At 50.5% G+C, this 72,089-nt stretch overlaps 2 protein-coding genes and 1 pseudogene across 3 annotated transcripts; 2 read left to right on the top strand and 1 right to left on the bottom strand.

Annotated features, from left to right (window-relative positions):
* Positions 1 to 17,986: 17,986 nt before the first annotated feature.
* On the top strand, positions 17,987 to 19,612 carry LOC308511645 (protein FAM47E-like; the record flags this gene model as incomplete). Its single annotated transcript, XM_081081624.1, has 2 exons — positions 17,987 to 18,638; positions 18,822 to 19,612. The coding sequence occupies 2 exons, from the start codon at positions 17,987 to 17,989 to the stop codon at positions 19,610 to 19,612; spliced, it is 1,443 nt and encodes a 480-aa protein (XP_080937750.1).
* A 2,141-nt stretch (positions 19,613 to 21,753) lies between these two features.
* On the bottom strand, positions 21,754 to 48,910 carry LOC308511644 (annotated as a pseudogene). The gene is made up of 4 exons: positions 48,875 to 48,910; positions 46,786 to 48,016; positions 43,035 to 43,195; positions 21,754 to 23,000 (listed from the first exon to the last, which is right to left on the bottom strand). The product of its transcript is annotated as an uncharacterized misc_RNA (transcript).
* Positions 48,911 to 54,587: 5,677 nt separating this feature from the next.
* LOC308511642 (ferritin heavy chain-like) lies at positions 54,588 to 55,130 on the top strand (the record flags this gene model as incomplete). Its single annotated transcript, XM_081081623.1, has 1 exon — positions 54,588 to 55,130. One exon carries the CDS (start codon positions 54,588 to 54,590, stop codon positions 55,128 to 55,130), a length of 543 nt encoding a protein of 180 aa, XP_080937749.1.
* Between the last annotated feature and the right edge of the window lie 16,959 nt (positions 55,131 to 72,089).

The raw sequence follows: 72,089 nt of genomic DNA, 5'->3' as shown, positions 1-72,089 counted from the left end.
GGACTCTGATGGAGGGAGGAGGGATTCCATTGGACCCTGATGGATGGAGGAGGGATTCCACAGGACCCTGATGGATGAAGGAGGGGTTCCGTAGGACACTGATGGAGGAGGAAAGAGGGATTCCATAGGACCCTGATGGAGGGAGAAGGGATTCCATCGGGCCCAGATGGATGGCGGAGGGATTCCACAGGACCCTGATGGATGAAGGAGGGATTCCATAGGATACTGATGGAGGAGGACAGAGGGGATTCCATAGGAACCTGAATGGAGGGAGGAGGTATTGCACAGGACCCTGATGGAGGGAGGAGGGATTCCATAGGACCCTGATGGAGGGGGGAGGGGGATTCCATAGGACCCTGATGGAGGTGGGAGAAGGGATTCCATAGAACCGTGATGAAGGAGGAAGGAGGAATTCCATAGAACCCTGATGGATGGAGGAGGGATTCCACAGGACCCTGATGGATGAAGGAGGGATTCCATAGGACCCTGATGGAGGAGGGAAGAGGGATTCCATAGGACCCTGAATGGAGGGTGTAGGTATTCCACCGGACCCTGATGGAGGGAGGAGGGATTCCTTCGGACTCAGATGGAGGTGGGAGAAGGGATTCCATAGGACCATGATTGAGGAGGGAGGAGGAATTCCATAGAACCCTGATGGATGAAGGAGGGATTCTATAGGACCACAGATGGAGGCAGGAGGGATTCCACAGGACCCTAATGGAGCGAGGAGGGATTCCATAGGACCATGATGGAGGAGAGAGGAGGGATTATATAGGACCGTATTGGAGGAAGGAGGGATTCCATAGGACCCTATTTGAGGAAGGAGGGATTCCATAGCACCCTGATGGAGGAGGGAAGAGGGATTCCATAGGACCCTGATAGAGGGAGAAGGGATTCCACAGGACCCTGATGAAGGAAGGTGGGATTCCACCGGACCCTGATGGAGGAAGGTGGGATTCCACCGGGCCCTGATAGAGGGAGGAGGGATTCCATCGGACTCAGATGGAGGTGGGAGAAGGGATTCCATAGGACCATGATTGAGGAGGGAGGAGGAATTCCATAGAACCCTGATGGATGAAGGAGGGATTCAATAGGACCACAGATATAGGCAGGAGGGGTTCCACAGGACCCTAATGGAGCGAGGAGGGATTCCATAGGACCGTATTGGAGGAAGGTGGGATTCCATAGGACCCTATTGGAGGAAGGAGGGATTCCATAGGACCCTGATGGAGGAGGGAAGAGGGATTCCATAGGACCATAGATGGAGGCAGGAGGGGTTCCACAGGACCCTCATGGAGGGAGGAGGGATTCCAAAGGACGCTGATTGAGTGGAGACGAGGGATTCCATAGGACCATATTGGAGGACGGACGGATTCCATAGGTCCCTGATGGAGGGGGTAGGGGGGATTCCATACGACCCTGATGGAGGGAGGAGTAATTCCAAAGGACCCTATTGAATGAAGGAGGGATTACATAGGACCCTGATGGAGGTGGGAGAAGGGATTCCATAGGACCGTGATGAAGGAGGAAGGAGGAATTAAATAGAACCCTGATGGATGGAGGAGGGATTCCACAGGACCCTGATGGATTAAGGAGGGATTCCATAGAACCCTGATGGAGGAGGGAAGAGGGATTCCATAGGACCCTGATGGAGAGAGGAGGGATTCCATCGGGCCCTGATAGAGGGAGGAGGGATTCCATCGGACCCAGATGGAGGTGGGAGAAGGGATTCCATAGGACCATGTTGGAGGAGGGATGAGGAATTCCATAGAACCAAGATGGATGAAGGAGGGATTCCATAGGACCATAGATAGAGGCAGGAGGGGTTCCACAGGACCCTGATGGAGCGAGGAGGGATTCCATAGTATCCTGATGGAGGAGGGAGGAGTGATTCCATAGGACCCTGATGGAGGCAGGAGTGGTTCATCAGGACCCTGATGGAGCGAGGAGGGATTCCATAGGATCCTGATGGAGGAAGGATTAGTTATTCCATAGGACCCTGATGGAGGAAGGAGGGATTCCATAGGACCTGATGCAGGAAGGAGGGATTCCATAGGACCTTGGAAGGAGGGGGTAGGATGGAGTCCAAAGGACCCAGATGGAGAGACAGAAAAAGGATTCTATAGGATACAGTGGAGGGAGGGAGGAGGGATTTGTTAGGATCCTGGACGGAGTGAGGATGGATTCCATAGGACTCTTGATAGATGAGGAAAGAGCGATTCCATGGGACCATGGATGGAGGAAGGAGGAATATCAAGGGACCCTGATGGAGGGAGGAGGGATACCACAGGACCCTGGATGGAAGGAGGAGGAATTCCATAGGACCCTAGATGGAGAGAGGTGGAATTACTAAGGACCCTGGAGTGAAGGAGGAGTGGTTCTATAGGACCCAATGGATGGAGTGAGGAGGGATTCCATAAGATCCTGTTGGAGGAGAGATGAGGGATTCCATAGGTCCCTGATGGAGGGAGGAGGGATTCCATAGGACCCTGATGGAGGGAGTATGGATTCCATAGGACCCTGATGGAGGGAGGAGGGATTCCATTTGACCCTGATGGATGGAGGAGTGATTCCACAGGACCCTGATGGATGAAGGAGGGGTTCCATAGGACCCTGATGGAGGAGGAAAGAGGGGTTCCACAGGACCCTGAATAGAGGGAGGAGGGATTCCATAGGACCCTGATGGAGGGAGGGGGGATTCCATCGGGCCCTGATAGAGGGAGGAGGGATTCCATCGGACCCAGATGGAGGTGGGAGAAGGGATTCCATAGGACCATGATGGAGGAGGGAGGAGGAATTCCATAGAACCCTGATGGATGAATGAGGGATTCTGTAGGACCATAGATGGAGGCAGGAGGGGTACCACAGGACCCTGATGGAGGGAGGAGGGATTCAAAAGGACCCTGATGGAGGAGAGAGTAGGGATTCCATAGGACCCTATTGGAGGACGGAGGGATTCCATAGGACCCTATTGGAGGAAGGAGGGATTCCATAGGACCCTTACGGAGGCAGGAGGGATTCCATAGGTCCCTGATGGAGGGAGGAGGGATTCCATAGGACCTTGGATGGAGAGAGGAGAAATTCCTTAGGATCCTGCTGGAGGAGGAAGGAGGATTTCCATAGGACCCTGATGGAGGGGGAGGAATTCCAGAGAACTCTGGATGGAGGAGGGAGGAGGAATTTCATAGGAAGCCTGGATGGAGTTGGGAAGAGGGATTCCATACGACCCTGATGGAGGGAGGAGGGATTCCATAGGGCACCGATGACGGGAGGGAGATATTCCATAGGAGTTAGGGAGGTGGGATCCCATAGGACGCTCGATGTAAGGAGGAGGGATTCCATGGGACCATCATGGAGGAGGGATGAGGGATTCCAAAGGATCCTGATGGAGGAAGGAGGAGGGATTCCATAGGGCCCTGATGGAAGGAGGAGGAATTCCATAGGATCCTGATGGAGGGAGGAGGAGGGATTCCATAGGATCCGGATGGAAGGAGGTAGGAGGGATTCTATGTGGCCCTGATGGAGGAGGGACGGGGGATTCCATATGGCCCTGATGTAGGAGGGAAGAGGGATTGCATAAGACACTTATGGGGGGAGGAGGGAATCCATACGACCCTGATGGAGGGAGGAGGGATTCCATAGGATCCTGGCCAGAGAGAATAGGAATTCCTTAGGATCCTGATGAATGAGGGAGGAGGGATTCCATAGGACCTTGGATGGAGGATGGAGAGGGAGTCCATAGGACCCAGATGGAGCAAGGGAGAAAGTATTCCGTATGATCCAGTTGGGAGGAGGGAGGAGGGATTCGATAAGATCCTGGATGGAGGGAGGAAGGATTCCATAGGACCCTGGATAGAGGGAGGAGGGATTCCATAGTATCCTGATGGAGGAGGGAGGAGTGATTCCATAGGACTCTGATGGAAGGAGGATGGATTCCATATGACTTTGATGGAGGGAGGAGGGATTGCATACAACCGTGGATGGAGGGAGGAGGGATTACATAGGACCCTGTTGGAGGGAGGAGGGATTCCATCGGGCCCAAGTGGATGGCGAAGGGATTCCACAGGACCCTGATGGATGAAGGAGGGATTCCATAGGATCCTGATGGAGGAGGAAAGAGGGGATTCCATAGGACCCTGAATGGAGGGAGGAGGTATTCCACAGGACCCTGATGGAGGGAGGAGGGATTCTATCGGGCCCTGATAGAGGGAGGAGGGATTCCATCGGACTCAGATGGAGGTGTGAGAAGGGATTCCATAGGACCGTGATGAAGGAGGAAGGAGGAATTCCATAGAACCCTGATGGATGGAGGAGGGATTCCACAGGACTCTGATGGATTAAGGAGGGATTCCATAGAACCCTGATGGAGGAGGGAATAGGGATTCCATAGGACCCTGATGGAGAGAGGAGGGATTCCATCGGGCCCAGATGGAGGTGGGAGAAGGGATTCCATAGGACCATGTTGGAGGAGGGAGGAGGAATTCCATAGAACCCTGATGGATGAAGGAGGGATTCCATAGGACCATAGATAGAGGCAGGAGGGGTTCCACAGGACCCTGATGGAACGAGGAGGGATTCCATAGGATCCTGATGGAGGAGGGAGGAGTGATTCCATAGGACCCTGATGGAGGCAGGAGTGGTTCATCAGGACCCTGATGGAGCGAGGAGGGATTCCATAGGATCCTGATGGAGGAGGGAGGAGTTATTCCATAGGACCCTGATGGAGGAAGGAGGGATTCCATAGGACTTGATGCAGGAAGGAGGGATTCCAAGGGCCTTGGAAGGAGGGGGTAGGATGGAGTCCAAAGGACCCAGATGGAGAGACAGAAAAAGGATTCTATAGGATACAGTGGAGGGAGGGAGGAGGGATTTGTTAGGATCCTAGATGGAGTGAGGATGGATTCCATAGGACTCTTGATAGATGAGGAAAGAGCGATTCCATGGGACCATGGATGGAGGAAGGAGGAATATCAAGGGACCCTGATGGAGGGAGGAGGGATACCACAGGACCCTGGATGGAAGGAGGAGGAATTCCATAGGACCCTAGATGGAGAGAGGTGGAATTACTAAGGACCCTGGAGTGAAGGAGGAGTGGTTCTATAGGACCCAATGGATGGAGTGAGGAGGGATTCCATAAGATCCTGTTGGAGGAGAGATGAGGGATTCCATAGGACCCTGATGGAGGGAGGAGGGATTCCATAGGACCCTGATGGAGAGAGCATGGATTCCATAGGACCCTGATGGAGGGAGGAGGGATTCCATTGGACCCTGATGGATGGAGGAGGGATTCCACAGGACCCTGATGGATGAAGGAGGGTTTCCATAGGACCCTGATGGAGGAGGAAAGAGGCGTTCCACAGGACCCTGAATGGAGGGAGGAGGGATTCCATAGGACCCTGATGGAGGGAGGGGGGATTCCATCGGGCCCTGATGGATGAAGGAGGGATTCTATCGGACACAGATGGAGGTGGGAGAAGGGATTCCATAGGACCATGATGGAGGAGGGAGGAGGAATTCCATAGAACCCTGATGGATGAATGAGGGATTCCGTAGGACCATAGATGGAGGCAGGAGGGGTACCACAGGACCCTGATGGAGGGAGGAGGGATTCAAAAGGACCCTGATGGAGGAGAGAGGAGGGATTCCATAGGACCCTATTGGAGGACGGAGGGATTCCATAGGACCCTATTGGAGGAAGGAGGGATTCCATAGGACCCTTACGGAGGCAGGAGGGATTCCATAGGTCCCTGATGAAGGGAGGAGGGATTCCATAGGACCTTGGATGGAGAGAGGAGAAATTCCTTAGGATCCTGCTGGAGGAGGAAGGAGGATTTCCATAGGACCCTAATGGAGGGGGAGGAATTCCAGAGAACCCTGGATGGAGGAGGGAGGAGGAATTTCATAGGAAGCCTGGATGGAGTTTGGCGGAGGGATTCCATACGACCCTGATGGAGGGAGGAGGGATTCCATAGGGCACCGATGACGGGAGGGAGATATTCCATAGGAGGTAGGGAGGTGGGATCCCATAGGAAGCTCGATGTAAGGAGGAGGGATTCCATGGGACCATCATGGAGGAGCCAGGAGGGATTCCAAAGGATCCTGATGGAGGAAGGAGGAGGGATTCCATAGGGCCCTGATGGAAGGAGGAGGAATTCCATAGGATCCTGATGGAGGGAGGAGGAGGGATTCCATAGGATTCGGATGGATGGAGGTAGGAGGTATTCCATGGGGCCCTGATGGAGGAGGGACGGGGGATTCCATAGGGCCCTGATGTAGGAGGGAAGAGGGATTGCATAAGACACTTATGGGGGGAGGAGGGTATCCATACGACCCTGATGGAGGGAGGAGGGATTCCATAGGATCCTGGCCAGAGAGAATAGGAATTCCTTAGGATCCTGATGAATGAGGGAGGAGGGATTCCATAGGACCTTGGATGGAGGAGGGAGAGGGAGTCCATAGGACCCAGATGGAGCAAGGGAGAAAGTATTCCGTATGATCCAGTTGGAAGGAGGGAGGAGGGATTCGATAAGATCCTGGATGGAGGGAGGAAGGATTCCATAGGACCCTGGATAGAGGGAGGAGGGATTCCATAGTATCCTGATGGAGGAGGGAGGAGGGATTCCATAGGACTCTGATGGAAGGAGGATGGATTCCATAGGACTGTGATGGAGGGAGGAGGGATTGCATACAACCCTGATGGAGGGAGGAGGGATTACATAGGACCCTGTTGAAGGGAGGAGGGTTTCCATCGGGCCCAGGTGGATGGCGAAGGGATTCCACAGGACCCTGATGGATGAAGGAGGGATTCCATAGGATCCTGATGGAGGAGGAAAGAGGGGATTCCATAGGACCCTGAATGGAGGGAGGAGGTATTCCACAGGACCCTGATGGAGGGAGGAGGGATTCTATAGGGCCCTGATAGAGGGAGGAAGGATTCCATCGGACTCAGATGGAGGTGGAAGAAGGGATTCCATAGGACCGTGATGAAGGAGGAAGGAGGAATTCCATAGAACCCTGATGGATGGAGGAGGGATTCCACAGGACCCTGATGGATTAAGGAGGGATTCCATAGAACCCTGATGGAGAGAGGAGGGATTCCATCGGGCCTTAAAGAGGGAGGAGGGATTCCATCGGACCCAGATGGAGGTGGGAGAAGGGATTCCATAGGACCATGTTGGAGGAGGGAGGAGGAATTCCATAGAACCCTGATGGATGAAGGAGGGATTCCATAGGACCATAGATAGAGGCAGGAGGGGTTCCACAGGACCCTGATGGAGCGAGGAGGGATTCCATAGGATCCTGATGGAGGAGGGAGGAGTGATTCCATAGGACCCTGATGGAGGCAGGAGTGGTTCATCAGGACCCTGATGGAGCGAGGAGGGATTCCATAGGATCCTGATGGAGGAGGGAGGAGTTATTCCATAGGACCCTGATGGCGGAAGGAGGGATTCCATAGGACCTGATGCAGGAAGGAGGGATTCCATAGGACCTTGGAAGAGGGGGTAGGATGGAGTCCAAAGGACCCAGTTGGAGAGACAGAAAAGGGATTCTATAGGATACAGTGGAGGGAGGGAGGAGGGTTTTGTTAGGATCCTAGATGGAGTGAGGATGGATTCCATAGGACTCTTGATAGATGAGGAAAGAGCGATTCCATGGGACCATGGATGGAGGAAGGAGGAATATCAAGGGACCCTGATGGAGGGAGGAGGGATACCACAGGACCCTGGATGGAAGGAGGAGGAATTCCATAGGACCCTAGATGGAGAGAGGTGGAATTACTAAGGACCCTGGAGTGAAGGAGGAGTGGTTCTATAGGACCCAATGGATGGAGTGAGGAGGGATTCCATAAGATCCTGTTGGAGGAGAGATGAGGGATTCCATAGTACCCTGATGGAGGGAGGAGGGATTCCATAGGACCCTGATGGAGGGAGCATGGATTCCATAGGACCCTGATGGAGGGAGGAGGGATTCCATTGGACCCTGATGGATGGAGGAGGGATTCCACAGGACCCTGATGGATGAAGGAGGGTTTCCATAGGACCCTGATGGAGGAGGAAAGAGGCGTTCCACAGGACCCTGAATGGAGGGAGGAGGGATTCCATAGGACCCTGATGGAGGGAGGGGGGATTCCATCGGGCCCTGATGGATGAAGGAGGGATTCCATCGGACCCAGATGGAGGTGGGAGAAGGGATTCCATAGGACCATGATGGAGGAGGGAGGAGGAATTCCATAGAACCCTGATGGATGAAGGAGGGATTCCGTAGGACCATAGATGGAGGCAGGAGGGGTACCACAGGACCCTGATGGAGGGAGGAGGGATTCAAAAGGACCCTGATGGAGGAGAGAGGAGGGATTCCATAGGACCCTATTGGAGGACGGAGGGATTCCATAGGACCCTATTGGAGGAAGGAGGGATTCCATAGGACCCTTACGGAGGCAGGAGGGATTCCATAGGTCCCTGATGGAGGGAGGAGGGATTCCATAGGACCTTGGATGGAGAGAGGAGAAATTCCTTAGGATCCTGCTGGAGGAGGAAGGAGGATTTCCATAGGACCCTGATGGAGGGGGAGGAATTCCAGAGAACCCTGGATGGAGGAGGGAGGAGGAATTTCATAGGAAGCCTGGATGGAGTTGGGAGGAGGGATTCCATACGACCCTGATGGAGGGAGGAGGGATTCCATAGGGCACCGATGACGGGAGGGAGATATTACATAGGAGTTAGGGAGGTGGGATCCCATAGGACGCTCGATGTAAGGAGGAGGGATTCCATGGGACCATCATGGAGGAGGGATGAGGGATTCCAAAGGATCCTGATGGAGGAAGGAGGAGGGATTCCATAGGGCCCTGATGGAAGGAGGAGGAATTCCATAGGATCCTGATGGAGGGAGGAGGAGGGATTCCATAGGATTCGGATGGAAGGAGGTAGGAGGGATTCCATGGGGCCCTGATGGAGGAGGGACGGGGGATTCCATAGGGCCCTGATGTAGGAGGGAAGAGGGATTGCATAAGACACTTATGGGGGGAGGAGGGAATCCATACGACCCTGATGGAGGGAGGAGGGATTCCATAGGATCCTGGCCAGAGAGAATAGGAATTCCTTAGGATCCTGATGAATGAGGGAGGAGGGATTCCATAGGACCTTGGATGGAGGAGGGAGAGGGAGTCCATAGGACCCAGATGGAGCAAGGGAGAAAGTATTCCATATGACCCTGTTGGAAGGAGGGAGGAGGGATTCGATAAGATCCTGGATGGAGGGAGGAAGGATTCCATAGGACCCTGGATAGAGGGAGGAGGGATTCCATAGTATCCTGATGGAGGAGGGAGGAGGTATTCCATAGGAATCTGATGGAAGGAGAATGGATTCCATAGGACTGTGATGGAGGGAGGAGGGATTGCATACAACCCTGGATGGAGGGAGGAGGGATTACATAGGACCCTGTTGGAGGGAGGAGGGACTCCATCGGTCCCAGGTGGATGGCGAAGGGATTCCACAGGACCCTGATGGTTGAAGGAGGGATTCCATAGGATGCTGATTGAGGAGGAAAGAGGGGATTCCATAGGACCTTGAATGGAGGGAGGAGGTATTCCACAGGACCCTGATGGAGGGAGGAGGGATTCCATCGGGCCCTTATAGAGGGAGGAGGGATTCCTTCGGACTCAGATGGAGGTAGGAGAAGGGATTCCATAGGACCATGATGGAGGAGGGAGGAGGAATTCCATAGAACCCTGATGCATCAAGGAGGGATTTCATAGGACCATAGATGGAGGCAGGAGGGGTTCCAAAGGAACCTGATGGAGGGAGTAGGGATTCCATAGGACCCTGAGGGAGGAGAGAGGAGGGATTCCATAGGACCCTATTAGAGGAAGGAGGGATTCCATAGGACCCTATTGGAGGAAGGAGGGATTCCATAGGTCCCTGATGGAGGGAGAAGGGATTCCATAGGACCTTGGATGGAGAGAGGAGAAATTTCTTAGGATCCTGCTGGAGGAGGAAGGAGGATTTCCATAGGACCCTGATGGAGGGGGAGGAATTCCAGAGAACCCTGGATGGAGGAGGGAGGAGGAATTTCATAGGAAGCCTGGATGGAGTTGGGCGGAGGGATTCCATACGACCCTGATGGAGGGAGGAGGGATTCCATAGGGCACCGATGACGGGAGGGAGATATTCCATAGGAGGTAGGGAGGTGGGACCCCATAGGACGCTCGATGTAAGGAGGAGGGATTCCATGGGACCATCATGGAGGAGGGAGGAGGGATTCCAAAGGATCCTGATGGAGGAAGGAGGAGGGATTCCATAGGGCCCTGATGGAAGGAGAAGGAATTCCATAGGATCCTGATGGAGGGAGGAGGAGGGATTCCATAGGATCCTGATGGAGGAGGGACGGGGGATTCCATAGGGCCCTGATGTAGGAGGGAAGAGGGATTGCATAAGACACTTATGAGGGGAGGAGGGAATCCATACGACCCTGATGGAGGGAGGAGGGATTCCATAGGATCCTGGCCAGAGAGAATAGGAATTCCTTAGGATCCTGATGAATGAGGGAGGAGGGATTCCATAGGACCTTGGATGGAGGAGGGAGAGGGAGTCCATAGGACCCAGATGGAGCAAGGGAGAAAGTATTCCGTATGATCCAGTTGGAAGGAGGGAGGAGGGATTCGATAAGATCCTGGATGGAGGGAGGAAGGATTCCATAGGACCCTGGATAGAGGGAGGAGGGATTCCATAGTATCCTGATGGAGGAGGGAGGAGGGATTCCATAGGACTCTGATGGAAGGAGGATGGATTCCATAGGACTGTGATGGAGGGAGGAGGGATTGCATACAACCCTGGATGGAGGGAAGAGGGATTCCATAGGACCTTGATGACAGGAGGGAGGTGGTATTCCATAGGACCCTAATCGAGGGAAGAGCAATTCCATAGTACCCTGATGGAGGAGGGAGGAGGAATTCCATAGTAGCCTGGTGGAGGAGGGAGGAGGAATTCCATAGTACCCTGCTGGAAGGAGGGAGGATTCTATTGGAACCAGATGGAGGTGCGAGAGGAGATTCCATAGGACCGTGATTGAGGAAGGAAGAGGAATTCCATAGGACGCTGGATGGAGGAAGGAGGGATTCCATAGGACCCTGATGGAAGTAGGAGGAAGTCCTTAGGATCTTGATGGAGGAGGGAGGAGGGATTCAATAGGATCCTGATGGAGGGAGGAAGGAATCCATAGGATCCTTATGGATGGAGGGTGTAGAGATTCCATAGGATCTTGATGGAGTAGGAAGATGGGTTTCCATATGGCCCTGTTGGAGGAGGGAGGAGGGATTCCATAGAACCTTGATGTAGGGAAGGAGGAGGGATTCCATAGGACCATGGACGGAGGGAGGAGGAATACCATGGGACCCTGATGGAGGGAGGAGGGATTCCATAGGACCCAGATGGATGGAGTGAGGAGGGATTCCATAATATCCTTATGGAGGAGAGAGGAATGATTCCACAGGTCCCTAATGGAGGGAGGAAGGATTCCATAGGACCCTGGATGGAGAGAGGAGGAATTCCTTAGGATCCTGCTGGAGGAGTAAGGAGGGATTCCATAGGACCCTGATGGAGGGTCGAGGGATTCCAGAGGACCCTCGATGGAGGAGTTAGGAGGGATTTCCAAGCACCCAGATGGAGGGAGGGCGAAAGGATCCCTAGGATCCTTTTGGAGGGAGAGAGGAGCGATTCCATAGGATCCTGGATAGAGGGAGGAGGGATTCCATAGGACCCTGGTTTCCGAGAGGAGGGATATCCTAGGACCATGTTTCAGGGTTGGAGGACGGATTCCTTAGGATCCTGGATGGTGGGAGGACGGATACCATGAGACCCTGATGGAGGGAGGAGGGATTCCACAGGATCCTGGATGAAAAGAGAGATGGGTATTCCATAGGATTCTGATGTAGGGAGGGAGGGAGGAGGGATTCCATAGTTCCCTGGATTGAGGGAGGAGGGATTCCATAGGACCCTGGATAAAGGGAGGAGGGATTCCATAGGATCTTGATGGAGGGAGGAGGGATTCTATATGACCCTTATGGAGGTGGGAATAGGCATTCCATAGAATCCTGCATGGAGTAGGAGGTATTCCGTGGGACCCAGCATGGAGGAGAAGTTATTTCATGTGAACCTGGGTGGAGGAGGAGGTATTCCGTGGCACCTGGGAAAACACAAAATTAACCTACACCTTATTAACAATGCATATGAGGGTGCAGACAGGTGGATGGTCTTTGACCCTTTGAATGTGGATGAATGTTCATGCTAAATGTATAAAATATATCCTTAAAATCACAGCTGTGCTTACCTCTGGTAAAAGGGTGAATAGAATGGGATTGGGCATGGATTAAAAGAAAGTATTCTTGTATTTAACCTACAGTTTTTGGTTTACTAAAATATGCAGATATTAACATTTGTTAACATCTGGGTAGCAAGATGGAGACCCCTTACTCTAAGAACAGAGTAAATGAAATTGCAACACTGCAGATGATCCTTGGTCAATTGTGAGAGTAAATAGCTGCTCTGTGAAGAGCAGATCTGTTTTAACTTGCTCAGCTCTAACCCTACCCCATCCCTCCTTACATAGGACAGTAAAGATCTTTGGCATCTGAGCCTTTTAATCTCCCTAACTACACTCCAAGACAGTGAATGAATTTAAGACAATTACAGACCTGCAGAGAAGGGAAACAATAGGACACATTTTCCTGCAAGCAAAAAAAACAAACTACTGTTCTAATGTGAGAAATATTGTGTTTATTTTGGCATCAGAAAGTGTTCCTGTTCTACCTATAAGCTCTATGCCATGTATCCCCAAATGAGAAAGAAACTGAATAACTAACACACTCCACTCTCCCATTTTGAACAAAACCCTAGTAGTGAAATGGACATCACAATTCTAGATCAGATCCATGCTACTTACCGAGGTGAATCAAGTAAGTCCTTTATTCATACATATAAATGGAAAAGGTTTGCCAGATGCATGAGGAGGGTAAAATAGAGGATCACAATAAACACACAAAACTATGTCATTGTGGGGGAAACTCAGATAAAATATTGAAATAAAAGATAATTTTACTAAAAATTCAAATTCCAATTCTCAGAATTTTAAGGGAAGAAAATAGATTTATAAAATTAAAATGAAATATCTACTATAGAAGAAAACAATTAGAGGACAGATCAAGCACTTGCAAGATAGAAATATTTGCAACAGCATGGATTGACCTGGAGAGTATTATGCTAAATGAAATAAGCCAGTCAGAGAAAGGTAAGTATCACATGATCTCACTCATATGTGGAATCTAATGAACAAAATAAAACCATGAAAAAATAGATCCAGAAACAATGTCATTTTGATTTTTAAAAAAATGAAAACTAAAAGGGGAAGTCAGTGGAATATTCTGATGTTGAAAAATGTTGCCACATTACAAGGTATCAGAATTATCTTAAATGTGCTTATTATAAGTGATCAAAGTCATGGTAACAACTACCTGTAAGACACAATCTTCACACGCTGTCTATTTAAGAAGCAAAAAAAGGGGACAATTTAGAAAGGTAAGTACTCTACATCAATAATCACTCTTCAGAAATATTTGCCTTGGGAGATGGTAAACAACTACAGCAGGCTCTTTTGCAATAGCCATATTTCCTAATGTTAACTGCCATAGCCAGAGTAGGATGAATACTTGGAAGATGCTGATGTTCATACAGTAATGTAACCTCTTGTATTTAAGAGTGAAGAGAGCTCTAGAAACATTATTTGGAACTCCTGATGCTCATTCATTATGTTTCATTGGCTAATTTTATATATATATGTATATATATCTCCTATCTAATAGTAGACAAACATGGTAATTAACCGTACCTCCGACATGGCTAATCAAGGAGATATGCAAATTAACTGCCAACCAAGATGGCGGTTAACTGCCAACAAAGATGGTGGCTAATTTGCATATGGCAGGCAGGGAGGGGCAGCGCCATCCTGCCTGCCTTGCTGCCATCCAGGCCTGCTATTTGCGACCAGGGCAGCAGGTGGCCCTTATGAGAACAGACCCAGGGCTGGCAGCAGGACCACAGCAATCAGCCAGCAGCCACGCCCACAAATGGCCCTCCCACAGGGATCCCTGGCTGACAGTTGCTCATGCACTGCTCTGCCAATGGCCACGCCCACAAACGGCCCTCCCATGGGGTTCGGAGGCTGCCAGGTGTTAATGCATGTATCTGCCATAATGCACACCTGGGCTGCCTTTTTCGTACGCAAACTATGCAGCTGGCAGAGGGGAGTGGGGCCACTGGGAGCAGGGCGGGAACTTCCCGGGGTTTGCGTCAGGCAGCCCAAAGCAGAGTGCAACTATCCCAACAGGTAGCTGCTTTCTCATTCACTTACTTGCTCATTCATTCACCCATTCACTCACTCATTCACTCACTCACCAAACCCTCTCAGGTCCATGGCACCAGGCCAGGCACAGAAGTTGAAGTAGTATAAGACAGAGCTATGTCCTCAAGATGTTAGTAATTCAGTATGCAGCCAGGAGAGGGGTCCCAGGCCACTGGGAACAGGGGGGAACTTTCCAGGGTGGGCTTCAGGGAGCCCTGTGTGAGGCTGGAACTTCTGCCATGTTGCCATGGCAATGCGGCAGAAGTTCCCGCCCCTTAGCTGCTTGTTCATTCACTTACTTGCTCATTCATTCACTCATTCACTCATTCATTATTCACGCACTCAACAAACCCTCTCAGGTCCATAGCAGCAGGCCAGGCACTGAAGATGAAGCAGGATAAGACAGAGCTATGTCCTCAAGATGTTAGTAATCCAGTAGGACGAAGCAGACACATGAACGAGGCAGTTGTATGCACAGATGCAGTGTACTAGGTTCTGTGAGGGCTGTAACATACGCTGACTTTGTTCTCTTGACAAAATGGGGCCTCGGGAGCCAGGCCGCCCAAGCCTGTAGGCCTGTGCCTAGGCCAGGAGTGGCCGGGGTCCCGGAACATGACAGAGGGTGCAGGTCAGGTTGAGGGGTCTAGCCCCACCCCTCACCCTCACCCCCAAGTGCACAAGTTTTTAGAGAGATAGGGAGAGGGAAAGAGGGATAGAAACATTAGTGATGAGAGAGAATCATTGATCAGTTGCCTCTTGTAGGCCCCTACCGGGGATTGAGCCTTCTTGCCCCCACCACCTGGGCACGTGACCTTCAACAAAATGTTACCTGGGACACTTCAGTCCCCAGGGTGAGGCTCTTGGCGAATCTTCTGAGCTTGGCGTGTCAGCATTTTGAAAAACTCTAACTTAACTCTGGTGCGGTGTAACATATAGAATTTTTTTTACATTTGCAACCATACTAAAACAAAGATTTATATTTTTGATATTTATTTTATATAATTAACTGCCATTTAACAACAACAACAAAAATCAACCAAAAAAATGAGTTCGCGTGTCACCTCTGACATGCGTGTCATAGGTTCGCCATCACTTCTACCCAATGGTCCAAAACAGCTAGGATTCACTTGATAATTTCAATAAGGGATAAATGTAATTTCTGTTGCACATCTATCATTCCTCTTTGGAAAAAGTATATGTCATATGACAAATAGGGACAATAGTGAACTTTTAAAGGGCTTTGAATATACTGGGCATTACCTTCAGGCTACTTGTCATTTTTCCTATGAAAATGTCACTTCGTTCGTTTCCTTAAACGGAGATATTCTCCCTGTGCTTCATACTCCAGGAAACAATAATATTAATATTAATAATGATATTAATAATAATACTAATTTACAAGCAATGATTTCTAGAATAGATTGAGTTCCCACTGAATTGTGGTCACTGATTTTCTATTCCTTAGCTTCATATTTTAATTTATACCAACCATCTTAAGTCATCTTAGCTGTATTAATATATTTAATTCTATTTCATTGATTTGCAATTTCAGCCTGCTTCACTTAACACTTACTCAGAAAGAATGTACTTCAAAGGTGATGTCTGAAGAAAATCTTTAAAATAATCAGATGGCAAAAATTGATGGGAAATTGATTATAGGGAAAATATAGTGTTTGTATCTTTAATTGCAAGAGTTTGAATATTGGACACACTGCCTCATACAAAAGGAGAACTGAACCAATGTGTGCTGAATAACTAAATGAATCAAAAATGTATTTGAGGACAAGATTCAAGTTGCTGCCATGGTTGAAGAATTACATCTAATCTGTAATTTGTGTATTAGTGTATCATTGGCTATGACCAAGAAAAATCCATGCTGCATTGAAATTGTAAAACACCTAATGTTATGTGCTAAGGAGTTTATTATTTATTTTTTGGAAGTTGAAGTAGATGGTTATCCTGAGAATTAGGGAAAAAAGTAAAATAGGTTGGTATGGATTTTAAAAGAGGCATTTGTTTCAATAATGTGGGTGTGATCTACAATTTCTAATCATGGAGAATAGCAAGAATTTACGGTACCAGGAGATGGACAGCCCGACTTCACAAAGGGCTGTCCATCTCCTGAAGATGTGAACACTCATGGCCCTCGGGCGGGCTTTCTCCCCATGATAGCCCGGAAGCCGTGGTAGACCTTTGCAAAGGCAGACTCACAAATTGATGGAGACGAAACAAAAAAAGTTGATCATATTTTCTCTTCTGGCCAAAGTAGAGTAACAGGTATCAGATTTATGCCCTGGAGCACGTGAAAAAATAATGAAAGAAAATAAGATAAAATTATGAAAGACACTGGACATCAGGAAGCAGGGACAGATGCCTCACAGATAGGAAATAAATGAGGTGACTCCTATGATGGCTCCACATTCCTTCTGTTTCTAGGCCACAGCTCAGAGAGGTCACGCTATGTAAAGGAGATGGAGCTAAGACACCACAGAGAACAAGGTGGGTAGAGATCTCAAGGCAGACAACCAGAGAGCAAAATGAGAGAAAGAGACGGAACTCTAGAATCTTGCACCCCACAAGAATGATTCAGGGGATTACTGATCAGCTCGTGTGTGAATACATTATTAGAAGCCAGGAAAGAAACCACTGGAAAGGATTCTTGATAACTGATACTCACACAGGGCCTGCAATAGTGACCTTTACTGTCAGCCAGACTAGAAGATCTCTAGATGCACAGGCATTGAATAATTTACATGGAAGGGTCTTGCTTCAGTAGTGAGGAACAGTTAATTAACCATACCACATGGTCTAACAGTATTTAGCCATGTACTATCACAGGGAACTGCTCTGGTTATTTAAATCAAATCTTAAAAAGGATCCCAAAGAATCAAGCTGTTTCCAAGAAACACAACAGTATCTAAAAAGGGCAAATATTATTTGTAAAAAGAAAATGGATGGTGAACAACACATGGGTTTTAAATAAAGACAGGATCCGTAGTAGGGCACTGACCTATCCTTTGTCCTCAGGCTTTACTATGGCACTGTTTTTCTGATTATGTTGAAATGTTACCTTAAAAGATAATTGATCTTGATTTCTGAGGGGGATTTGGGGTGCCATCTTAAGTTGTATACCCAATGCCTCACTCACTTCACCCATATTTGGGCAGATATCAAAACCTGACGGCTGTGAGTACATAGAAAAAACATGGTTCTCAGAAGCTCCCGCCTTTCAATTGTTACCTATAATTTATCCAGGAGAAATGAAAGTACTTGTATGAAGATGTGAACACGTGAAATATTCGTGACCCCTTGATTTCCAAACAGCTTCAAACTGGAATCAGTCCAAAAGTCCATCAAAAGATGAATGGGGAGCTGACCTGTGGAGGAGTGCCCATACACGGGAACAGTTCTGTACCACAAGCAAGAATGCAACCTTGCCGGCCATCCCTGGACAATGCAGGCTGTGCAGGGGCACGTGCTGACCCACCTCGGGAAAGAATAAGAATGAGTCAGCACCAGGCAATGGTCTCCTAGCAACGGGGCCGCTGGGACAACAAACCCCTGAAGCCACTGGGCGCCCTGGGCCAAGGGCGCCATGGCGTGCCAGAAGTGGCCCTTACCTGAGCCCCACAAGGGGTGGCTGTTAAAGTCGGACCTGAGGAAGAAGGCGCTCATAGAGTCAGGGCTGATCAAGCCGTGGCAGTCAGGGCCGAAGCTGGACAAGAAGCCGGAGCCCAGCAAGAAGTGGCTGCTAGGGCCAGGACCGCTGGAGCCCGTGCCCCTGGGCATGAAATGTAAGCCCTGGTTCAAGGACAGGGACAGGTTGCCTTCCCGCTATCTCTCCAGGCAGAACAACAAGCTTGGGAAGTGCCCCACCTCCATGGACAGCCGGCGGTGGGTATTTGTGAAGGAGGGACTGGACGACTTCAGAACGGGCTGTCCATCTGCTGAAGATGTGATCACTCGTGGCCCTCGGGAAGGCTTTCTCCCCATGATTGCTCATAGAATTCCCCGCCCTCCGCCCAAAAAGATTCACAGGCAGCCGCCCACGGGAGCGGACCTGTGTTCCAAGCTCTCGCCAGCCCAGCGAGCACGGAAGGCCTTTGTAGAGAACATTGAAGCCAGCCTGACCCAGCATTCCTTGGTTAACTGCCCGAATCTGGAGGAAGCTCTCCCTCCAGACCTCCTGCTCAAGGTCCTGAAAGTGCTAGATCCTGACAGGGAGCTGGAGGACACGTGGGCGTATTGTGAGGGCACCAAGGAAAGAAAGAAGACCCCCACACACCTGTGTGAAGAACATCCTGAGGAGGTCAACCTGGAGCCTCCCCAGGCAGTGAACCTGGAGCCTCCTCAGGCAGTGAACTTAGATCCTCCCGAGGCAGTGAACCTGGAGCCTCCCCAGGCAGTGAACCTGGAGCCTCCCCAGGCAGTCCACCCCAAATCTGCCTGGAAGCTCAACCTGGAACCTCCCGAGGAGGACAACCTGGAACCTGAAGACCAAGCCTACGTGGAAACGGCCAAGGAGAGTCTCCAGTCATATTTATTCAGTTTGTTTCCTGAGGAAGAGACAAATGCAGCATGCACAACGGATATCCCCAAAGATCCTGGGCTCCAAAAATCAAGAAGAAGAATTCGTGAATTCTGCAGATGGATCGATGATAATTTTGGAGACATAGGCATTGATGAAGAGGACCTCATGAAACAGTTTCAAGTTGAGTTAGAGGTCCCACTCACCCATAATACAGTCAAAATAAAGAAAATAAGCCAGCTTCCTTTGAATATAAGGCCCTGCAAACAGCTAGATGACATACAGCAGAGAAAATTCTCCATGCAGGAAGGTAACTGGGAAAGGAAACTCCGCAAACAACAAGACCCTTATAAACCCAAACGGGAGAAGATAAGGTATGGAGCATGGTACCTGGACCCCAAATCCTGGAAAAAGCTGGTCAATGACCAGCCCTTTCCCGACCCTAAAGTCGTCCCTGACAAGGAACATTTGACCGATGGAAGGCATCTTGAACCAGACATTATTGATGAACTTTATGGACCAATTGCCTTCAAAGATTTCATTGTAAGCAAGGGCTACAGGATGCCAGGTGTGATTGAGAAGATGTTTATGAGGAAGGGATGGAACTATGAGTCTGTGAAGACTCCTATACACCGAGTAATGAAACTCCTCTCCAAACCCAAAGAGGAGGATTCAGGGGACGAAGAGGATTAGAAAATTTTCTATTTACTGCTCACTTGGCTAGTGTGTCTCTCTCATTTTAACATAAGTCAGAATTCACCATGAGTGCCTCACTGTGTATGGACAATTTGATTCCACAATATCTGTAAATTTTTAACACCTATTTCTAATAAAACTTTCTGAATTAGCTTCTGCTTCAATGTGTTATGTATTTTACCAACTATGAAGTTAATATTTATATATACTCCTCTTGGTTTTGATTGTGTTAGGAGTATTATATTTTCATTTCAATTATTCATTAAAAATGACCATAAATAAATGAATTACTTAAAAAGGATCTTGTTGCCCAGCCTATGTGGCTCAGTGGTTGAGTGTAGACCTATGTATCAGGAGGTCATAGTTTGATTCCTGCTCAGGGCACATGCCCGTGTTGCTGGCTCGATCCCCAGTGTGTGTGTTGGGGCGGGGGGTACATGCTGGAAGCAGCCGATTAATGTTTCTGTGTCATCATTGATGTTTCTCTCTCTTCCTCTCCCTCTCTGAAAATCAGTAAAAGTATATTAAAAATTATGCCAGCTACAACTTGGGATGAATTCCAAGATAATCGTGCATAATGAAAGAACTATCGCTCCGATAATACTCAATTTATAATGCATTACGACAATTATTTTGTTAAGCACAACTTGTAACCCGTAGCCGAAGTAATTTTATGCATTTTTTTTTTAATTGTCCATGGCTACCTTTGCACTACGACATGAGAATTTAGGAATTATCACAGAGATCATATGGCCTGCAAGCCTAAAATATTTGCTATCTGATTTTTTACAGTAAAATTTACTGTCCCCCTGATCTAGAAGGAAAATATATTCATACATATATTAAATCAATTATTCCACTCTTTAGCTGAACAGAAGATAATACATGCTCATCTATGGAATAGAATAAAGTAAAATATTTTTATAAAATTAACTATTTAGTTAGACCTTTCTGAACACTTTTCAAATCTGCCTATGACTTTTAATATTCTTAGGGTCAAAAATCCCTGAGGCATATCATCATATTTATGATAGTCCCTGTTTCTTGTAATATCTCTCCATGTGATCACTTGTCATACAGAGATTTCCCATGACTCCAAAAATGTGGGTGTTAAATGTGAGGTAAAGCAGCCTGAACATGATAAAGACAGACTAACTTTCTTTCCACTGAAATGGCTAATTAATTCAATGGGATGTCCACAAAGGTAGGTTGGCCAGGAAACATGGATTGTATGTCACATATATATTCTATCCCTACACCCACCACCCATGGGACCAAAATTAATTTATTTAGGGTATTGTGCTAAGGAGTCGACCCTTCACCTCCATGAAGGGATTTCCTGGGATATTCTTCTGCTTTCCCAGACTACACAGGGCACAAGACTGAATGTTTTCTTTGGTGCCTAGGGCTGCTGTTTGTTCTCTACAGCCCAGGACACCAGCAAGGCACTGCTCTTTGCAGTCCTCCGAGCCAATCAAGTGTCAGGACAAAGGTTTCCACAAAGAACACACATTCCCCTCAGCTGCCACAGGGTGGGGGCACAGTGTCTGCTTAGGGCCAGTCCCTGGAAGCAGCGTGGGGAGGCTCAGGGAAGGGCAGAGGTTCCAGGAGAACACATGAGGTATGGATTTCAGGAAGTGAGCTGGAAAGTTTCTCCCACAGACTCAACTTAATAAAAGGGGCCACCTGGGGCTAATACTCAGTGTGAAAAGCAGCTTTCAAGCTGGGAGATCTCTCAGTCAAAAGCACAGCTACATTTCTGTTTGATTTTGGGGGGATGGGCTGAAATAGGCCTGTGCCCATTAAACTTCCTGAAATGAACACCTAGACCAAAAGGTTGTATAACCATCAGGCTTCAAGGGTCTATGTAGAGTGGGATGTTGTCCAATGGAAGTCCTCCTAGGGGCAGAGCAGGCAGCTCACAGGGTGTCTTTGGAAAGGATGACATGGGGAGAAACAGTACTGACAGACACACAGAGTTACAGACACCAGGAACCGGAAGCCACGTGGCAGAGCCTCTGGATAAATTATGGTTCCTTCTGTGCAGATATAAAATGGGCATTATTGAAAGTCATAGGACAGCTCTGGGCAGGGGTGGGGGTGTGTGTCAAGAATTCTTTGAATATCTCTTCCATAGCCTACTTGCACCTGGACTGGTGCTCTGCCAGGAGGGGCTGCAGGACCTGCATGAGCTCCTTCTTGAGCTCCCTGGTGAGCATGGCTCCACTGCTGTAATCCTTCCTGATTTGCTCCAGCTTGTCCTCATCCTCGAGGAAGAAGGTCATGTACATGAAGGACACGTCCAGGTGGCCATTTCCCCCAAACTGCCTGTGCTCCTCCATGATGTGTCTCCCTCCATAAAACACATACTTGTTGACCTTGGTCTTGATCTGCTTGGCTGTGTCTGTGAGGAAGTGGGCCAGTTGGGGTCACTGGCACTCCTTTGGGTCAGAGTCCCCTGCAGGGAGGGGAAGAAGGTCGAGTGCAGCAGGGTGGTTTAGGATAGAAGATCCTGGGTGTGACATCTCTTGTCATCCTGAAGTAAGGATCCTGGTTGATGGCACAGGGGCTGAGGCCCTGGACGTCCATCTCGCTCCCGAAGTTCTGTGGGAATGAGTTACTGAAGAAGGGAGCAGCCTGGATGGCAGGAAAGCTGATCTTCCCCTTGCAATCACTGTCTGCAAAGCCAAAAAATGCCTTTCACTTGGTTGAAGGTCACGTGCTTCTGATCTTCACCATATTCTTGTAGAAGTCTGTGCTCACCCCCATGTAGTCGAGGTCAGAGAAGATGGGCTTGTTGATGTCAAAGCCACAGGTGATGATGTCCTTGGCATTTTCCATGGAGTAGCCATAGGCCTGGTCCAGTGTCAGAACTTCCACAAGTACTTCTACTCATCTGCCATCCGGATGAGCAAGAGCACATTCAACATGTCCTGCAGCCACTTTGTGAAAATGAACGGGATGTGGTGGCCTACATGCATGGCTTTGGAAGAGGGGCCCCTGCCCATTTACCAGCGAAACAGCTTCTTGTTTTCATAGGCATCGAGGGCTTGGTTCATGTCTCTGTTTGAGAAGAAGGTGCATCTGTGCAGGAAACAGTGCAGTCTCTAGCCCGTGACTCTCTCTATTCTGTTTATCAGCTCTTGGTCAATGTTACTGCTTCCAAACAGACAATGAGCTTGTCATAGTCACTGCCTTTTGCACTGTTCTTCTGTTCATTTCAGGGGTCCACAAAATCCATTTCAGCTTCCATGGCACCCGGACCACTAACCCAGGTGCAAGGCTCTCTGGAAGGCAGTGGCCTTGTAGCTCTCCCCCGTGGCCACGTTGTAGCTCATTTTTAGCAATAACAGCCTCTTCCCTGCAGAATCAATTTCATCCTGGGCTGCGGGGGACACTGAAGAGGTGGCCTGTGGAGTAGCTGAGATCTCTGTGCAGCTGGGCTCTTCTTTTATAGTCTTCCCCCTCTTACTGTTTCCTTTTTTAAGCCCCTTTCTTCTCTTTTCTTCTTGTTCACCCCACCCTGCAGCTATTTGCAGTAAGAATTTCTTAGAAATCAACCAGTTTCTCACAAACACTTGAGCCTCTTGACCAATTCCTCATGAGAAAGTCCAATCAGGTTTTGGTTGTGAGTGTGTGTATTTGGGGGAGGTTAGGTGTAGAGACCAAGGAAACCCACTCTAAATTCAAACTATTAGCCAGTCATTGCATCATTAGCTGGTGATTAGCCACCCCACACTGCAAGCTGGCCTCCATTTAACCTCCACACTCACTCCCCATCTAACATCCTTAGTCTCAGTATGAGAACTGAGTTTTCATTTGTCCTCATGGGAAGAAAGGCAGACTCCAAGTGCCCTGTGGGTATTGTGCACTAAGGCAATGTTGTGAAAGATCAGTTCTGGGGTCACAGGGACCTGAATTTCCAAAGACAGCTTTGACTTTTTTTAAAAAAAATATTTTTATTCATTTCAGAGAGGAAAGGAGATGGAGTGAGATGAAAACTTCAATGATGAGAATTATTGATCATGTGCCTCCTGCACACCCCCTACTAGGGATTGAGCCCATAACCTGGGCATGTGCCCTTGACCAGAATCAAACATGGGACCCTTCAATCTACAGGCCAATGCTCAGTCCACTGAGCCAAACCGGTTAGAGCTGGCATTTTCTTTTCTTTTTATTGCTGAAAGTATTATACATGTCCCTTTTTTTACCCTAGTGACCTCTCCCAGTACCTTACCCCCAAATCCTTCACCATCCCGTTGTCTGTGTCCATGGGTTATGCATATACGCACATGAGTTCAGTGGTTGAATTCTTCCTCCCTCCACCCTCTCCTTCTTTCCCTATGAGGGTTGCCAGTGTGCTCCATGTCTCTTTGACTCTAGGTCTATTTTTTCATCACTTTATGTTCTTAGTTATTTTTCACATATGACTGAGATCATATGATATTGATCTTTCTCCCACTGGCTTATGCAAATTAACCGCCATCTTTGTTGGGTTAATTTGCATACTCATCCTGATTGGCTGGTGGGCATAGCAGAGTGATGCCAATTTCCATGTTTCTCTTTTATTAGTATAGACTAGAGGCTTGGTGCACAAAAATTGGTGCACTGGCGGGGGGGCGTGTCCCTCAGCTCCACTTGTGCCCTCTCACAGTCTGGGACCCCTTCGGAGATAATGACCTGCTGGCTTAGGCCCGCTCCCGGTTGGCAGAGGGCAGGCCCAATCCCTAGGTGCAGCCCCTGGTCGGGCTCAGAGTAGGGCTGATTGGGGAGTTGGGGCGCCACCCTCAGTCACGATCAGGGTATGGCCGATTGGGTGGTGGAGGTGCCACACCCTGTCACAATCAAGGCAGGGTCAATGGGGAGGTTGCGGATTCACCCCCTCTCATGCACAGAGCAGGGCCGATAAGGGGGTTGCGGCACCACCCCCTGTCACACACAGAACAGAGCAGATCAGGGGGTTGGGGAGCTTCCCGCTATCAGGCACAGAGCAGGGCCGATCAGGGGGTTAGGGCGCCATCCCCTGTCATGAACAGAGCAGAGAGGATAGGGAGTTGTGGCCCCGCCCCCTGTCACACACAGAGCCGCAGGGCGATCTGGGGGTTTGGGCGTTGCCCCCTCTCACACTGCTTCAGGGGCCAGGAGGCCTCGTGGCTCCACTGATCAAAGTCCTGGGAGGCCTTGCGGCTCTGCTTGTCACCAGGGCAGTGAGGTCTCGCTGCTCAGCTGATCCAGGTGCTAGGAGGCCTCACAGCTCCGCTGATCCCAGGTTCGGGAGGCCTCACGGCTCAGCTGTTCTCGAGTTCGGGAGGCTTTATGGCTCTGCTGATCCCGGGTTTGGAAGGCCTCTCGGCTCCACTAATCCCGTTGCTGGGAGGCATATTACCCTTTCACTATATACTATAGAGGCCTGGTGCATGGGTGGGAGCCATTTCTTTTGCCCTGAAGGGTGTCCCGGATCAGGGTGGGGGGTCCTGCTTGAGTGCCTGGCCAGCTTGGATGAGGGGATGGTGGCTATTTTCAGTTAGTCACACCACCTACAGGGTGGGTGTCCCCCCTGGGGTGCCTGGCCAGTCTGGGTGAGTGGCTGAGGGCCGTTTTCAGGCTGTCTGGTGACTAAAGCTCCCAACCTCTCCTTTTTTTCTTTCTTTTTTTTTTTATTCTGGGATTTATTTTCCTTCTATGGCTGTCACTGCAGCTGAGAGCCAGCTTTAGCTCTGAGGCTCGGCTCCAGCTCTGAGACCTCGGCTGCTGAACTCAGGTATCTGGTTTGTTTGGCTTCTATAATTGGAACACTGTTGCAAATCCAGCTTGGCCGGCTGGTTGAAAGCATGGTGTTTATTTAGCTTCTATAATTGCAGCATTGCTTCTTAGAGTGCAGCTCAGAGGCCAGCAGTGGCAGGCCGGGAACCTTGGCTTCCTCCATCACTGAAGCAAGCAAGCCTCCTGTTCGCTTCAGCTGCCTGGCTCCCGACCGCCATCTTGGTTGGCAGCTAATTTGCATATCACCCTGATTAGCCAATCGGAAGTGTGTTGGAGGTATGGTTAATTACCATGTTTGTCTATTATTAGGTAGGATAAAAAAACCAAGTAACCAACATGACCAGTCACTATGACATGCACTGTGGCTGGCCAATCGGCCTGATCAGGGGTGGTGCTGACCAATCAACCTCTCACGTTCCCTCCCCTGGGCTGGCCCAGCCCCAATTAGCCTGATTGGGGGAGGCTTCTGGACCCCACCCATGCATGAATTCATGCACTGGGACTCTAGTCCTATCTAATAAAAGAGAAACATGGTAATTAGCGTACATCCGCTACACTTCCCATTGGCTAAACAGGGTGATATGCAAATTAACTGCCCACAAAGATGGCAGTTAATTTGCATACAGAGGAGCAATGATGGGAGGCCATAGGGAAAGGACGGTGATTGGAAATACAGGCAGCAGGCAAGAGCCGGGAGGCATGGCCCCTGGCCCTGAATGGGAGAACCGGCCATCTTTGCCCGCCCCCCTGCCGGTGATCAGAGAAGCCAGAGCAGGGCACCGAAGAGGCCGGTGCCTGCCTCTTCCCTGGCCGCCCCTGCCAGGGATGAGGAACCAGAGATCCCATAGCAGGAAAGGGGGGCCTGCAGCTAGTCCCCCTGTGCGCCTGCCCCTGGGTCACTGCAGTGATCAGGGAGCAGGGAAGAGTGGTCACTAGCCAGCCCCCATGTGCGCCTGCCCCTGGGTCGCCATGGCGATCACAGAGCAGGAAAGGGCGGCCTCTAGCCAGCCCCCCTGTGCACCTGCCCCTGAGTCACTGCAGGGATCATGGAGCAGGAAAGGGCTGTCTCTAGACAGCCCCCCTGTGCACCTGCCTGTGGGATCGCCGCAGCGATCATGGAGCAGGAAAGGGGGGCCTCTAGCCAGCCCCCCCTGTGCGCCTGCCCATGGGATTGCCCCAGAGATCATGGAGCAGGAAAGGGTGTGAAGTATGGTACCTATTTGCTTTGTTTAACAATGGACAGGTTACTTTGATTTTCTAAATTGTATAAGTCATCCCATTCGATTGAATGCCTTATCGATTGAATGACTCTTCCATTGATTGTTATCATACTGGTCTTAGAGAGCACATTCTTCTGTACCTGGGAAACAGGACAGCACAATTACCCTAAATTGTTTTAGTGGCCACAGGTGGTGCGTTCCAGCTGACTCAGTGGTCCAGAGACCAGGACAGCACAATTACTCTAAACTGTCCTGACAACTTAGTGGTCAGGAGACCCAAGGGTTCTAGACAATGTTTACCTGTCAATTCAGTGACCCCGAGACCCGACACTGTAATTAACATGCTTAATTCTGCTTCTGTAATCTGCTTTTTTGGGAGCCAGGTGCCACATTCCAAACCCTGGGATGTAATCAATACCTTTGTGATTTTGCCTATATAAGTCTGGTTTTGCCACCATCTTAGGGCTATGAGATTTGGGAATGGCCCCTCATAGTCCAGGATTGCAATAAATGTGACTCTTTAATTCGACTTCTTGAGGTGCCCTTCTGTGATTCGCGGGGTACGTTACAACAGGTGGCCTGCAGCCACCCATGTGTGCGCCAGCACCTGGGTCACCACTGCGATTCCTGAGCAGGAAAGAGCGGCCTCTAGCCAGCCCCCCTGTGCGCCTGCCCCTGGGATTGCAGCAGCGATCAAGGAGCAGGAAAGGGGGGCCTGCTGCCAGCCTCCCTGTGCGCCTGCGCTTGGGATCACTGTGGTGATCCCAGAGCAGGAAAGGGCGGCCTGCAGCCATGCCCTGTGTGCACCTGTCCCTAGGTTGCTCTGGCAATCCCACAGCAGGAAAGGGCGCCTCACCCTGGCCACAGCTCAAGGGAGAGTACAACATGCAGTGGAGGCCAGGAGCCTGAGAGATCAACAGAGAGGGGCACCTCCCAGGTGTGGCTGGGAACAGGCCCACAGCAGACAGACAGACACACACACACACACACACACACACACACACACACACACACACATACACACACACACACACACAAAGAGGACCCCTGCACCGAGCCTCTGCTGCCAGACTGTGGCCATCAGTAGGACATCTACTGAGGGCTCCTGGACTGAGGGGCAGGCTTGGCTGAGGGAACCCCATCCCCCAGTGCAGGAATTTCGTGCACCGGGCCTCTAGTATATATATAATTAAGAACAATGTCAAAAAGTTTACTGACTATCTTTCTTCTAGGAGTTTTCTGGTTTTGCATCTTATAGTTAACTCTTTAATCAGTTTTGAGTTTATTCTGATATATAGTGTAAGAAAATGGTCTAGTATCTTTTTTGCATATATTTGTCCAGTTTTCCCAGCACCATTTATTGACTAGAGTGATGGTGAACCTATGACACGTGAACTCATTTTTTAGTTGATTTTTCTTTGTTAAATGGCATTTAAATATATAAAATAAATATCAAAAATATAAATCTTTGTTTTACCATAGTTGCAAATATCAAAAAATTTCTATGTGTGACAGGGCACCAGAGTTAAGTTAGGGTTTTTCAAAATGCTGACATGCCGAGCTCAAAAGGTTCGCCATCACTGGACTAGACTGTGCTTATCCCATTGAATGTTCTTCCCCCCTTTGCCATAGATTAATGGCCCGTATAGGTGTGAGTTTGTTTCTGGGTTATTCCGTTTCATTGAGCTATACATCTTTTGCCATTACCATTTTGTTTTGATTACTAGGGGCTTGTAGAATAGTTCTATCAATGGTAGCATGATACCTCCAACTTTGTTCTTCTTTCTCAAGATTGCTGTGGCTATTTGGGGTCAAAATTTTTGGATTATTTGTTCCAGTTCGATGGTAAATGGCACTGGTATGTTGATATTGATGGTGTTGAATCTATATAATCCTTTTGGTACTATGGACATTTTTTACATTAATTGTTCCTATCCATAAGAAACAGTATATGCTTTTATTTATTTGCTTCCTCTTCAATTGCGTTCTTCAGTGTCTTATTATTTTCAGAGTTCAGACGTTTTTACCTCTTTGGTTAAATTTACTGGTAGGTATTTTTGATGCAATTGTAAATGGGATGTTTTCTTAATTTCTTTTCTGATGTTTCATTATTGGTACATAAACATGCTATGGATTTCTGAACACTAATTTTTTATCCTGTAACTTGACTAAATTCATTTACCAGTTCTAATAGCATTTTGATGGAATCTTTAGGATGTCTGCGTTGAGACCATGGGAACTGTCCCCCTTGGGGGCAGACAGTGCGGGCGGAATGTGTTTCAGGGCTGTGCTGAGAGATGGAGAGGAGACAGAGTAAAGGGCGGGAAGGCAAGTTCACAGGAGGGAAGATGGGAGGCGGAGAGTCAGTGAGGCTGTGGAGGCCGGGCTCTGCTGGCAGAGAGGGGGGCCTTGATGGTGAACAGGAGGAAGTGCAGGTCGCTTGTGTCACAAGGCCGAGGACCGGGGACAGGCTGTGGGTACTGTGGGTGCAGACGCTGACATCATTCTGATGAAGCTTTGGGATTCATGCTGAGGCAATAAGGATTCCCCAAAAGGGCTGGGCGGCGGTTAAGGAAACAACCACATCAGGACCACATTCACCCAAGCTGCTCCGAGAAACCAAGTGCAGTTGACGTCCTGACAGCGGTCGCACTTGTCCTCACGGGTCACACTTTAAAATGCCATGAAGGCCAGGGGCCCAGCATGAGATGGGCATGGATTCCGGAGAAGGTCGGCCCTGCCCGCCTCCTCGGGGCCCCCTCAGGACCCCCGGTGAGGGGCCCCCCGCCCCTCCCCAGACCCCTGAGTAACGGTCACTGCTTCGGGTCCCCTCAGAGCCAATCGCCACCACCAGCGGCCCGCAGCCTTCCACGTGTCTTGTCGCTGCAGACGCCTGTCTCCGGTGCCCTGCCCTCACCCAGGACCTACGGAGACCCCAGCCGCCTACACCTGTGACCCGCCGGCCTCCTCCACTCAGCCTCAGCCTCCGACCCGCTCCTGTGCCTGCAGACATGGCCACTCCTCCGCCCTCCTCTGAGCGCCAGCGCTACCATCCAGACTGCGAGGCCGCCATCAACCACCAGATCAGCCTGGAGCTCTACGCGGCCTCCGTGTACACCTCCATCCCCAGCTACTTCCAGAGGCACAACTGGGCCTGGCAGCAGGGCTCCCAGTACTTCCGGAAGTGGGCCCTCAAGACAAGGGAGCAGGCAGAGCGGTGGCTGTGGCTGCAGAGCCAGCACGGGGGCCGAGTCCTGCTGGAGGACTTGCCCTGGCCGCAGCAGCACGAGTGGGACAGCAGCCTGATGGCCCTGGGGCTGGCCCTGCTCCTGGCGAAGAGAGTGGACCAGGGCCTGCGGCACCTGCACCGCCTGGCCACCCACCGGGAGGACGCCCACCTGTGCGAGTTCCTGGAGAGCCACTGCCTGCACCCACAGGCGGCCTTACTCCAGGAGCTGGGCGACCACATCAGCCAGCTGCGCCAGATGCAGGCCCCCGAGTCCTGCCTGGAGGAGGACCTGCTCCACAAGCTCATCCTGAGCGACGGAGAGTAGCACTGACCAGGACTGCCTTCCAGAGAGCCGTGGGGGCCTCCCTGCCCCGTGCCCGGATGCCATTGGCCATATAGTCCATGAAAAACGGGCACTTCAGTTCTGGGTTCAAGGTTCACTGTCTCTTCAAATAAAGTCATTGGTTCTTAAATAAATAAAGGTCTTTCTCTGATTCCTGTGATGAAATCCCTCACATTTCAGTTTTAAAACAAGTATCCAGGAGTCTCCACCAAGGACTCAATTAGGTGCAGCTCGAGACCCTGGATGGAGGAGGGAGGAGTGATTCCATAGGACCCTTATGGAGGGAGGAGGGATTCCATAGGACCCTTATGGAGGGAGGAGGGATTCCATAGGACCCTGATGGAGGAGGAAAGAGGGATTCCATAGGACCCTGATGGAGGGAGAAGGAATTCCATCGGGCCCAGATGGATGGCGGAGGGATTCCACAGGACCCTGATGGATGAAGGAGGGATTCCATAGGATCCTGATGGAGGAGGAAAGAGGGGATTCCATAGGACCCTGAATGGAGGGAGGAGGTATTCCACAGGACCCTGATGGAGGGAGGAGGGATTCCATCGGGCCCTGATAGAGGGAGGAGGGATTCCATCGGACCCAGATGGAGGTGGGAGAAGGGATTCCATAGGACCATGATGGAGGAGGGAGGAAGAATTCCATAGAACCCTGATGGATGAAGGAGGGATTTCATAGGACCATAGATGGAGGCAGGAGGGGTTCCACAGGACCCTGATGGAGGGAGGAGGGATTCCATAGGACCCTGATGGAGGAGAGAGGAGGGATTCCATAGGACCCTATTGGAGGAAGGAGGGATTCCATAGGACCCTATTGGAGGAAGGAGGGATTCCATACGACCCTGACGGAGGGAGGAGGGATTCCATAAGTCCCTGATGGAGTGAGGAGGGATTCGATAGGACCTTGGATGGAGAGAGGAGAAATTCCTTAGGATCCTGCTGGAGGAGGAAGGAGGATTTCCATAGGACCCTGATGGAGGGGGAGGAATTCCAGAGAACCCTGGATGGAGGAGGGAGGAGGAATTTTATAGGAAGCCTGGATGGAGTTGGGAGGAGGGATTCCATACGACCCTGATGGAGGGAGGAGGGATTCCATAGGACCTTGGATGGAGGAGGGAGAGGGAGTCCATAGGACCCAGATGGAGCAAGGGAGAAAGTATTCCGTATGATCCAGTTGGAAGGAGGGAGGAGGGATTCGATAAGATCCTGGATGGAGGGAGGAAGGATTCCATAGGACCCTGGATAGAGGAGGAGGGATTCCATAGGACCCTGATGGAGGGAGGCGGGATTCCATAGGACCCTGATGGAGGAGGAAAGAGAGATTCCATAGGACCCTGATGGAGGGAGAAGGGATTCCATCGGGCCCAGATGGATGGCGGAGGGATTCCACAGGAACCTAATGGATGAAGGAGGGATTCCATAGGATCCTGATGGAGGAGGAAAGAGGGGATTCCATAGGACCCTGAATGGAGGGAGGAGGTATTCCACAGGACCCTGATGGAGGGAGGAGGGATTCCATCGGGCCCTGATAGAGGGAGGAGGGATTCCGTCGGACCCAGATGAAGGTGGGAGATGGGATTCCATAGGACCATGATGGAGGAGGGAGGAGGAATTCCATAGAACCCTGATGGATGAAGGAGGGATTTCATAGGACCATAGATGGAGGCAGGAGGGGTTCCACAGGACCCTGATGGGGGGAGGAGGGATTCCATAGGACCCTGATGGAGGAGAGAGGAGGGATTCCATAGGACCCTATTGGAGGTAGGAGGGATTCCATAGGACCCTATTGGAGGAAGGAGGGATTCCATAGGACCCTGACGGAGGGAGGAGGGATTCCATAAGTCCCTGATGGAGGGAGGAGGGATTCCATCGGACCTTGGATGGAGAGAGGAGAAATTCCTTAGGATCCTGCTGGAGGAGGAAGGAGGATTTCCGTAGGACCCTGATGGAGGGGGAGGAATTCCAGAGAACCCTGGATGGAGGAGGGAGGAGGAATTTCATAGGAAGCCTGGATGGAGTTGGGAGGAGGGATTCCATACGACCCTGATGGAGGGAGGAGGGATTCCATAGGGCACCGATGACGGGAGGGAGATATTCCATAGGAGTTAGGGAGGTGGGATCCCATAGGACGCTCGATGTAAGGAGGAGGGATTCCATGGGACCATCATGGAGGAGGGATGAGGGATTCCAAAGGATCCTGATGGAGAAAGGAGGAGGGATTCCATAGGGCCCCGATGGAAAGAGGAGGAATTCCATAGGATCCTGATGGAGGGAGGAGGAGGGATTCCATAGGATTCGGATGGAAGGAGGTAGGAGGGATTCCATGGGGCCCTGATGGAGGAGGGACGGGGGATTCCATAGGGCCCTGATGTAGGAGGGAAGAGGGATTGCATAAGACACTTATGGGGGGAGGAGGGAATCCATACGACGCTGATGGAGGGAGGAGGGATTCCATAGGATCCTGGCCAGAGAGAATAGGAATTCCTTAGGATCCTGATGAATGAGGGAGGAGGGATTCCATAGGACCTTGGATGGAGGAGGGAGAGGGAGTCCATAGGACCCAGATGGAGCAAGGGAGAAAGTATTCCGTATGATCCAGTTGGAAGGAGGGAGGAGGGATTCGATAAGATCCTGGATGGACGAGGAAGGATTCAATAGGACCCTGGATAGAGGGAGGAGGGATTCCATAGTATCCTGATGGAGGAGGGAGGAGGGATTCCATAGGACTCTGATGGAAGGAGGATGGATTCCATAGGACTGTGATGGAGGGAGGAGGGATTGCATACAACCCTGGATGGAGGGAGGAGGGATTACATAGGACCCTGTTGGAGGGAGGAGGGACTCCATCGGGCCCAGGTGGATGGCGAAGGGATTCCACAGGACCCTGATGGTTGAAGGAGGGATTCCATAGGATCCTGATGGAGGAGGAAAGAGGGGATTCCATAGGACCCTGAATGGAGGGAGGAGGTATTCCACAGGACCCTGATGGAGGGAGGAGGGATTCCATCGGGCCCTGATAGAGGGAGGAGGGATTCCATCGTACTCAGATGGAGGTGGGAGAAGGGATTCCATAGGACCATGATGGAGGAGGGAGGAGGAATTCCATAGAACCCTGATGCATCAAGGAGGGATTTCATAGGACCATAGATGGAGGCAGGAGGGGTTCCAAAGGAACCTGATGGAGGGGGGAGGGATTCCATAGGACCCTGAGGGAGGAGAGAGGAGGGATTCCATAGGACCCTATTAGAGGAAGGAGGGATTCCATAGGACCCTGACGGAGGGAGGAGGGATTCCATAGGTCCCTGATGGAGGGAGGAGGGATTCCATCGGACCTTGGATGGAGAGAGGAGAAATTCCTTAGGATCCTGCTGGAGGAGGAAGGAGGATTTCCGTAGGACCCTGATGGAGGGGGAGGAATTCCAGAGAACCCTGGATGGAGGAGGGAGGAGGAATTTCATAGGAAGCCTGGATGGAGTTGGGAGGAGGGATTCCATACGACACTGATGGAGGGAGGAGGGATTCCATAGGGCACCAATGACGGGAGGGAGATATTCCATAGGAGGTAGGGAGGTGGGATCCCATAGGACGCTAGATGTAAGGAGGAGGGATTCCATGGGACCATCATGGAGGAGGGATGAGGGATTCCAAAGGATCCTGATGGAGAAAGGAGGAGGGATTCCATAGGTCCCTGATGGAAGGAGGAGGAATTCCGTAGGATCCTGATGGAGGGAGGAGGAGGGATTCCATAGGATTCGGATGGAAGGAGGTAGGAGAGATTCCATGGGGCCCTGATGGAGGAGGGACATGGGATTCCATAGGGACCTGATGTAGGAGGGAAGAGGGATTGCATAAGACACTTATGGGGGGAGGAGGGAATCCATACGACCCTGATGGAGGGAGGAGGGATTCCATAGGATCCTGGCCAGAGAGAATAGGAATTCCTTAGGATCCTGATGAATGAGGGAGGAGGGATTCCATAGGACCTTGGATGGAGGAGGGAGAGGGAGTCCATAGGACCCAGATGGAGCAAGGGAGAAAGTATTCCGTATGATCCAGTTGGAAGGAGGGAGGAGGGATTCGATAAGATCCTGGATGGACGAGGAAGGATTTCATAGGACCCTGGATAGAGGGAGGAGGGATTCCATAGTATCCTGATGGAGGAGGGAGGAGGGATTCCATAGGACTGTGATGGAAGGAGGATGGATTCCATAGGACTGTGATGGAGGGAGGAGGGATTGCATACAACCCTGGATGGAGGGAGGAGGGATTACATAGGACCCTGTTGGAGGGAGGAGGGACTCCATCGGGCCCAGGTGGATGGCTAAGGGATTCCACAGGACCCTGATGGTTGAAGGAGGGATTCCATAGGATCCTGATGGAGGAGGAAAGAGGGGATTCCATAGGACCCTGAATGGAGGGAGGAGGTATTCCACAGGACCCTGATGGAGGGAGGAGGGATTCCATCGGGCCCTTATAGAGGGAGGAGGGATTCCATCGGACTCAGATGGAGGTGGGAGAAGGGATTCCATAGGACCATGATGGAGGAGGGAGGAGGAATTCCATAGAACCCTGATGCATCAAGGAGGGATTTCATAGGACCATAGATGGAGGCAGGAGGGGTTCCAAAGGAACCTGATGGAGGGAGGAGGGATTCCATAGGACCCTGAGGGAGGAGAGAGGAGGGATTCCATAGGACCCTATTAGAGGAAGGAGGGATTCCATAGGACCCTATTGGAGGAAGGAGGGATTCCATAGGTCCCTGATGGAGGGAGAAGGGATTCCATAGGACCTTGGATGGAGAGAGGAGAAATTTCTTAGGATCCTGCTGGAGGAGGAAGGAGGATTTCCATAGGACCCTGATGGAGGGGGAGGAATTCCAGAGAACCCTGGATGGAGGAGGGAGGAGGAATTTCATAGGAAGCCTGGATGGAGTTGGGCGGAGGGATTCCATACGACCCTGATGGAGGGAGGAGGGATTCCATAGGGCACCGATGACGGGAGGGAGATATTCCATAGGAGTTAGAGAGGTGGGATCCCATAGGACGCTCGATGTAAGGAGGAGGGATTCCATGGGACCATCATGGAGGAGGGATGAGGGATTCCAAAGGATCCTGATGGAGGAAGGAGGAGGGATTCCATAGGGCCCTGATGGAAGGAGGAGGAATTCCATAGGATCCTGATGGAGGGAGGAGGAGGGATTCCATAGGATCCTGATGGAGGAGGGACGGGGTATTCCATAGGGCCCTGATGTAGGAGGGAAGAGGGATTGCATAAGACACTTATGAGGGGAGGAGGGAATCCATACGACCCTGATGGAGGGAGGAGGGATTCCATAGGATCCTGGCCAGAGAGAATAGGAATTCCTTAGGATCCTGATGAATGATAAAGGAGGGATTCCATAGGACCTTGGATGGAGGAGGGAGAGGGAGTCCATAGGACCCAGATGGAGCAAGGGAGAAAGTATTCCGTATGATCCAGTTTGAAGGAGGGAGGAGGGATTCGATAAGATCCTGGATGGAGGGAAGAAGGATTCCATAGGACCCTGGATAGAGGGAGGAGGGATTCCATAGTATCCTGATGGAGGAGGGAGGAGGGATTCCATAGGACTCTGATGGAAGGAGGATGGATTCCATAGAACTGTAATGGAGGGAGGAGGGATTGCATACAACCCTGGATGGAGGGAGGAGGGATTCCATAAGACCTTGATGACAGGAGGGAGGTGGGATTCCATAGGACCCTAATCGAGGGAAGAGGAATTCCATAGTACCCTGATGGACGAGGGAGGAGGAATTCCATAGTAGCCTGATGGAGGAGGGAGGAGGAATTCCATAGTACCCTGATGGAAGGAGGGAGGATTCTATTGGAACCAGATGGAGGTGCGAGAGGAGATTCCATAGGACCGTGATTGAGGAAGGAAGAGGAATTCCATAGGACGCTGGATGGAGGAAGGAGGGATTCCATAGGACCCTGATGGAAGTAGGAGGAAGTCCTTAGGATCTTGATGGAGGAGGGAGGAGGGATTCAATAGGATCCTGATGGAGGGAGGAAGGAATCCATAGGATCCTTATGGAAGGAGGGTGTAGAGATTCCATAGGATCTTGATGGAGTAGGAAGATGGGTTTCCATATGGCCCTGTTGGAGGAGGGAGGAGGGATTCCATAGAACCTTGATGTAGGGAAGGAGGAGGGATTCCATAGGACCATGGACGGAGGGAGGAGGAATACCATGGGACCCTGATGGAGGGAGGAGGGATTCCATAGGACCCAGATGGATGGAGTGAGGAGGGATTCCATAATATCCTTATGGAGGAGAGAGGAATGATTCCACAGGTCCCTGATGGAGGGAGGAAAGATTCCATAGGACCCTGGATGGAGAGAGGAGGAATTCCTTAGGATCCTGCTGGAGGAGTAAGGAGGGATTCCATAGGACCCTGATGGAGGGTCGAGGGATTCCAGAGGACCCTCGATGGAGGAGTTAGGAGGGATTTCCAAGCACCCAGATGGAGGGAGGGCGAAAGGATCCCTAGGATCCTTTTGGAGGGAGAGAGGAGCGATTCCATAGGATCCTGGATAGAGGGAGGAGGGATTCCATAGGACCCTGGTTTCCGAGAGGAGGGATATCCTAGGACCATGTTTCAGGGTTGGAGGACGGATTCCTTAGGATCCTGGATGGTGGGAGGACGGATACCATGAGACCCTGATGGAGGGAGGAGGGATGCCACAGGATCCTGGATGAAAAGAGAGATGGGTATTCCATAGGATTCTGATGTAGGGAGGGAAGGAGGAGGGATTCCATAGTTCCCTGGATTGAGGGAGGAGGGATTCCATAGGACCCTGGATGGAGGGAGGAGGGATTCCATAGGATCTTGATGGAGGAAGGAGGGATTCTATATGACCCTTATGGAGGTGGGAATAGGCATTCCATAGAATCCTGCATGGAGTAGGAGGTATTCCGTGGGACCCAGCATGGAGGAGAAGTTATTTCATGTGAACCTGGGTGGAGGAGGAGGTATTCCGTGGCACCTGGGAAAACACAAAATTAACCTACACCTTATTAACAATGCATATGAGGGTGCAGATAGGTGGATGGTCTTCGACCCTTTGAATGTGGATGAATGTTCATGCTAAATGTATAAAATATATCCTTAAAATCACAGCTGTGCTTACCTCTGGTAAAAGGGTGAATAGAATGGGATTGGGCATGGATTAAAAGAAAGTATTCTTGTATTTAACCTACAGTTTTTGGTTTACTAAAATATGCAGATATTAACATTTGTTAACATCTGGGTAGCAAGATGGAGACCCCTTACTCTAAGAACAGAGTAAATGAAATTGCAACACTGCAGATGATCCTTGGTCAATTGTGAGAGTAAATAGCTGCTCTGTGAAGAGCAGATCTGTTTTAACTTGCTCAGCTCTAACCCTACCCCATCCCTCCTTACATAGGACAGTAAAGATCTTTGGCATCTGAGCCTTTTAATCTCCCTAACTACACTCCAAGACAGTGAATGAATTTAAGACAATTACAGACCTGCAGAGAAGGGAAACAATAGGACACATTTTCCTGCAAGCAAAAAAAAAACAAACTACTGTTCTAATGTGAGAAATATTGTGTTTATTTTGGCATCAGAAAGTGTTCCTGTTCTACCTATAAGCTCTATGCCATGTATCCCCAAATGAGAAAGAAACTGAATAACTAACACACTCCACTCTCCCATTTTGAACAAAACCCTAGTAGTGAAATGGACATCACAATTCTAGATCAGATCCATGCTACTTACCGAGGTGAATCAAGTAAGTCCTTTATTCATACATATAAATGGAAAAGGTTTGCCAGATGCATGAGGAGGATAAAATAGAGGATCACAATAAACACACAAAACTATGTCATTGTGGGGGAAACTCAGATAAAATATTGAAATAAAAGATAATTTTACTAAAAATTCAAATTCCAATTCTCAGAATTTTAAGGGAAGAAAATAGATTTATAAAATTAAAATGAAATATCTACTATAGAAGAAAACAATTAGAGGACAGATCAAGCACTTGCAAGATAGAAATATTTGCAACAGCATGGATTGACCTGGAGAGTATTATGCTAAATGAAATAAGCCAGTCAGAGAAAGGTAAGTATCACATGATCTCACTCATATGTGGAATCTAATGAACAAAATAAAACCATGAAAAAATAGATCCAGAAACAATGTCATTTTGATTTTTAAAAAAATGAAAACTAAAAGGGGAAGTCAGTGGAATATTCTGATGTTGAAAAATGTTGCCACATTACAAGGTATCAGAATTATCTTAAATGTGCTTATTATAAGTGATCAAAGTCATGGTAACAACTACCTGTAAGACACAATCTTCACACGCTGTCTATTTAAGAAGCAAAAAAAGGGGACAATTTAGAAAGATAAGTACTCTACATCAATAATCACTCTTCAGAAATATTTGCTTTGGGAGATGGTAAACAACTACAGCAGGCTCTTTTGCAATAGCCATATTTCCTAATGTTAACTGCCATAGCCAGAGTAGGATGAATACTTGGAAGATGCTGATGTTCATACAGTAATGTAACCTCTTGTATTTAAGAGTGAAGAGAGTTCTAGAAACATTATTTGGAACTCCTGATGCTCATTCATTATGTTTCATTGGCTAATTTTATATATATATGTATATATATATCTCCTATCTAATAGTAGACAAAAATGGTAATTAACCATACCTCCGACATGGCTAATCAAGGAGATATGCAAATTAACTGCCAACCAAGATGGCGGTTAACTGCCAACAAAGATGGTGGCTAATTTGCATATGGCAGGCAGGGAGGGGCAGAGCCATCCTGCCTGCCTTGCTGCCATCCAGGCCTGCTATTTGCGACCAGGGCAGCAGGTGGCCCTTATGAGAACAGACCCAGGGCTGGCAGCAGGACCACAGCAATCAGCCAGCAGCCACGCCCACAAATGGCCCTCCCACAGGGATCCTGGCTGACAGTTGCTCATGCACTGCTCTGCCTATGGCCACGCCCACAAACGGCCCTCCCATGGGGATCGGAGGCTGCCAGGTGTTAATGCATGTATCTGCCATAACGCACACCTGGGCTGCCTTTTTCGTACGCAAACTATGCAGCTGGCAGAGGGGAGTGGGGCCGCTGGGAGCAGGGTGGGAACTTCCCGGGGTTTGCGTCAGGCAGCCCAAAGCAGAGTGCAACTATCCCAACAGGTAGCTGCTTTCTCATTCACTTACTTGCTCATTCATTCACCCATTCACTCACTCATTCACTCACTCACCAAACCCTCTCAGGTCCATGGCACCAGGCCAGGCACAGAAGTTGAAGTAGTATAAGACAGAGCTATGTCCTCAAGATGTTAGTAATTCAGTATGCAGCCAGGAGAGGGGTCCCAGGCCACTGGGAACAGGGGGGAACTTTCCAGGGTGGGCTTCAGGGAGCCCTGTGTGAGGCTGGAACTTCTGCCATGTTGCCATGGCAATGCGGCAGAAGTTCCCGCCCCTTAGCTGCTTGTTCATTCACTTACTTGCTCATTCATTCACTCATTCACTCATTCATTATTCACGCACTCAACAAACCCTCTCAGGTCCATAGCAGCAGGCCAGGCACTGAAGATGAAGCAGGATAAGACAGAGCTATGTCCTCAAGATGTTAGTAATCCAGTAGGACGAAGCAGACACATGAACGAGGCAGTTGTATGCACAGATGCAGTGTACTAGGTTCTGTGAGGGCTGTAACATACGCTGACTTTGTTCTCTTGACAAAATGGGGCCTCGGGAGCCAGGCCGCCCAAGCCTGTAGGCCTGTGCCTAGGCCAGGAGTGGCCGGGGTCCCGGAACATGACAGAGGGTGCAGGTCAGGTTGAGGGGTCTAGCCCCACCCCTCACCCTCACCCCCAAGTGCACAAGTTTTTAGAGAGATAGGGAGAGGGAAAGAGGGATAGAAACATTAGTGATGAGAGAGAATCATTGATCAGTTGCCTCTTGTAGGCCCCTACCGGGGATTGAGCCTTCTTGCCCCCACCACCTGGGCACATGACCTTCAACAAAATGTTACCTGGGACACTTCAGTCCCCAGGGTGAGGCTCTTGGCGAATCTTCTGAGCTTGGCGTGTCAGCATTTTGAAAAACTCTAACTTAACTCTGGTGCGGTGTAACATATAGAATTTTTTTTACATTTGCAACCATACTAAAACAAAGATTTATATTTTTGATATTTATTTTATATAATTAACTGCCATTTAACAACAACAACAAAAATCAACCAAAAAAATGAGTTCGCGTGTCACCTCTGACATGCGTGTCATAGGTTCGCCATCACTTCTACCCAATGGTCCAAAACAGCTAGGATTCACTTGATAATTTCAATAAGGGATAAATGTAATTTCTGTTGCACATCTATCATTCCTCTTTGGAAAAAGTATATGTCATATGACAAATAGGGACAATAGTGAACTTTTAAAGGGCTTTGAATATACTGGGCATTACCTTCAGGCTACTTGTCATTTTTCCTATGAAAATGTCACTTCGTTCGTTTCCTTAAACGGAGATATTCTCCCTGTGCTTCATACTCCAGGAAACAATAATATTAATATTAATAATGATATTAATAATAATACTAATTTACAAGCAATGATTTCTAGAATAGATTGAGTTCCCACTGAATTGTGGTCACTGATTTTCTATTCCTTAGCTTCATATTTTAATTTATACCAACCATCTTAAGTCATCTTAGCTGTATTAATATATTTAATTCTATTTCATTGATTTGCAATTTCAGCCTGCTTCACTTAACACTTACTCAGAAAGAATGTACTTCAAAGGTGATGTCTGAAGAAAATCTTTAAAATAATCAGATGGCAAAAATTGATGGGAAATTGATTATAGGGAAAATATAGTGTTTGTATCTTTAATTGCAAGAGTTTGAATATTGGACACACTGCCTCATACAAAAGGAGAACTGAACCAATGTGTGCTGAATAACTAAATGAATCAAAAATGTATTTGAGGACAAGATTCAAGTTGCTGCCATGGTTGAAGAATTACATCTAATCTGTAATTTGTGTATTAGTGTATCATTGGCTATGACCAAGAAAAATCCATGCTGCATTGAAATTGTAAAACACCTAATGTTATGTGCTAAGGAGTTTATTATTTATTTTTTGGAAGTTGAAGTAGATGGTTATCCTGAGAATTAGGGAAAAAAGTAAAATAGGTTGGTATGGATTTTAAAAGAGGCATTTGTTTCAATAATGTGGGTGTGATCTACAATTTCTAATCATGGAGAATAGCAAGAATTTACGGTACCAGGAGATGGACAGCCCGACTTCACAAAGGGCTGTCCATCTCCTGAAGATGTGAACACTCATGGCCCTCGGGCGGGCTTTCTCCCCATGATAGCCCGGAAGCCGTGGTAGACCTTTGCAAAGGCAGACTCACAAATTGATGGAGACGAAACAAAAAAAGTTGATCATATTTTCTCTTCTGGCCAAAGTAGAGTAACAGGTATCAGATTTATGCCCTGGAGCACGTGAAAAAATAATGAAAGAAAATAAGATAAAATTATGAAAGACACTGGACATCAGGAAGCAGGGACAGATGCCTCACAGATAGGAAATAAATGAGGTGACTCCTATGATGGCTCCACATTCCTTCTGTTTCTAGGCCACAGCTCAGAGAGGTCACGCTATGTAAAGGAGATGGAGCTAAGACACCACAGAGAACAAGGTGGGTAGAGATCTCAAGGCAGACAACCAGAGAGCAAAATGAGAGAAAGAGACGGAACTCTAGAATCTTGCACCCCACAAGAATGATTCAGGGGATTACTGATCAGCTCGTGTGTGAATACATTATTAGAAGCCAGGAAAGAAACCACTGGAAAGGATTCTTGATAACTGATACTCACACAGGGCCTGCAATAGTGACCTTTACTGTCAGCCAGACTAGAAGATCTCTAGATGCACAGGCATTGAATAATTTACATGGAAGGGTCTTGCTTCAGTAGTGAGGAACAGTTAATTAACCATACCACATGGTCTAACAGTATTTAGCCATGTACTATCACAGGGAACTGCTCTGGTTATTTAAATCAAATCTTAAAAAGGATCCCAAAGAATCAAGCTGTTTCCAAGAAACACAACAGTATCTAAAAAGGGCAAATATTATTTGTAAAAAGAAAATGGATGGTGAACAACACATGGGTTTTAAATAAAGACAGGATCCGTAGTAGGGCACTGACCTATCCTTTGTCCTCAGGCTTTACTATGGCACTGTTTTTCTGATTATGTTGAAATGTTACCTTAAAAGATAATTGATCTTGATTTCTGAGGGGGATTTGGGGTGCCATCTTAAGTTGTATACCCAATGCCTCACTCACTTCACCCATATTTGGGCAGATATCAAAACCTGACGGCTGTGAGTACATAGAAAAAACATGGTTCTCAGAAGCTCCCGCCTTTCAATTGTTACCTATAATTTATCCAGGAGAAATGAAAGTACTTGTATGAAGATGTGAACACGTGAAATATTCGTGACCCCTTGATTTCCAAACAGCTTCAAACTGGAATCAGTCCAAAAGTCCATCAAAAGATGAATGGGGAGCTGACCTGTGGAGGAGTGCCCATACACGGGAACAGTTCTGTACCACAAGCAAGAATGCAACCTTGCCGGCCATCCCTGGACAATGCAGGCTGTGCAGGGGCACGTGCTGACCCACCTCGGGAAAGAATAAGCATGAGTCAGCACCAGGCAATGGTCTCCTAGCAACGGGGCCGCTGGGACAACAAACCCCTGAAGCCACTGGGCGCCCTGAGCCAAGGGCGCCATGGCGTGCCAGAAGTGGCCCTTACCTGAGCCCCACAAGGGGTGGCTGTTAAAGTCGGACCTGAGGAAGAAGGCGCTCATAGAGTCAGGGCTGATCAAGCCGTGGCAGTCAGGGCCGAAGCTGGACAAGAAGCCGGAGCCCAGCAAGAAGTGGCTGCTAGGGCCAGGACCGCTGGAGCCCGTGCCCCTGGGCATGGAATGTAAGCCCTGGTTCAAGGACAGGGACAGGTTGCCTTCCCGCTATCTCTCCAGGCAGAACAACAAGCTTGGGAAGTGCCCCACCTCCATGGACAGCCGGCGGTGGGTATTTGTGAAGGAGGGACTGGACGACTTCAGAACGGGCTGTCCATCTGCTGAAGATGTGATCACTCGTGGCCCTCGGGAAGGCTTTCTCCCCATGATTGCTCATAGAATTCCCCGCCCTCCGCCCAAAAAGATTCACAGGCAGCCGCCCACGGGAGCGGACCTGTGTTCCAAGCTCTCGCCAGCCCAGCGAGCACGGAAGGCCTTTGTAGAGAACATTGAAGCCAGCCTGACCCAGCATTCCTTGGTTAACTGCCCGAATCTGGAGGAAGCTCTCCCTCCAGACCTCCTGCTCAAGGTCCTGAAAGTGCTAGATCCTGACAGGGAGCTGGAGGACACGTGGGCGTATTGTGAGGGCACCAAGGAAAGAAAGAAGACCCCCACACACCTGTGTGAAGAACATCCTGAGGAGGTCAACCTGGAGCCTCCCCAGGCAGTGAACCTGGAGCCTCCTCAGGCAGTGAACTTAGATCCTCCCGAGGCAGTGAACCTGGAGCCTCCCCAGGCAGTGAACCTGGAGCCTCCCCAGGCAGTCCACCCCAAATCTGCCTGGAAGCTCAACCTGGAACCTCCCGAGGAGGACAACCTGGAACCTGAAGACCAAGCCTACGTGGAAACGGCCAAGGAGAGTCTCCAGTCATATTTATTCAGTTTGTTTCCTGAGGAAGAGACAAATGCAGCATGCACAACGGATATCCCCAAAGATCCTGGGCTCCAAAAATCAAGAAGAAGAATTCGTGAATTCTGCAGATGGATCGATGATAATTTTGGAGACATAGGCATTGATGAAGAGGACCTCATGAAACAGTTTCAAGTTGAGTTAGAGGTCCCACTCACCCATAATACAGTCAAAATAAAGAAAATAAGCCAGCTACCTTTGAATATAAGGCCCTGCAAACAGCTAGATGACATACAGCAGAGAAAATTCTCCATGCAGGAAGGTAACTGGGAAAGGAAACTCCGCAAACAACAAGACCCTTATAAACCCAAACGGGAGAAGATAAGGTATGGAGCATGGTACCTGGACCCCAAATCCTGGAAAAAGCTGGTCAATGACCAGCCCTTTCCCGACCCTAAAGTCGTCCCTGACAAGGAACATTTGACCGATGGAAGGCATCTTGAACCAGACATTATTGATGAACTTTATGGACCAATTGCCTTCAAAGATTTCATTGTAAGCAAGGGCTACAGGATGCCAGGTGTGATTGAGAAGATGTTTATGAGGAAGGGATGGAACTATGAGTCTGTGAAGACTCCTATACACCGAGTAATGAAACTCCTCTCCAAACCCAAAGAGGAGGATTCAGGGGACGAAGAGGATTAGAAAATTTTCTATTTACTGCTCACTTGGCTAGTGTGTCTCTCTCATTTTAACATAAGTCAGAATTCACCATGAGTGCCTCACTGTGTATGGACAATTTGATTCCACAATATCTGTAGATTTTTAACACCTATTTCTAATAAAACTTTCTGAATTAGCTTCTGCTTCAATGTGTTATGTATTTTACCAACTATGAAGTTAATATTTATATATACTCCTCTTGGTTTTGATTGTGTTAGGAGTATTATATTTTCATTTCAATTATTCATTAAAAATGACCATAAATAAATGAATTACTTAAAAAGGATCTTGTTGCCCAGCCTATGTGGCTCAGTGGTTGAGTGTAGACCTATGTATCAGGAGGTCATAGTTTGATTCCTGCTCAGGGCACATGCCCGTGTTGCTGGCTCGATCCCCAGTGTGTGTGTTGGGGCGGGGGGTACATGCTGGAAGCAGCCGATTAATGTTTCTGTGTCATCATTGATGTTTCTCTCTCTTCCTCTCCCTCTCTGAAAATCAGTAAAAGTATATTAAAAATTATGCCAGCTACAACTTGGGATGAATTCCAAGATAATCGTGCATAATGAAAGAACTATCGCTCCGATAATACTCAATTTATAATGCATTACGACAATTATTTTGTTAAGCACAACTTGTAACCCGTAGCCGAAGTAATTTTATGCATTTTTTTTTAATTGTCCATGGCTACCTTTGCACTACGACATGAGAATTTAGGAATTATCACAGAGATCATATGGCCTGCAAGCCTAAAATATTTGCTATCTGATTTTTTACAGTAAAATTTACTGTCCCCCTGATCTAGAAGGAAAATATATTCATACATATATTAAATCAATTATTCCACTCTTTAGCTGAACAGAAGATAATACATGCTCATCTATGGAATAGAATAAAGTAAAATATTTTTATAAAATTAACTATTTAGTTAGACCTTTCTGAACACTTTTCAAATCTGCCTATGACTTTTAATATTCTTAGGGTCAAAAATCCCTGAGGCATATCATCATATTTATGATAGTCCCTGTTTCTTGTAATATCTCTCCATGTGATCACTTGTCATACAGAGATTTCCCATGACTCCAAAAATGTGGGTGTTAAATGTGAGGTAAAGCAGCCTGAACATGATAAAGACAGACTAACTTTCTTTCCACTGAAATGGCTAATTAATTCAATGGGATGTCCACAAAGGCAGGTTGGCCAGGAAACATGGATTGTATGTCACATATATATTCTATCCCTACACCCACCACCCATGGGACCAAAATTAATTTATTTAGGGTATTGTGCTAAGGAGTCGACCCTTCACCTCCATGAAGGGATTTCCTGGGATATTCTTCTGCTTTCCCAGACTACACAGGGCACAAGACTGAATGTTTTCTTTGGTGCCTAGGGCTGCTGTTTGTTCTCTACAGCCCAGGACACCAGCAAGGCACTGCTCTTTGCAGTCCTCCGAGCCAATCAAGTGTCAGGACAAAGGTTTCCACAAAGAACACACATTCCCCTCAGCTGCCACAGGGTGGGGGCACAGTGTCTGCTTAGGGCCAGTCCCTGGAAGCAGCGTGGGGAGGCTCAGGGAAGGGCAGAGGTTCCAGGAGAACACATGAGGTATGGATTTCAGGAAGTGAGCTGGAAAGTTTCTCCCACAGACTCAACTTAATAAAAGGGGCCACCTGGGGCTAATACTCAGTGTGAAAAGCAGCTTTCAAGCTGGGAGATCTCTCGGTCAAAAGCACAGCTAGCATTTCTGTTTGATTTTGGGGGGATGGGATGAAATAGGCCTGTGCCCATTAAACTTCCTGAAATGAACACCTAGACCAAAGGCTGTATAACCATCAGGCTTTAAGGGTCTATGTAGAGTGGGATGTTGTCCAATGGAAGTCCTCCTAGGGGCAGAGCAGGCAGCTCACAGGGTGTCTTTGGAAAGGATGACACAGGGAGAAACAGTACTGACAGACACACAGAGTTACAGACACCAGGAACCGGAAGCCACGTGACAGAGCCTCTGGATAAATTATGGTTCCTTCTGTGCAGATATAAAATGGGCATTATTGAAAGTCATAGGACAGCTCTGGGCAGGGGTGGGGGTGTGTGTCAAGAATTCTTTGAATATCTCCTCCCTGGCCGCCTTGCACCTGGCCTGGTGGTCCGCAAGGAGGGGCTGCAGGACCTGCATGAGCTCCTTCTTGAGCTACCAGGTGAGCATGGCTCGACTGCTGTAGTCCTTCCTGATCTGCTCCAGCTTGTCCTCATCCTGGAGGAAGAAGGTCATGTACATGAAGGACACGTCCAGGTGGCCATTTCCCCCAAACTGCCTGTGCTCCTCCATGATGTGTCTCCCTCCATAAAACACATACTTGTTGACCTTGGTCTTGATCTGCTTGGCTGTGTCTGTGAGGAAGTGGGCCAGTTGGGGTCACTGGCACTCCTTTGGGTCAGAGTCCCCTGCAGGGAGGGGAAGAAGGTCAAGTGCAGCAGGGTGGTTTAGGATAGAAGATCCTGGGTGTGACATCTCTTGTCATCCTGAAGTAAGGATCCTGGTTGATGGCACGGGGGCTGAGGCCCTGGACGTCCATCTCTCTCCCGAAGTTCTGTGGGAATGAGTTACTGAAGGAGGGAGCAGCCTGGATGGCAGGAAAGCTGATCTTCGCCTTGCAATCACTGTCTGCAAAGCCAAAAATGCCTTTCACTTGGATGAAGGTCACGTGCTTCTGATCTTCACCATATTCTTGTAGAAGTCTGTGCTCACCCCCATGTAGTTGAGGTCAGAGAAGATGGGCTTGTTGATGTCAAAGCCACAGGTGATGATGTCCTTGGCATTTTCCATGGAGTAGCCATAGGCCTGGTCCAGGGTCAGGACTTCCACAGGTACTTCTACTCATCTGCCATCTGGATGAGCAAGAGCACATTCAACATGTCCTGCAGCCACTTTGTGAAAATGAACGGGATGTGGTGGCCTACATGCATGGCTTCGGAAGAGGGGCCCCTGCCCATTTACCAGCGAAACAGCTTCTTGTTTTCATAGGCATCGAGGACTTGGTTCATGTCTCTGTTTGAGAAGAAGGTGCATCTGTGCAGGAAACGGTGCAGTCTCTGGCCCGTGACTCTCTCTATTCTGTTTATCAGCTCTTGGTCAATGTTACTGCTTCCAAACAGACAATGAGCTTGTCATAGTCACTGCCTTTTGCACTGTTCTTCTGTTCATTTCAGGGGTCCACAAAATCCATTTCAGCTTCCATGGCACCCGGACCACTAACCCAGGTGCAAGGTTCTCTGGAAGGCAGTGGCCTTGTAGCTCTCCCCCGTGGCCACGTTGTAGCTCATTTTTAGCAATAACAGCCTCTTCCCTGCAGAATCAATTTCATCCTGGGCTGCGGGGGACACTGAAGAGGTGGCCTGTGGAGTAGCTGAGATCTCTGTGCAGCTGGGCTCTTCTTTTATAGTCTTCCCCCTCTTACTGTTTCCTTTTTTAAGCCCCTTTCTTCTCTTTTCTTCTTGTTCACCCCACCCTGCAGCTATTTGCAGTAAGAATTTCTTAGAAATCAACCAGTTTCTCACAAACACTTGAGCCTCTTGACCAATTCCTCATGAGAAAGTCCAATCAGGTTTTGGTTGTGAGTGTGTGTATTTGGGGGAGGGTAGGTGTAGAGACCAATGAAACCCACTCTAAATTCAAACTATTAGCCGGTCATTGCATCATTAGCTGGTCATTAGCCACCCCACACTGCAAGCTGGCCTCCGTTTAACCTCCACACTCACTCCCCATCTCACATCCTTAGTCTCAGTATGAGAACTGAGTTTTCATTTGTCCTCATGGGAAGAAAGGCAGACTCCAAGTGCCCTGTGGGTATTGTGCACTAAGGCAATGTTGTGAAAGATCAGTTCTGGGGTCACAGGGACCTGAATTTCCAAAGACAGCTTTGACTTTTTTTAAAAAAAATATTTTTATTCATTTCAGAGAGGAAAGGAGATGGAGTGAGATGAAAACTTCAATGATGAGAATTATTGATCATGTGCCTCCTGCACACCCCCTACTAGGGATTGAGCCCATAACCTGGGCATGTGCCCTTGACCAGAATCAAACATGGGACCCTTCAATCTACAGGCCAATGCTCAGTCCACTGAGCCAAACCGGTTAGAGCTGGCATTTTACTTTTCTTTTTATTGCTGAAAGTATTATACATGTCCCTTTTTTTACCCTAGTGACCTCTCCCAGCACCTTACCCCCAAATCCTTCACCATCCCATTGTCTGTGTCCATGGGTTATGCATATACACACATGAGTTCAGTGGTTGAATTCTTCCTCCCTCCACCCTCTCCTTCTTTCCCTATGAGGGTTGCAAGTGTGCTCCATGTCTCTTTGACTCTAGGTCTATTTTTTCATCACTTTATGTTCTTAGTTATTTTTCACATATGACTGAGATCATATGATATTGATCTTTCTCCCACTGGCTTATGCAAATTAACCGCCATCTTTGTTGGGTTAATTTGCATACTCATCCTGATTGGCTGGTGGGCATAGCAGAGTGATGCCAATTTCCATGTTTCTCTTTTATTAGTATAGACTAGAGGCTTGGTGCACAAAAATTGGTGCACTGGCGGGGGGGCGTGTCCCTCAGCTCCACTTGTGCCCTCTCACAGTCTGGGACCCCTTCGGAGATAATGACCTGCTGGCTTAGGCCCGCTCCCGGTTGGCAGAGGGCAGGCCCAATCCCTAGGTGCAGCCCCTGGTCGGGCTCAGAGTAGGGCTGATTGGGGAGTTGGGGCGCCACCCTCAGTCACGATCAGGGTATGGCCGATTGGGTGGTGGAGGTGCCACACCCTGTCACAATCAAGGCAGGGTCAATGGGGAGGTTGCGGATTCACCCCCTCTCATGCACAGAGCAGGGCCGATAAGGGGGTTGGGGCGCTGCCCCCTCTCACGCACAGAACAGGGCCAATAGGGGAGTTGGGGCACCACCCCCTGTCACACACAGAACAGAGCAGATCAGGGGGTTGGGGAGCTTCCCGCTATCAGGCACAGAGCAGGGCCGATCAGGGGGTTAGGGCGCCATCCCCTGTCATGAACAGAGCAGAGAGGATAGGGAGTTGTGGCCCCGCCCCCTGTCACACACAGAGCCACAGGGCGATGTGGGGGTTTGGGCGTTGCCCCCTCTCACACTGCTTCAGGGGCCAGGAGGCCTCGTGGCTCCACTGATCAAAGTCCTGGGAGGCCTTGCGGCTCTGCTTGTCACCAGGGCAGTGAGGTCTCGCTGCTCAGCTGATCCAGGTGCTAGGAGGCCTCACAGCTCCGCTGATCCCAGGTTCGGGAGGCCTCACGGCTCAGCTGTTCTCGAGTTCGGGAGGCTTTATGGCTCTGCTAATCCCGGGTTTGGAAGGCCTCTCGGCTCCACTAATCCCGTTGCTGGGAGGCATATTACCCTTTCACTATATACTATAGAGGCCTGGTGCATGGGTGGGAGCCATTTCTTTTGCCCTGAAGGGTGTCCCGGATCAGGGTGGGGGGTCCTGCTTGGGTGCCTGGCCAGCCTGGATGAGGGGATGGTGGCTGTTTTCAGTTAGTCACACCACCTACAGGGTGGGTGTCCCCCCTGGGGTGCCTGGCCAGTCTGGGTGAGTGGCTGAGGGCCGTTTTCAGGCTGTCTGGTGACTAAAGCTCCCAACCTCTCCTTTTTTTCTTTCTTTTTTTTTTTTTTTTATTCTGGGATTTATTTACCTTCTATGGCTGTCACTGCAGCTGAGAGCCAGCTTTAGCTCTGAGGCTCGGCTCCAGCTCTGAGACCTCGGCTGCTGAACTCAGGTATCTGGTTTGTTTGGCTTCTATAATTGGAACACTGTTGCAAATCCAGCTTGGCCGGCTGGTTGAAAGCATGGTGTTTATTTAGCTTCTATAATTGCAGCATTGCTTCTTAGAGTGCAGCACAGAGGCCAGCAGTGGCAGGCTGGGAACCTTGGCTTCCTCCATCACTGAAGCAAGCAAGCCTCCTGTTCGCTTCAGCTGCCTGGCTCCCGGCCGCCATCTTGGTTGGCAGTTAATTTGCATATCACCCTGATTAGCCAATGGGAAGTGTGTTGGAGGTATGGTTAATTACCATGTTTGTCTATTATTAGGTAGGATAAGAAAACCAAGTGAAGAACATGACCAGTCACTATGACATGCACTGTGGCTGGCCAATCGGCCTGATCAGGGGTGGTGCTGACCAATCAAACTCTCACGTTCCCTCCCCTGGGCTGGCCCAGCCCCAATTAGCCTGATTGGGGGAGGCTTCTGGACCCCACCCATGCATGAATTCATGCACTGGGACTCTAGTCCTATCTAATAAAAGAGAAACATGGTAATTAGCGTACATCCGCTACCCTTCCCATTGGCTAAACAGGGTGATATGCAAATTAACTGCCAACAAAGATGGCGGTTAATTTGCATACAGAGGCGCAATGATGGGAGGCCATAGGGAAAGGACGGTGATTGGAAATACAGGCAGCAGGCAAGAGCCGGGAGGCATGGCCCCTGGCCCTGAATGGGAGAACCGGCCATCTTTGCCCGCCCCCCTGCCGGTGATCAGAGTAGCCAGAGCGGGGCACCGAAGAGGCCGGTACCTGCCTCTTCCCTGGCCGCCCCTGCCAGGGATGAGGAACCAGAGATCCCATAGCAGGAAAGGTGGGCCTGCAGCTAGTCCCCCTGTGCGCCTGCCCCTGGGTCACTGCAGTGATCAGGGAGCAGGGAAGAGTGGTCACTAGCCAGCCCCCATGTGCACCTGCCCCTGGGTCGCCATGGCGATCACAGAGCAGGAAAGAGCGGCCTCTAGCCAGCCCCCCTGTGCACCTGCCCCTGAGTCACTGCAGGGATCATGGAGCAGGAAAGGGCTGTCTCTAGGCAGCCCCCCTGTGCGCCTGCCTGTGGGATCGCCGCAGCGAACATGGAGCAGGAAAGGGTGTGAAGTATGGTACCTATTTGCTTTGTTTAACAATGGACAGGTTACTTTGATTTTCTAAATTGTATAAGTCATCCCATTCGATTGAATGCCTTATCGATTGAATGACTATTCCATTGATTGTTATCATACTGGTCTTAGAGAGCACATTCTTCTGTACCTGGGAAACAGGACAGCACAATTACCCTAAATTGTTTTAGTGGCCACAGGTGGTGCGTTTCAGCTGACTCAGTGGTCCAGAGACCAGGACAGCACAATTACTCTAAACTGTCCTGACAACTTAGTGGTCAGGAGACCCAAGGGCTCTAGATAATGTATACCTGTCAATTCAGTGACCCCGAGACCCGACACTGTAATTAACATGCTTAATTCTGCTTCTGTAATCTGCTTTTTTGGGAGCCAGGTGCCACATTCCAAACCCTGGGATGTAATCAATACCTTTGTGATTTTGCCTATATAAGTCTGGTTTTGCCACCATCTTAGGGCTATGAGATTTGGGAATGGCCCCTCATAGTCCCGGATTGCAATAAATGTGACTCTTTAATTCGACTTCTTGAGGCGTCCTTCTGTGATTCGCGGGGTACGTTACAACAGGTGGCCTGCAGCCAGCCATGTGTGCGCCAGCACCTGGGTCACCACTGCGATTCCTGAGCAGGAAAGAGCGGCCTCTAGCCAGCCCCGCTGTGCGCCTGCCCGTGGGATTGCAGCGGCGATCAAGGAGCAGGAAAGGGGGGCCTGCAGCCAGCCTCCCTGTGCGCCTGCACTTGGGATCACTGTGGTGATCCCAGAGCAGGAAAGGGCGGCCTGCAGCCATGCCCTGTGTGCACCTGTCCCTAGGTTGCTCTGGCAATCCCACAGCAGGAAAGGGCGCCTCACCCTGGCCACAGCTCAAGGGAGAGTACAACATGCAGTGGAGGCCAGGAGCCTGAGAGATCAACAGAGAGGGGCACCTCCCAGGTGTGGCTGGGGGCAGGCCCCCAGCAGACAGACAGACACACACACATACACACACACACACACACACACACACACACACAAAGAGGACGCCTGCACCGAGCCTCTGCTGCCAGACTGTGGCCATCAGTAGGACATCTACTGAGGGCTCCTGGACTGAGGGGCAGGCTTGGCTGAGGGAACCCCATCCCCCAGTGCAGGAATTTCGTGCACCGGGCCTCTAGTATATATATATAATTAAGAACAATGTCAAAAAGTTTACTGACTATCTTTCTTCTAGGAGTTTTCTCGTTTTGGATCTTATAGTTAACTCTTTAATCAGTTTTGAGTTTATTCTGATATATAGTGTAAGAAAATGGTCTAGTATCATTTTTGCATGTATTTGTCCAGTTTTCCCAGCACCATTTATTGACTAGAGTGATGGTGAACCTATGACACGTGAACTCATTTTTTAGATGATTTTTCTTTGTTAAATGGCATTTAAATATATAAAATAAATATCAAAAATATAAATCTTTGTTTTACCATAGTTGCAAATATCAAAAAATTTCTATGTGTGACAGGGCACCAGAGTTAAGTTAGGGTTTTTCAAAATGCTGACATGCCGAGCTCAAAAGGTTCGCCACCACTGGACTAGACTGTGCTTATCCCATTGAATGTTCTTCCCCCCTTTGCCATAGATTAATGGCCCGTATAGGTGTGAGTTTGTTTCTAGGTTATTCCGTTTCATACATCTTTTGCCATTACCATTTTGTTTTGATTACTAGGGGCTTGTAGAATAGTTCTATCAATGGTAGCATGATACCTCCAACTTTGTTCTTCTTTCTCAAGATTGCTGTGGCTATTTGGGGTCAAAATTTTTGGATTATTTGTTCCAGTTCGATGGTAAATGGCACTGGTATGTTGATATTGATTGTGTTGAATCTATATAATCCTTTTGGTACTATGGACATTTTTTACATTAATTGTTCCTATCCATAAGAAACAGTATATGCTTTTATTTATTTGCTTCCTCTTCAATTGCGTTCTTCAGTGTCTTATTATTTTCAGAGTTCAGACGTTTTTACCTCTTTGGTTAAATTTACTGGTAGGTATTTTTGATGCAATTGTAAATGGGATGTTTTCTTAATTTCTTTTCTGATGTTTCATTATTGGTACATAACCATGCTATGGATTTCTGAACACTAATTTTTTATCCTGTAACTTGACTAAATTCATTTACCAGTTCTAATAGCATTTTGATGGAATCTTTAGGATGTCTGCGTTGAGACCAAGGGAACTGTCCCCCTTGGGGGCAGACAGGGCGGGCAGAATGTGTTTCAGGGCTGTGCTGAGAGATGGAGAGGAGACAGAGTAAAGGGCGGGAAGGCCAGTTCACAGGAGGGAAGATGGGAGGCGGAGAGTCAGTGAGGCTGTGGAGGCGGGGCTCTGCCCGCAGAGAGGGGGGCCTTGATGGTGAACAGGAGGAAGTGGAGGTCGCTTGTGTCACAAGGCCGAGGACCGGGGACAGGCTGTGGGTACTGTGGGTGCAGACGCTGACATCATTCTGATGAAGCTTTGGGATTCATGCTGAGGCAATAAGGATACCCCAAAAGGGCTGGGCGGCAGTTAAGGAAACAACCACATCAGGACCACATTCACACAAGTTGCTCCGAGAAATCAAGTGCAGTTGACGTCCTGACAGCGGTCGCACATGTCCACATGGGTCACACTTTAAAATGCCATGAAGGCCAGGGCCCAGCATGAGGCGGGCATGGAATCTGGAGAAGGTCAGCGCTGCCCGCCTCCTCGGGGCCCCCTCAGGCCCCCCTGTGAGGGGCCCCCCCGCCCCTCCCCAGACGCCTGAGTAACGGTCACTGCTTCGGGTCCCCTCAGAGCCAACAGCCACCACCAGCGGCCCGCAGCCTTCCACGTGTCTTGTCGCTGCAGACGCCTGACTCTGGTGCCCTGCCCTCACCCAGGACCTACGGAGACCCCAGCCGCCTACACCTGTGACCAGCCGGCCTCCTCCACTCAGCCTCAACCTCCAACCCGCTCCTTCGCCTGCAGACATGGCCACTCCTCCGCCCTCCTCTGAGCGCCAGCGCTACCATCCAGACTGCGAGGCCGCCATCAACCAGCAGATCAGCCTGGAGCTCTACGCGGCCTCCGTGTACACCTCCATCGCCGGCTACTTCCAGAGGCACAACTGGGCCTGGCAGCAGGGCTCCCAGTACTTCCGGAAGTGGGCCCTCAAGACAAGGGAGCAGGCAGAGCGGTGGCTGTGGCTGCAGAGCCAGCACGGGGGCCGAGTCCTGCTGGAGGCCGTCCCCTGGCCGCAGCAGTACGAGTGGGACAGCAGCCTGATGGCCCTGGGGCTGGCCCTGCTCCTGGCGAAGAGAGTGGACCAGGGCCTGCGGCACCTGCACCGCCTGGCCACCCACCGGGAGGACGCCCACCTGTGCGAGTTCCTGGAGAGCCACTGCCTGCACCCACAGGCGGCCTTACTCCAGGAGCTGGGCGGCCACATCAGCCAGCTGCGCCAGATGCAGGCCCCCGAGTCCTGCCTGGAGGAGGACCTGCTCCACAAGCTCATCCTGAGCGACGGAGAGTAGCACTGACCAGGACTGCCTTCCAGAGAGCCGTGGGGGCCTCCCTGCCCCGTGCCCGGATGCCATTGGCCATATAGTCCATGAAAAACGGGCACTTCAGTTCTGGGTTCAAGGTTCACTGTCTCTTCAAATAAAGTCATTGGTTCTTAAATAAATAAAGGTCTTTCTCTGATTCCTGTGATGAAATCCCTCACATTTCAGTTTTAAAACAAGTATCCAGGAGTCTCCACCAAGGACTCAATTAGGTGCAGCTCGGGACCCTGGATGGAGGAGGGAGGAGTGATCCAATAGGACCCTTATGGAGGGAGGAGGGATTCCATAGGACCCTGATGGAGGGAGGAGGGATTCCATAGGACCCTGATGGAGGAGGAAAGAGGGATTCCATAGGACCCTGATGGAGGGAGAAGGGATTCCATAGGTCCCAGATGGATTGCGGAGGGATTCCACAGGACCCTGATGGATGAAGGAGCGATTCCATAGGATCCTGATGGAGGAGGAAAGAGGGGATTCCATACGACCCTGAATGGAGGGAGGAGGTATAGCACAGGACCCTGATGGAGGGAGGAGGGATTCCATCGGGCCCTGATAGAGGGAGGAGGGATTCCATCGGGCCCAGATGGAGGTGGGAGAAGGGATTCCATAGGACCATGATGGAGGAGGGGAGGAGGAATTCCATAGAACCCTGATGGATGAAGGAGGGATGTCATAGGACCATAGATGGAGGCAGGAGTGGTTCCACAGGACCCTGATGGAGGGAGGAGGGATTCCATAGGACCCTGATGGAGGAGAGAGGAGGGATTCCATAGGACCCTATTGGAGGAAGGAGGGATTCCATAGGACCCTATTGGAGGAAGGAGGGATTCCATAGGACCCTGACGGAGGGAGGAGGGATTCCATAAGTCCCTAATGGAGGGAGGAGGGATTCCATAGGACCTTGGATGGAGAGAGGAGAAATTCCTTAGGATCCTGCTGGAGGAGGAAGGAGGATTTCCATTGGACCCTGATGGAGGGGGAGGAATTCCAGAGAACCCTGGATGGAGGAGGGAGGAGGAATTTTATAGGAAGCCTGGATGGAGTTGGGAGGAGGGATTCCATACGACCCTGATGGAGGGAGGAGGGATTCCATAGGACCTTGGATGGAAGAGGGAGAGGGAGTCCATAGGACCCAGATGGAGCAAGGGAGAAAGTATTCCGTATGATCCAGTTGGAAGGAGGGAGGAGGGATTCGATAAGATCCTGGAGGGAGGGAGGAAGGATTCCATAGGACCCTGGATAGAGGAGGAGGGATTCCATAGTATCCTGATGGAGGAGGGAGGATGGATTCCATAGGACTCTTAGGGAAGGAGGAGGGATTCCATAGGACTGTGATGGAGGGAGGAGGGATTCCATACAACCCTGGATGGAGGGAGGAGGGATTCCATAGGACCCTGATGACAAGAGGGAGGTGGGATTCCATAGGACCCTAATCGAGGGAGGAGGAATTCCATAGTACCCTGATGGAGGAAGGAGGAGGATTTCCATAGGAACCTGATGGACGGGGAGGAATTCCAGAGAACCCTGGAAGGAGGAGGGAGGAGGTATTTCATAGGAAGCCTGGATGGAGTTGGGCGGAGGGATTCCATACGACGCTGATGGAGTGAGGAAGGATTTCATAGGACCATAGATGGAGGAAGGAGGGGTTCCACAGGACCCTGATGGAGGGAGGAGGGATTCCAAAGGACCCTGATGGAGGAGAGAGGAGGGATTCCATAGGACCGTATTGGAGGACGGAGGGATTCCATAGGACCCTGATGGAGGCGGTAGGGGGGATTCCATAGGACCCTGATGGAGGAGAGACGAGGGATTCCATAGGATCCTATTGGATTAAGGAGGGATTCCATAGGAACCTGATGGAGGGGGGAGTGGGATTCCATAGGACCCTGATGGAGGTGGGAGAAGGGATTCCATAGGACCGTGATGAAGGAGGAAGGAGGAATTCCATAGAACCCTGATGGATGGAGGAGGGATTCCACAGGACCCTGATGGAGGGAGAAGGGATTCCATCGGGCCGTGAGAGAGGGAGGAGGGATTCCATCGGACTCTGATGGAGGTGGGAGAAGGGATTCCAGAGGACCATGATGGAGGAGGGAGGAGGAATTCCATATAACCCTGACGGATGAAGGAAGGATTCCATAGGACCATAGATGGAGGCAGGAGGGGTTCCACAGGACCCTGATGGAGCGAGGAAGGATTCCATAGGACCCTGATGGAGGAGAGAGGAGGGATTGCATAGGACCCAGATGGAGGGGGTAGGGTGGATTCCATAGGACCCTGATGGAGTGAGGAGTAATTCCATAGGACCCTATTGAATGAAGGAGGGATTCCTTAGGACCCTGATGGAGGAGAGACGAGGGATTCCATAGGACCCTATTGAATGAAGGAGGGATTCCATAGGGCCCTGATGGAGGGGGGAGGGGGGATTCCACAAGACCCTGATGGATGTGGGAGAAGGGATTCCAAAGGACCGTGATGAAGGAGGAAGGAGGAATTCCATAGAACCCTGATGGATGGAGGAGGGATTCCACAGGATCCCGATGGAGGAGGGAGGAGGGATTCCATAGGAACCTGATGCAGGGAGGAGGGATTCCATAGGACCCTGGATGGAGGAGGTAGGATGGAGTCCAAAGGACCCAGATGGAGAGACAGAAAAAGGATTCCATAGGATACAGTGGAGGGAGGGAGGAGGGATTTGTTAGGATCCTGGACGGAGTGAGGAAGGATTCCATATGACTCTTGATAGATGAGGAAGGAGCGATTCCATGGGACCATGGATGGAGGAAGGAGGAATATCATGGGACCCTGATGGAGGGAGGAGGGATACCACAGGACCCTGGATGGAAGAAGGAGGAATTCCATAGGACCCAGGAGTGAAGGAGTAGGGGTTCTATAGGAACCAATGGATGGAGTGAGGAGGGATTCCATAAGATCCTTTTGGAGGAGAGATGAGGGATTCCATAGGTCCCTGATGGAGGGTGGAGTGATTCCATAGGACCTTGGATGGAGAGAGGAGGAATTCCTTAGGATCCTGCTGGAGGAGGAAGGAGGAATTCCATAGGACCCTGATGGAGGGGGAGGAATTGCAGAGAACCCTGGATGGAGGAGGGAGGAGGAATTTCATAGGAAGCCTGGATGGAGTTGGGAGGAGGGATTCCATACGACCCTGATGGAGGGAGGAGGGAATCCATAGGGCACCGATGACGGGAGGGAGATATTCCATAGGAGGTAGGGAGGTGGGATCTCATAGGAAGCTGGATGTACGGAGGAGGGATTCCATGGGACCGTCATCGAGGAGGGAGGAGGGATTCCAAAGGATCCTGATGGAGGAAGGAGGAGGGATTCCTTCGGGCCCTGATGGAAGGAGGAGGATTTCCATAGGATCCTGATGGAGGGAGGAGGAGGGATTCCATACGATCCTGATGGAAGGAGGTAGGAGGGATTCCATAGGGCCCTGATGGAGGAGCTACGTGTGATTCCATAGGGCCCTGATGTAGGAGGGAAGAGGGATTGCATAAGACACTTATGGGGGGAGAAGGGAATCCATACGACCCTGATGGAAAGAGGAGGGATTCCATAGGACCCTATTGGCGGAAGGAGGGATTCCATAGGACCCTGATGGAGGTGGGAGGAGGGATTCCATAGGACCCTGATGGATCAAGGAGGAGGGATTCCATCGGACCCTGATGGAGGGGAGAGGAGGGATTCCGTAGGACCCTATTGAATGAAGGAGGGATTCCATAGGACCCTGATGGAGTGGGGAGGGGAGATTCCATAGGATCCTGATGAAGGAGGGAGGAGTGATTCCATAGGACCCTGATGGAGGGAGGAAGGATTCCATAGGACCCTGATGAAGGAGGAGGGATTCCATAGGACCCTGATGGAGGTGGGAGAAGGGATTCCATAGGACCTTGATGAAGGAGGAAGGAGGAATTCCATAGAACCCTGATGGATGGAGGAGGGATTCCACAGGACCCTGATGGATGAAGGAGCGATTCCATAGGACCCTGATGGAGGAGGGAAGAGGGATTCCATAGGACACTGAATGAAGGGAGGAGGTATTCCACAGGACCCTGATGGAGGGAGGAGGGATTCCATCGGGCCCTGATAGAGGGAGAAGGGATTCCATCTGACCCAGATGGAGGTGGGTGGAGGGATTCCATAGGACCCTGATGGAGGAGAGAGGAGGGATTCCATAGGACCCTATTGGAGGAAGGAGGGATTCCATAGGACCCTATTGGAGGAAGGAGGGATTCCATAGGACCCTGATGGAGGGAGGAGGGATTCCATAAGTCCCTGATGAGGGAGGAGGGATTCGATAGGACCTTGGATGGAGAGAGGAGAAATTCCTTAGGATCCTGCTGGAGGAGGAAGGAGGATTTCCATAGGACCCTGATGGAGGGGGAGGAATTCCAGAGAACCCTGGATGGAGGAGGGAGGAGGAATTTTATAGGTAGCCTGGATGGAGTTGGGCGGAGAGATTCCATACGACCCTGATGGAGGGAGGAGGGATTCCATAGGACCTTGGATGGAGGAGGGAGAGGGAGTACATAGGACCCAGATGAAGCAAGGGAGAAAGTATTCCGTATGATCCAGTTGGAAGGAGGGAGGAGGTATTCGATAAGATCCTGGATGGAGGGAGGAAGGATTCCATAGGACCCTGGATAGAGGAGAAGGGATTCCATAGTATCCTGATGGAGGAGGGAGGAGGGATTCCATAGGACCCTGAAGCAGGGAGGAGGGATTCCATAGGACCCTGGATGGAGGAGGTAGGATGGAGTCCAAAGGACCCAGATGGAGAGACAGAAACAGGATTCCATAGGATACAGTGGAGGGAGGAAGGAGGGATTTGTTAGGATCCTGGACGGAGTGAGGAAGGATTCCATATGACTCTTGATAGATGAGGAAGGAGCGATTTCATGGGACCATGAATGGAGGAAGGAGGAATATCATGGGACCCTGATGGAGGGAGGAGGGATACCACAGGACCCTGTATGGAAGAAGGAGGAATTCCATAGGACCCTGGAGTGAAGGAGTAGGGGTTCTATAGGAACCAATGGATGGAGTGAGGAGGGATTCCATAAGATCCTTTTGGAGGAGAGATGAGGGATTCCATAGGTCCCTGATGGAGGGAGGAGTGATTCCATAGGACCTTGGATGGAGAGAGGAGGAATTCCTTAGGATCCTGCTGGAGGAGGAAGGAGGAATTCCATAGGACCCTGATGGAGGGGGAGGAATTCCAGAGAACCCTGGATGGAGGAGGAAGGAGGAATTTCATAGGAAGCCTGGATGGAGTTGGGAGGAGGGATTCCATACGACCCTGATGGAGGGAGGAGGGAATCCATAGGGCACCGATGACGGGAGGGAGATATTCCATAGGAGGTAGGGAGGTGGGATCTCATAGGAAGCTGGATGTACGGAGGAGGAATTCCATGGGACCGTCATCGAGGAGGGAGGAGGGATTCCAAAGGATCCTGATGGAGGAAGGAGGAGGGATTCTTTAGGGCCCTGATGGAAGGAGGAGGAATTCCATAGGATCCTGATGGAGGGAGGAGGAGGGATTCCATACGATCCTGATGGAAGGAGGTAGGACGGATTCCATAGGGCCCTGATGGAGGAGGGACGTGTGATTCCATAGGGCCCTGATGTAGGAGGGAAGAGGGATTGCATAAGACACTTATGGGGGGAGAAGGGAATCCATACGACCCTGATGGAAAGAGGAGGGATTCCATAGGACCCTATTGGAGGAAGGAGGGATTCCATAGGACCCTGATGGAGGGGGGAGGAGGGATTCCATAGGACCCTGATGGATGAAGGAGGAGGGATTCCATCGGACCCTGATGGAGGGGAGAGGAGGGATTCCATAGGACCCTATTGAATGAAGGAGGGATTCCATAGGACCCTGATGGAGTGGGGAGGGGAGATTCCATAGGACCCTGGCTGGAGAGAGGAGGGACTCCATAGGACCCTGATGGAGGGAAGGAGGAGGGATTAAACAGGACCCTGATGGATGGAGGAGGGATTCCATAGGATCCTGATGAAGGAGGTAGGAGAGATTCCATAGGGCCCTGATGGAGGAGGGACGTGTGATTCCATAGGGCCCTGATGTAGGAGGGAAGAGGGATTGCATAAGACACTTATGGGGGGAGAAGGGAATCCATACGACCCTGATGGAAAGAGGAGGGATTCGATAGGACCCTATTGGAGGAAGGAGGGATTCCATAGGACCCTGATGGAGGGGGGAGGAGGGATTCCATAGGACCCTGATGGATGAAGGAGGAGGGATTCCATCGGACCCTGATGGAGGGGAGAGGAGGGATTCCATAGGACCCTATTGAATGAAGGAGGGATTCCATAGGACAGTGATGGAGTGGGGAGGGGAGATTCCATAGGACCCTGGCTGGAGAGAGGAGGGACTCCATAGGACCCTGATGGAGGGTAGGAGGAGGGATTAAACAGGACCCTGATGGATGGAGGAGGGATTCCATAGGATGCTGATGAAGGAGGGAGGAGTGATTCCATAGGACCCTGATGGAGGGAGGAAGGATTCCATAGGATCCTGATCCAGGGAGGAAGGATTCCATAGGACCCTGATGGAGGTGGGAGAAGGGATTCCATAGGACCGTGATGAAGGAGGAAGGAGAAATTTCATAGAACCCTGATGGATGGAGGAGGGATTCCACAGGACCCTGATGGATGAAGGAGCGATTCCATAGGACCCTGATGGAGGAGGGAAGAGGGATTCCATAGGACCCTGATGGAGGGAGAAGTGATTCCCCAGGACCCTGATGGAGGGAGAAGGGATTCGATTGGGCCCTGATAGAGGAAGGAGGGATTCCATCAGACCCAGATGGAGGTGGGAGAAGGGATTCCATAGGACCACGATGGAGGAGGGAGGAGGAATTCCATAGAACCCTGATGGATGAAGGAGGGATTCCATAGGACCATAGATGGAGGCAGGAGGGGTTCCACAGGACCCTGATGGATGGAGGAGGGATTCCATAGGACCCTTATGGAGGAGGGAGGACTGATTCCATAGGACCCTGATGGAGGAAGGAGGGATTCCATAGGACCCTGATGCAGGGAGGAGGGATTCCATAGGACCCTGGATGGAGGAGGTGGGATGGAGTCCAAAGGACCCAGATGGAGAGACAGAAAAAGGATTCCATAGGATACAGTGGAGGGAGGGAGGAGGGATTTGTTAGGATCCTGGACGGAGTGAGGAAAGATTCCATAGGACTCTTGATAGATGAGGAAGGAGCGATTCCATGGGACCATGGATGGAGGAAGGAGGAATATCATGGGTCCCTGATGGAGGGAGGAGGGATACCACAGGACCCTGGATGGAAGGAGAAGGAATTCCATTGGACCCTAGATGGAGAGAGGAGGAATTCCATAGGACCCTGGAGTGAAGGAGGAGTGGTTCTATAGGACCCAATGGATGGAGTGAGGAGATATTCCATAAGATCCTGTTGGAGGAGAGATGAGTGATTCCATAGGTCCCTGATGGAGGGAGGAGGTATTCCATAGGACCCTGATGGAGGGAGGAGGGATTCCATAGGACTCTGATGGACGGAGGAGGGATTCAATTGGACCCTGATGGATGGAGGAGGGATTCCACAGGACCCTGATGGATGAAGGAGGGGTTCTGTAGGACACTGATAGAGGAGGAAAGAGGGATTCCATAGGAACCTGATGGAGGGAGAAGGGATTCTATCGGGCCCAGATGGATGGCGGAGGGATTCCTCAGGACCCTGATCGATGAAGGAGGGATTCCATAGGATCCTGATGGAGGAGGACAGAGGGGATTCCATAGGACCCTGAATGGAGGGAGGAGGTATAGCACAGGACCCTGATGGAGGGAGGAGGGATTCCATCGGGCTCTGATAGAGGGAGGAGGGATTCATTCAGACCCAGATGGAGGTGGGAGAAGGGATTCCATAGGACCATGATGGAGGAGGGAGGAGGAATTCCATGGAACCCTGATGGATGAAGGAGGGATTTCATAGGACCATAGATGGAGGCAGGAGTGGTTCCACAGGACCTTGATGGAGGGAGGTGGGATTCCATAGGACCCATATGGAGGAGAGAGGAGGGATTCAATAGGACCCTATTGGATGAAGGAGGGATTCCATAGGACCCTATTGTAGGAAGGAGGGATTCCATAGGACCCTGATGGAGGGAGGAGGGATTCCATAAGTCCCTGATGGAGGGAGGAGGGATTCCATAGGACCTTGGATGGAGAGAGGAGAAATTCCTTAGGATCCTGCTGGAGGAGGAAGGAGGATTTCCATAGGACCCTGATGGAGGGGGAGGAATTCCAGAGAACCCTGGATGGAGGAGGGAGGAGGAATTTTATAGGAAGCCTGGATGGAGTTGGGAGGAGGGATTCCATATGACCCTGATGGAGGGAGGAGGGGTTCCATAGGACCTTGGATGGTGGAGGTAGAGGGAGTCCATAGGACCCAGATGGAGCAAGGGAGAAAGTATTCCGTATGATCCAGTTGGAAGGAGGGAGGAGGGATTCGATAAGATCCTGGATGGAGGGAGCAAGGATTCCATAGGACCCTGGATAGAGGAGGAGGGATTCCATAGTATCCTGATGGAGGACGGTGGAGGGATTCCATAGGACTCTTAAGGAGGGAGGAGGGATTCCATAGGACTGTGATGGAGGGAGGAGGGATTCCATACAACCCTGGATGGAGGGAGGAGGGATTCCATAGGACCCTGATGACAAGAGGGAGGTGGGATTCCATAGGACCCTAATCGAGGGAGGAGGAATTCCATAGTACCCTGAAGGAGGAGGGAGGAGGATTTCCATAGGACCCTGATGGAGGGGGAGGAATTCCAGAGAACCCTGGAAGGAGGAGGGAGGAAGAATTTCATAGGAAGCCTGGATGGAGTTGGGCGGAGGGATTCCATACGACGCTGATGGAGGGAGGAGGGATGTCATAGGACCATAGATGGAGGAAGGAGGGGTTCCACAGGACCCTGATGGAGGGAGGAGGGATTCCAAAGGACCCTGATGGAGGAGGGAGGAGGGATTCCATAGGACCCTATTGGAGGACGGAGGGATTCCATAGGACCCTGATGGAGGCGGTAGGGGGGATTCCATAGGACCCTGATGGAGGAGAGACGAGGGATTCCATAGGATCCTATTGAATGAAGGAGGGATTCCATAGGACCCTGATGGAGGGGGGAGGGGGATTCCAGAGGACCCTGATGGAGGTGGGAGAAGGGATTCCATAGGACCGTGATGAGGAGGAAGGAGGAATTCCATAGAACCCTGATGGATGGAGGAGGGATTCCACAGGACCCTGATGTAGGGAGGAGGGATTCCATCGGGCCCTGAGAGAGGGAGAAGGGATTCCATCGGACTCAGATGGAGGTGGGAGAAGGGATTCCATAGGACCATGATGGAGGAGGGATGAGGACTTCCTTCGAACCATGATGGATGAATTAGGGATTCCATAGGACCATAGATGGAGGCAGGAGGGGTTCCACAGGACCCTGATGGAGGGAGGAGGGATTCCATAGAACCCTTGGAGGAGAGAGGAGGGATTCCATAGGACTCTATTGGAGGACGGAGGGATTCCATAGGACCCTGATGGAGGGGGTAGGGGGGATTCCATAGGACCCTGATGGAGGAGAGATGAGGGATTCCATAGGACCCAATTGGATAAAGGAGGGATTCCATAGGACCCTGATGGAGGAGGGAGGACTGATTCCATAGGACCCTGATGGAGGAAGGAGGGATTCCATAGGACCCTGATGCAGGGAGGAGGGATTCCATAGGACCCTGGATGGAGGAGGTGGGATGGAGTCCAAAGGACCCAGATGGAGAGACAGAAAAATGATTCCATAGGATACAGTGGAGGGAGGGAGGAGGGATTTGTTAGGATCCTGGACGGAGTGAGGAAAGATTCCATAATACTCTTGACAGATGAGGAAGGAGCGATTCCATGGGTCCATGTATGGATGAAGGAGGAATATCATGGGACCCTGATGGAGGGAGGAAGGATACCACAGGACCCTGGATGGAAGGAGAAGGAATACCATTGGACTCTAAATGGAGAGAGGAGGAATTCCAGATGAACCTGGAGTGAAGGAGGAGTGGTTCTATAGGACCCAATGGATGGAGTGAGGAGATATTCCATAAGATCCTGTTGGAGGAGAGATGAGGGATTCCATAGGTCCCTGATGGAGGGAGGAGGGATTCCATAGGACCCTGATGGAGGGAGGAGGGATTCCATAGGACTCTGATGGATGGAGGAGGGATTCAACAGGACCCTGATGGATGAAGGAGGGGTTCCGTAGGACACTGATAGAGGAGGAAAGAGGGATTCCATAGGAACCTGATGGAGGGAGAAGGGATTCCATGAGGCCCAGATGGATGGCGGAGGGATTCCACAGGAACCTGATGGATGAAGGAGGGATTCCATAGGATCCTGATGGAGGAGGACAGAGGGGATTCCATAGGACCCTGAATGGAGGGAGGAGGTATAGCACAGGACCCTGATGGAGGGAGGAGGGATTCCATCGGACCCAGATAGAGGTTGGAGAAGGGATTCCATAGGACCATGATGGAGGAGGGAGGTGGAATTCCATAGAACCCTGATGGATGAAGGAGGGATTTCATAGGACCATAGATGAAGGCAGGAGGGGTTCCACAGGACCTTGATGGAGGGAGGTGGGATTCCATAGGACCCTGATGGAGGAGAGAGGAGGGATTCCATAGGACCCTATTGGAGGAAGGAGGGATTCCATAGGACCCTATTGGAGGAAGGAGGGATTCCATAGGACCCTGACGGAGGGAGGAGGGATTCCATAAGTCCCTGATGGAGGGAGGAGGGATTCCATAGGACCATAGATGGAGGCAGGAGGGGTTCCACAGGACCCTGATGGATGGAGGAGGGATTCCATAGGACCCTTATGGAGGAGGGAGGACTGATTCCATAGGACCCTGATGGAGGAAGGAGGGATTCCATAGGACCCTGATGCAGGGAGGAGGGATTCCATAGGACCCTGGATGGAGGAGGTGGGATGGAGTCCAAAGGACCCAGATGGAGAGACAGAAAAAGGATTCCATAGGATACAGTGGAGGGAGGGAGGAGGGATTTGTTAGGATCCTGGACGGAGTGAGGAAAGATTCCATAGGACTCTTGATAGATGAGGAAGGAGCGATTCCATGGGACCATGGATGGAGGAAGGAGGAATATCATGGGTCCCTGATGGAGGGAGGAGGGATACCACAGGACCCTGGATGGAAGGAGAAGGAATTCCATTGGACCCTAGATGGAGAGAGGAGGAATTCCATAGGACCCTGGAGTGAAGGAGGAGTGGTTCTATAGGACCCAATGGATGGAGTGAGGAGATATTCCATAAGATCCTGTTGGAGGAGAGATGAGTGATTCCATAGGTCCCTGATGGAGGGAGGAGGTATTCCATAGGACCCTGATGGAGGGAGGAGGGATTCCATAGGACTCTGATGGACGGAGGAGGGATTCAATTGGACCCTGATGGATGGAGGAGGGATTCCACAGGACCCTGATGGATGAAGGAGGGGTTCTGTAGGACACTGATAGAGGAGGAAAGAGGGATTCCATAGGAACCTGATGGAGGGAGAAGGGATTCTATCGGGCCCAGATGGATGGCGGAGGGATTCCTCAGGACCCTGATCGATGAAGGAGGGATTCCATAGGATCCTGATGGAGGAGGACAGAGGGGATTCCATAGGACCCTGAATGGAGGGAGGAGGTATAGCACAGGACCCTGATGGAGGGAGGAGGGATTCCATCGGGCTCTGATAGAGGGAGGAGGGATTCATTCAGACCCAGATGGAGGTGGGAGAAGGGATTCCATAGGACCATGATGGAGGAGGGAGGAGGAATTCCATGGAACCCTGATGGATGAAGGAGGGATTTCATAGGACCATAGATGGAGGCAGGAGTGGTTCCACAGGACCTTGATGGAGGGAGGTGGGATTCCATAGGACCCATATGGAGGAGAGAGGAGGGATTCAATAGGACCCTATTGGATGAAGGAGGGATTCCATAGGACCCTATTGTAGGAAGGAGGGATTCCATAGGACCCTGATGGAGGGAGGAGGGATTCCATAAGTCCCTGATGGAGGGAGGAGGGATTCCATAGGACCTTGGATGGAGAGAGGAGAAATTCCTTAGGATCCTGCTGGAGGAGGAAGGAGGATTTCCATAGGACCCTGATGGAGGGGGAGGAATTCCAGAGAACCCTGGATGGAGGAGGGAGGAGGAATTTTATAGGAAGCCTGGATGGAGTTGGGAGGAGGGATTCCATATGACCCTGATGGAGGGAGGAGGGGTTCCATAGGACCTTGGATGGTGGAGGTAGAGGGAGTCCATAGGACCCAGATGGAGCAAGGGAGAAAGTATTCCGTATGATCCAGTTGGAAGGAGGGAGGAGGGATTCGATAAGATCCTGGATGGAGGGAGCAAGGATTCCATAGGACCCTGGATAGAGGAGGAGGGATTCCATAGTATCCTGATGGAGGACGGTGGAGGGATTCCATAGGACTCTTAAGGAGGGAGGAGGGATTCCATAGGACTGTGATGGAGGGAGGAGGGATTCCATACAACCCTGGATGGAGGGAGGAGGGATTCCATAGGACCCTGATGACAAGAGGGAGGTGGGATTCCATAGGACCCTAATCGAGGGAGGAGGAATTCCATAGTACCCTGAAGGAGGAGGGAGGAGGATTTCCATAGGACCCTGATGGAGGGGGAGGAATTCCAGAGAACCCTGGAAGGAGGAGGGAGGAAGAATTTCATAGGAAGCCTGGATGGAGTTGGGCGGAGGGATTCCATACGACGCTGATGGAGGGAGGAGGGATGTCATAGGACCATAGATGGAGGAAGGAGGGGTTCCACAGGACCCTGATGGAGGGAGGAGGGATTCCAAAGGACCCTGATGGAGGAGGGAGGAGGGATTCCATAGGACCCTATTGGAGGACGGAGGGATTCCATAGGACCCTGATGGAGGCGGTAGGGGGGATTCCATAGGACCCTGATGGAGGAGAGACGAGGGATTCCATAGGATCCTATTGGATGAAGGAGGGATTCCATAGGACCCTGATGGAGGGGGGAGGGGGATTCCAGAGGACCCTGATGGAGGTGGGAGAAGGGATTCCATAGGACCGTGATGAGGAGGAAGGAGGAATTCCATAGAACCCTGATGGATGGAGGAGGGATTCCACAGGACCCTGATGTAGGGAGGAGGGATTCCATCGGGCCCTGAGAGAGGGAGAAGGGATTCCATCGGACTCAGATGGAGGTGGGAGAAGGGATTCCATAGGACCATGATGGAGGAGGGATGAGGACTTCCTTCGAACCATGATGGATGAATTAGGGATTCCATAGGACCATAGATGGAGGCAGGAGGGGTTCCACAGGACCCTGATGGAGGGAGGAGGGATTCCATAGAACCCTTGGAGGAGAGAGGAGGGATTCCATAGGACTCTATTGGAGGACGGAGGGATTCCATAGGACCCTGATGGAGGGGGTAGGGGGGATTCCATAGGACCCTGATGGAGGAGAGATGAGGGATTCCATAGGACCCAATTGGATAAAGGAGGGATTCCATAGGACCCTGATGGAGGAGGGAGGACTGATTCCATAGGACCCTGATGGAGGAAGGAGGGATTCCATAGGACCCTGATGCAGGGAGGAGGGATTCCATAGGACCCTGGATGGAGGAGGTGGGATGGAGTCCAAAGGACCCAGATGGAGAGACAGAAAAATGATTCCATAGGATACAGTGGAGGGAGGGAGGAGGGATTTGTTAGGATCCTGGACGGAGTGAGGAAAGATTCCATAATACTCTTGACAGATGAGGAAGGAGCGATTCCATGGGTCCATGTATGGATGAAGGAGGAATATCATGGGACCCTGATGGAGGGAGGAAGGATACCACAGGACCCTGGATGGAAGGAGAAGGAATACCATTGGACTCTAAATGGAGAGAGGAGGAATTCCAGATGAACCTGGAGTGAAGGAGGAGTGGTTCTATAGGACCCAATGGATGGAGTGAGGAGATATTCCATAAGATCCTGTTGGAGGAGAGATGAGGGATTCCATAGGTCCCTGATGGAGGGAGGAGGGATTCCATAGGACCCTGATGGAGGGAGGAGGGATTCCATAGGACTCTGATGGATGGAGGAGGGATTCAACAGGACCCTGATGGATGAAGGAGGGGTTCCGTAGGACACTGATAGAGGAGGAAAGAGGGATTCCATAGGAACCTGATGGAGGGAGAAGGGATTCCATGAGGCCCAGATGGATGGCAGAGGGATTCCACAGGAACCTGATGGATGAAGGAGGGATTCCATAGGATCCTGATGGAGGAGGACAGAGGGGATTCCATAGGACCCTGAATGGAGGGAGGAGGTATAGCACAGGACCCTGATGGAGGGAGGAGGGATTCCATCGGACCCAGATAGAGGTTGGAGAAGGGATTCCATAGGACCATGATGGAGGAGGGAGGTGGAATTCCATAGAACCCTGATGGATGAAGGAGGGATTTCATAGGACCATAGATGAAGGCAGGAGGGGTTCCACAGGACCTTGATGGAGGGAGGTGGGATTCCATAGGACCCTGATGGAGGAGAGAGGAGGGATTCCATAGGACCCTATTGGAGGAAGGAGGGATTCCATAGGACCCTATTGGAGGAAGGAGGGATTCCATAGGACCCTGACGGAGGGAGGAGGGATTCCATAAGTCCCTGATGGAGGGAGGAGGGATTCCATAGGACCTTGGATGGAGAGAGGAGAAATTCCTTAGGATCCTGCTGGAGGAGGAAGGAGGATTTCCATAGGACCCTGATGGAGGGGGAGGAATTCCAGAGAACCCTGGATGGAGGAGGGAGGAGGAATTTTATAGGAAGCCTGGATGGAGTTGGGAGGAGGGATTCCATATGACCCTGATGGAGGGAGGAGGGATTCCATAGGACCTTGGATGGAGGAGGGAGAGGGAGTCCATAGGACCCAGATGGAGCAAGGGAGAAAGTATTCCGTATGATCCAGTTGGAAGGAGGGAGGAGGGATTCGATAAGATCCTGGATGGAGGGAGCAAGGATTCCATAGGACCCTGATAGAGGAGGAGGGATTCCATAGTATCCTGATGGAGGACGGTGGAGGGATTCCATAGGACTCTTAGGGAGGGAGGAGGGATTCCATAGGACTGTGGAGGGAGGAGGGATTCCATACAACCCTGGATGGAGGGAGGAGGGATTCCAAAGGACCCTGATGACAAGAGGGAGGTGGGATTCCATAGGACCCTAATCGAGGGAGGAGGAATTCCATAGTACCCTGATGGAAGAGGGAGGAGGATTTCCATAGGAAGCTGATGGAGGGGGAGGAATTCCAGAGAACCCTGGAAGGAGGAGGGAGGAGGAATTTCATAGGAAGCCTGGATGGAGTTGGGCGGAGGGATTCCATACGACGCTGATGGAGGGAGGAGGGATTTCATAGGACCATAGATAGAGGAAGGAGGGGTTCTACAGGACCCTGATGGAGGGAGGAGGGATTCCAAAGGACCCTGATGGAGGAGAGAGGAGGGATTCCATAGGACCCTATTGGAGGACGGAGGGATTCCATAGGACCCTGATGGAGGCGGTAGGGGGGATTCCATAGGACCCTGATGGAGGCGAGGCGAGGGATTCCATAGGATCCTATTGGATGAAGGAGGGATTCCATAGGACCCTGATGGAGGGGGGAGGGGGAATCCATAGGACCCTGATGGAGGTGGGAGAAGGGATTCCATAGGACCGTGATGAAGGGAGGAGGGATTCCATCGGGCCCTGAGAGAGGGAGGAGGGATTCCATCGGACTCAGATGGAGGTGGGAGAAGGGATTCCATAGGACCATGATGGAGGAGGGATGAGGAATTCCATCGAACCCTGATGGATGAATTAGGGATTCCATAGGACCATAGATGGAGGCAGGAGGGGTTCCACAGGACCCTGATGGAGGGAGGAGGGATTCCTAAGTACCCTGATGGAGGAGAGAGGAGGGATTCCATAGGACCCTATTGGAGGACGTAGGGATTCCATACGACCCTGATGGAGTGGGTAGGGGGGATTCCATAGGACCCTGATGGAGGAGAGACGAGGTGTTCCATAGGACCCTATTGGATAAAGGAGGGATTCCATAGGACCCTGATGGAGGGGGGAGGGTGATTCCACAGGACCCTGATGCATGGAGGATGGATTCCATAGGATCCTGATGGAGGAGGGAGGAGTGATTCAATCGGACCCTGATGGAGGGAGGAGGGATTCCATAGGACCTTGATGCAGGGAGCAGGGATTCCATAGGACCCTAGATGGAGGAGGTAGGATGGAGTACAAAGGACCCAGATGGAGAGACAGAAAAAGGATTCCATGGGATATAGTGGAGGGAGGGAGGAGGGATTTGTTAGTATCCTGGACGGAGTGAGGAAGGATTCCATAGGACTCTTGATAGATGAGGAAGGAGCGATTCCATGGGACCATGGATGGAGGAAGGAGGAATATCATGGAACACTGATGGAGGGAGGAGGGATACCACAGGACACTGGATGGAAGGAGGAGGAATTCCATAGGACCATAGATGGAGAGAGGAGGAATTCCAGATGAACCTGGAGTGAAGGAGGAGTGGTTCTTTAGGACCCAATGGATGGAGTGAGGAGGGATTCCATAAGATCCTGTTGGAGGAGAGATGAGGGATTCCATAGGTCCCTGATGGAGGGAGGCGGGATTCCATAGGACCCTGATGGAGGGAGGAGGGATTCCATAGGACCCTGATGGAGGGAGGTGGAATTCCATTGGACCCTGATGGATGGAGGAGGGATTCCACAGGACCCAGGTGGATGAAGGAGGGATTCCATAGGATCCTGATGGAGGAGGAAAGAGGGGATTCC

Source organism: Myotis nattereri, assembly GCF_964212035.1.
Source record: "Myotis nattereri genome assembly, chromosome: X".
Taxonomy (NCBI): domain Eukaryota; kingdom Metazoa; phylum Chordata; class Mammalia; order Chiroptera; family Vespertilionidae; genus Myotis; species Myotis nattereri.
Note: the sequence above shows the minus strand (reverse complement) of the source record. Positions and strands in the feature narration are given on the sequence as shown.